At 41.0% G+C, this 65,295-nt stretch overlaps 5 protein-coding genes across 6 annotated transcripts in view; 3 read left to right on the top strand and 2 right to left on the bottom strand.

The window, feature by feature from the left end:
• Positions 1-845, top strand: part of ppp1r16a (protein phosphatase 1, regulatory subunit 16A) — a 16,965-nt gene extending 16,120 nt beyond the window's left edge. The window contains exon 11 of the mRNA XM_073488502.1: positions 1-845. This exon is cut by the window's left edge and continues 830 nt beyond it. The gene's annotated coding sequence lies outside the window, so the exon portion shown is untranslated.
• Positions 846-5,137: 4,292 nt separating this feature from the next.
• LOC141014469 (alanine aminotransferase 2-like) lies at positions 5,138-17,683 on the top strand. 2 transcript variants are annotated; one of them, XM_073488280.1, is made up of 12 exons: positions 5,138-5,222; positions 5,308-5,499; positions 10,693-10,782; positions 10,941-11,049; positions 11,240-11,373; positions 12,841-13,084; positions 13,207-13,286; positions 14,520-14,656; positions 14,740-14,914; positions 16,700-16,855; positions 16,940-17,052; positions 17,192-17,683. In XM_073488280.1, the coding sequence occupies exons 2-12, from the start codon at positions 5,353-5,355 to the stop codon at positions 17,280-17,282; spliced, it is 1,476 nt and encodes a 491-aa protein (XP_073344381.1). In that variant the 5' UTR covers positions 5,138-5,222; positions 5,308-5,352; the 3' UTR covers positions 17,283-17,683. The 2 variants fall into 2 exon arrangements, with proteins under 2 accessions (XP_073344381.1, XP_073344380.1); XM_073488279.1 differs by lacking the exon at positions 5,138-5,222 and having other exon boundaries at positions 5,265-5,499.
• A 54-nt stretch (positions 17,684-17,737) lies between these two features.
• pdia4 (protein disulfide isomerase family A, member 4) lies at positions 17,738-23,693 on the bottom strand. Its single transcript, XM_073488278.1, has 10 exons — positions 23,385-23,693; positions 22,740-22,914; positions 22,428-22,633; positions 22,185-22,323; positions 21,869-22,074; positions 21,563-21,721; positions 20,192-20,343; positions 19,802-19,958; positions 19,311-19,544; positions 17,738-18,368 (listed from the first exon to the last, which is right to left on the bottom strand). The coding sequence occupies exons 1-10, from the start codon at positions 23,458-23,460 to the stop codon at positions 17,953-17,955; spliced, it is 1,920 nt and encodes a 639-aa protein (XP_073344379.1). The 5' UTR covers positions 23,461-23,693; the 3' UTR covers positions 17,738-17,952.
• A 163-nt stretch (positions 23,694-23,856) lies between these two features.
• On the bottom strand, positions 23,857-55,288 carry LOC141014470 (polycystin-1-like protein 1). The gene is made up of 56 exons (XM_073488281.1): positions 54,424-55,288; positions 53,661-53,792; positions 53,261-53,433; positions 52,249-52,410; positions 51,811-52,121; positions 50,693-50,779; positions 47,924-49,019; positions 46,856-47,021; positions 45,968-46,207; positions 44,802-44,934; positions 44,507-44,710; positions 44,231-44,412; positions 43,950-44,153; positions 43,617-43,780; positions 43,322-43,507; positions 43,143-43,205; positions 42,689-42,907; positions 42,166-42,237; positions 41,913-42,092; positions 41,738-41,815; positions 41,493-41,635; positions 41,083-41,203; positions 40,817-40,967; positions 39,694-39,886; positions 39,488-39,544; positions 39,055-39,381; positions 38,710-38,970; positions 38,519-38,632; positions 38,145-38,296; positions 37,965-38,065; positions 36,985-37,183; positions 36,802-36,885; positions 36,449-36,656; positions 33,515-33,621; positions 33,007-33,106; positions 32,790-32,918; positions 32,534-32,707; positions 32,259-32,445; positions 31,783-31,877; positions 31,219-31,697; positions 30,146-30,230; positions 29,856-30,032; positions 29,659-29,777; positions 29,457-29,567; positions 29,258-29,366; positions 29,064-29,132; positions 28,317-28,489; positions 27,955-28,189; positions 27,625-27,729; positions 27,203-27,343; positions 26,239-26,373; positions 25,889-26,104; positions 25,644-25,805; positions 25,365-25,532; positions 25,162-25,238; positions 23,857-25,054 (listed from the first exon to the last, which is right to left on the bottom strand). Exons 1-56 carry the CDS (start codon positions 54,606-54,608, stop codon positions 24,703-24,705), a joined length of 10,053 nt encoding a protein of 3,350 aa, XP_073344382.1. The 5' UTR covers positions 54,609-55,288; the 3' UTR covers positions 23,857-24,702.
• LOC141014400 (uncharacterized) lies at positions 33,974-36,022 on the top strand. The gene is made up of 5 exons (XM_073488163.1): positions 33,974-34,306; positions 34,773-34,814; positions 34,901-34,963; positions 35,205-35,318; positions 35,655-36,022. Exons 1-5 carry the CDS (start codon positions 34,009-34,011, stop codon positions 35,936-35,938), a joined length of 801 nt encoding a protein of 266 aa, XP_073344264.1. The 5' UTR covers positions 33,974-34,008; the 3' UTR covers positions 35,939-36,022.
• Positions 55,289-65,295: the final 10,007 nt, after the last annotated feature.

Here is a 65,295-nt window from a genome sequence, read left to right as displayed (position 1 = left end):
TCATTACTTCACTCATTACACTACTCAACTACTGTAGATTGATGTTTCATTGAAAAGCCTTAGAATCATGTAAAAGCTGAATGAAATTTGATTTGAGAGCTCGAGATGATTTGTTTTAAATGAAGAATGAGGTTCTATTTTCTTTACTGAGTGCTATTAAAGGGTACGTGATCAAGGTTTGCATAGATATATATTATAAGCAAGAGGTTTTTTGGGGGAGTTGGAAGATTGTTTGGTCATGATGGTTTCAGAATCTGACACAAATGTGTAAACAAGGACTGTTTCCTTGCTTGATTTTTTTTTTTCTTGGACTGAAAATATATATCTTTTGTAACTTTTCCAGTGCACAAAAAGCCTACATTTCAATATTTGTAATGCTGCAATTTGTAAATTATGTTTGTATCTAAAAGAATGTGAGCTAATCTATATTTAAATCAGCCCATCATTATCACTTCTAGATTTCCATTTTTCTGTCAGTATTTCTGTTTTTCTATCCTCTGAATGGAATCACATTATTTATTCTATCTGATACTGAATATGGCTTTCGGCTGTACAGTTCTTGGACCATTTTTTTTAAAGATGAAAGTATGAAGGATATTTATCAAAGAGGATGATATATAATTTCATTGTAAGCTTGTCATATGATCATTTGTCAAAGGTTGGTGCCTTGTTTAGGTGGCAGGTTTGATACACTGTAGGTTTGCAATGCTTGCACACAGTCCCACATGTTAGTTTAGTGAGAGGTGGGATCAAATAATCTATCAGACATGGACTCCAACTTGACGTGCTGTCAATGCACTCTAATTTCTGTATTGCATTTCAGTTTTGTTAGTGATTTTTACTGAGCCCTGTTTAGAAAAACAAAACATAAAAACATGTTTTCACAAATGATTTTTGTATTGTTTTTTAATTCAAAAGGTCTTTTTCATTGCCATTTAGGGTCAAACAATGGCCTTATTGGCGGAGACAAGACGCTGACCTTTATTCATGACTTTGAAGATGTCTCCCCCTTGTGGTGTGACTGAGCAGTTGCACATTTTACACACTTGTCAATGTTTTTTTCTCTTGCTGTTACATCATGTAGTCACCGACTTTCAGTACATCTCGAATGTCAGAGTCTGATGCATTTGCCAGGGCAGCACATGACGCACATAGTGAGCACTCCAGTACACTCAAGTTATAAAAGTATTACATGCAGTTCAAACTGTATGTGCTCTTGTCCAGGCTATAACATTACAAGCTGCCTGCTTGTCTCTGAAAACTTGTTTCACAGGTTTTCTTTCAGGTCGCACTTCAGATTTTCAGGTCTACACTCTCAGACACACAAAGAGTGCACAGATTTGTGAACTGTCTCAAATGCTTTCTGTGGCCTTGGTAGCAGGTGAGCTTGGTGTGTGTTTAAAAATGGAAAATGCTTATGTATAGACATGTTATGACTGTGAGCCTTGGCTACTGAGCTGCTCCTGTAAACCTTCAAATCCTAATGTTTTAGTAATAGGAGACCCTGATTAAAAGTATAATCTATTATGTGATCATCCCTCTTTTAAAATTAGGTACAGGAAAGTACGCACTGCATGACACACGTAAGTCACTGGGGCATCACATGCTTGTATGTGAACCGTTTTAGTTTGGGATATCAAATGTCTTTCCCAAGCCCTTTCCAAGACAGGTCGGGGGTCTCTGTGTCTCACACCCTGTCCCTTTCACACACTAAGACACAGCTAGTTCTTGTTCTCCTGCCCAAACAAAAGAAATATATCTGCATGTCACTGTATAACCTTTGATGAAATCCTGCCCTCTTGCCCTTCTCCCTCTGTCACATTATTTTCTGGCAGGCCTGAGAGGTTCTGTGAATCATATAACAAAGCTCAGAAACGCAGAGATGACCCAACCTGAACCTTCCTCAATCAAAGTCAGTCATCTCTAGACTCCTAACCCCAACCATGAAGGGAGCGCCAAAGAAAACACTATTTGAAGGGGAAAGAGACTCAGACTCTATAATAACAGGTATGGGATAAATCATATTAAAGGCGTAATATGTTATATAAGAATTGGCCATCAGGTGGGCAGCATATCACCTGAGCAACCACTAAATGCTGCCAACTGTAGCTGACTTAGCTCAGTTAGCCGGTAGCAGTCCAGACTGGGAGCTCAGATTGGTATTACAAGACAGGACAGGCCAGTGTTTGACTTAGAGTTAGAACTGTTATTCTTTCACATTCTGTTGATAATTTTGGTTATTTTACGAATGGTTTTGAACCAAAGTTCTTACACATTGCAACTCCTCAATGTCACATAGTGTAGAAAGTGGCATTTCCTGTGTTTATAAACCCGGTCTAGGTACTATACAAATACTATGAAAGTATCAAAATGTTCAATCCATGGAGAAATGCACAAAGCCTGTCTACAGAAACAATCAGGACTTCTTAAGTTTGTGATGCACAGTCATAAATTGCAAACAATGGCAGAAATGATGCAGAAACACGGTGGGCAGTGCCTGCACAGGCCTGTGACAGCTGCCCAATCAGAGCATACTGGGCTTTTCTGAAGGGGAGGCCTTAAAGAGACAGGCACCAAAACGGAGTATTCAGACAGAGGGCGAATAGAGGTGCCGCAGAAACAGACAGTATAAGAACAATAATGTGTTTTTGAACATTAAAGCATGTGAACATTATTGTGGGAGAAAAATATGATTCTCCCAGGACATTCTGTCTTCATACGATAGGAGGTCATAGCGATTCAGAGCTACTGTAGATATGTCTACAGAACAGATGTCTGACGAACCAAGCCAAAGCAAAGCTAACTGTAAAACTCGTAAGGAGGCCTTTGATCTATCTATGTCAGCAGAACTCACTGTCTGTGCCCTATTTACGGCCTATTCCTCACTCTGGCTAGAGGTGAGAAACTCTGCATTAACCTCCCTTGCTATGTTGTTAAACAGATAACCATGTAAGGGAGGGATGCTTCCCGAGCTGTAGATATAATCTGAACATTTGGGAAGACTTGTCAGGATTAACACGATATTGCTCTGTACGGACAGATGTACTGTTATGTTGTTCCTCCTTGATCAAGTTTGTATAAACTACTTTAACTTAAGTCATCTGTGTCTCTGAGTTTTCTTCATCTCTTCTGAATGCTCAAGCGAGCCAAAATTCCACAACAATTACCAATTAAGAAAATTAAAAAAATATAAAAGGTTTAATCTTAACATGAGTATAATATGGGGCCTTTAACGATGTAAGCTTAATGATGAGAATGTGTGTTAACTTTTGCAATCCAAGGGTCTTTCTCAAAAATCTCATTGTTCATTGCCAAGGCACATGACAGATTAAAAGTTTCCTAACAAAACATGCAGCCCCGTGACTCCTTACAAAACCAACACGCCCAAGCAGTGTTGTGTTTACGTCTCAGTGGCAATCACAGAGCCCCTAAATGTGAAGTCGTATAGCCCGAGACAAATTGATCCTTTTCTGTGTAACTCAAAGTATTTACTCAATTACAGCACAGAAGAACATCTTGTACTTTTATGCAACTATATTCATTTAATGACTAAGCTCGTATAGCTGATGGATGGTTGTAGCTACTAGTTACTTTAATAGATAACAATTTTTATCCATGACATATGATTTTCTTATAAAATACGAGTAAATCTTTTTAGGTTAAAAATGCCAAACAATATAAGTAGTTAAAATTAGCTCTACCTTGACAAACAGTATTATAATCTTGCTTATGCAGGAATGCATCAGTAACAATCTAATAATCAGGGTTAGAATAGGCTTCATTGTTGAAGTATGCAAATACATACAAGCAATTTCATTACACAGAAATAGAAAGCGCTAGAAACAATAAGACATTTTCACATGTAACAGCACCTGTGCCTTCCCTACTATGACAACTTTAAAAAAAACGAAATGGACGAAAATGACAAGTGTAAATGAAGACCTAAATGGTGAGTGAATATTTGTCAGGGTGGTTGAATATGATTTCGAGAAATGCCAAAGTCGTTCCATGTCTGTTTGCTGTGTTACTGATTAACCAACAAATTAGCCAAAGGTCAAAGGTGAAATGTCAGTGTTAGCTAAAACTACGATGATCAAGAAGAAATGACAGTTTTGATGTTATGTTGAGGACATCTCTGTATTGTGATGAAGAGATATCTGCGGAAGTTAGCGTGCTAACCAACTAGCCCGCAGGCAGTTTGTACCTCAAGAGGTCATTGTCCGATTATTCCATGGATATAACAATCAAAATCTGGATACAGCTTTGAAGGCGGTGCCCAGTTCGTTCCAGTAAAAGCTACTCATGTGGTGCATCAAGCCAAAAAAGCTTTACTTCCTGGATGATTAATATCCATCGTTTTACACTCACTACTTTCAAGTCTTTTTGGGCCCCAGTGCGTCACGTGAGGTTTTAATTACATGGTTTGGCCACTACGAAAGTTGGCTTCAAGGCCTCTTCCTGGGGGCATGAGTTACTCTGTATGTGCACACATAAAAGGAAAGCCAGTGAAAATAGTCTGGTGCTATTCCGCCCCCCATTTGTTTGGAATATGAATGGCTGATTCTTACATATTGGACCTTTAATGTGGAAGCAAATCTTTCAAATTAAGTTTAAAGCAAATCCTGTCAGGTAATTAAAAGAAAATGCAGGCCTGCCTATCACTTGGATTTATTCTGGAATGAATTTACAACAGATTTAAAAGCAGTTAATATCTAATTTCTCATAAACTGAAATATCCTTTATGTGGCCAAAAATGACTTAAAATGAGTTACAATATTGTGTTGTAATCAAGATGAGGCTTTGAATGCAGCAGCGTTTAAAAGCTCTGTGTTTCGCATTTAAAAATACATTTTCCATCGCTGCCAAACACTTGAATTACAAATCATAATACTCAGACTAGTCTGTAGCTCCTAACAGTTGACTCTTAAACTTTACAGCGTTTCAAATAAATCTCTATCATTGCCGTCCTACACGCCTACACACGCCCCGTCCTCCACGCGCAGGACGCTTTGACGTAAAGTTTTTCCGACAGCGCGTGAAGGCGTCACTTGGCACGCTGAAGCCTGAGGCGAAGTTAGTGAAGAATTCCAGCCAACCACGAGCAGGAGCGCGCGAAGGCGTGGCGTGGCGGCCGGGTGGGAATATGAGCAGCACGAGAGGCGCGCGAGTGGCACAACTGTCAGTGAAGAAGAGAAACAACACGCGAGCTCAGTGAGCAACTGGTAACGACTGTTACTCTCTATCTGCTCATGTGCAGCCGCACCTCCGACTTTCTGTTCACTCCTCAGCCTCTCCTTCATGTTTCAGATATCAGTCCAGAGGGTGACACCGGCGGAAAACAACAACAACAACATGTCCCAGCAGGAGGCGAACGGCGTCCCGTGCCGGGGCAAGGTGCTCACTGTGGACAACATGAACCCCAACGTGAAGAAGGTCGAGTACGCGGTCCGCGGTCCCATAGTCCAGCGGGCGGTGCAGATAGAGAAGGAGCTGAAGGAGGTACGAGTCAAGTGTTTGGGGCTGTTAATGTCAGAGCAGCGCTGATGTGGCACTCATTAGGGAGTTTGGAGGAGTTATGAAAGCAGTTTTCAAGTCAACCTCATGGTGTCATGTCATAATGTGACGCACCGCTTTTTGTAAGTATTGTATTTACTCTATCATAGAGTAAGTACAAATGTGTATTAATTTGACTTAAAGGATAAGTTCACCCAAAAACGACAGTGCAGTCATTATCTACTCACCCCCCCATGTAGATGCAAAACAGCGTTGCAGCATTCTCTTAGACTACTGAAGTAGATGGGGACTTGTTTTAAAACATTAAAAAAAAACGTCTGTATGGCTGTATGGAGCCATTTTATATTTTCTTTCAGTTGTTTTATTGCGTTTGAAAACATTTAAAAGTCCCCACCTGTTTCAGTTGTTAATGAGAATGCTGCGATGCTGTTATGCTCCAGAAATGTTTCCACCTGACTTTTCGTCAGCATGAAAGTGAATGGTTAATGACTGAATTTTCATTTAGGAGTGAAGTTATCCTTTAACAGCAAGACACTCGTATGATTATTCCATCCTTTCTTTCAAACACGTTAGCTTTTTTAATGAAAACACTGCAGCTCCACAAATATTAAAAGTGCCTCTGGGTGGATTTTGGCACACACCAGCTACTGTGGACAGTTTGCACAAAAAAGTTAATTTCCCTGCTCTGTTTCCTCAAGATATGGTCAGAAATTCAAGAGAGAGGAAGTAGGTAGCCCAGATGACAAAGACGCTTGCCTCGGACGGTTTTTGCCGACGCAGACTGGGTCAGCTTTTAAAAGTCCCGGCATGACAGCAGTGGTGGGGATGTTATGTTCCTCTTCTGCACTGCTGCACGTAACAACTCAGATTACATCCGGCTGTACTAATATTGATCCACTTTGCTTTCCTAAGGAAGGGCAAGTAGTTTAAAGAGGAGTGTCTTTTATGTAGGCTGTAATGCAACCCCCTCTGCAAGCATGTCCTTTTTTACAAGACGTGTGACTGGCTGGAGGGGAAAGTTTCAGTTTGAGTACATTTCACTCTGCCCTGGCCCGAGGTGACTCCAGGATCCAGAGTGGAGGATGTGTATCGTGGAGTGTTATTATGTAAGATGAAGAGGGTACATTCTCTGCCCTCCTTTTGTCTCTCTGGGTTTGCCCACCTTCCTCCTCCCCACTGGGGAGAGAGTTCATTGGACAGAGCTGCAGCTGTGAGGCCCAGCAGCGTCAGAGGCCTTTCTCTGCAAGAAGCAGCCCTAGTTATGCTGAAAGTGCGCAAGTTCTTAGTAGTGCACTTGTTTTTCCTCTGAACCCAATTTTCATTGCTTGACTGGAATAACGACAATCATTTGCTGCTTCATAAAGGACATGATAATAGTGTTGGGTCAACTTTAGTTCCTAATAAACAGTCATTTTTCCTTTTTCAAGTTTATTTCCCACTGTTACGCAATGCAATACCACTGTGAGTTAAAACAGCTTGAAATGTGAACTACAGGAGCTTTGTTGGCTGCAGCCGCTCGGTCATCTGCTGCTGCTCTTCCTGTTAGATCTGTGACTGGAACACTTTCACTTTTACTCAGCAGATTTTATGCAAGTGTGTGTCTGTGTGTTTGTGGATGTGTGCGCTGGTGTGATGATGACCCTTATAAATCCTAACCCACACATCTGGTACGACAGTGCTTGTACTGCAGTAAGCTAATTTAGGCTTTGGATCTCAGCTTCCAGTTAGTCTGCATTGTCCCAGAACAATAGAGTGGTGACAACAGAGAAATAGTTCAGAGTTTGTGAAATCACAGAAAATCTCAATCCTACCTAATGTTTCAGTAACTTCTTCTATTTACAGCAGCTGACCTCTTCAGAGTAAATTGGGAGGATTCAGCACCCTGTTAGAAATAGTATTGAGTTAGATACATCACATGAGCAAAGCAGCAGCTGTTATTCATCATCAAGTGATTTAAGTATGTTTTCATGCCATTTTAAGAGTTTAAAACGTATTTGGAAAAAAGATTATCAGGAAAATAGCATGAATTGCAATCAGTTTTCACCAGATAAGCCTGACATGGAATTTTCATATTGTCCCATGCCTACATGCTTTATTCCCTGAGAATTTAAAGAAAATTTGGAGAAAAAAAGCGCCCTCATTTGTAGCTCTGTCTCTTTATTCTGATCCACACCAAAAGTTAACGAGGTCTATTCTGGGCCAAGACCCATCCTCCATCCAAGTTTCGTGGAAATCTATTCAGTAGTTTTTGTGTTATCCTGGCTACAAACCAACCAACCAATCAACAAACAAATGGACACAAGTAAAAACATTACCTCCCTGGTGGAGGTACTTATTCTAGCATGACTAGGGTTGTTGCGATATCAATACCAGTATCGGTGATACTGTCTAACATGATGGATCAGGTATCACAGAGTACACAAATCTATGCACCGATCCAATTCCATGTAATCTGTAATCCCAGCAGCGTCCTGTACATCCGCATGCAACTTGATTTTCCACTTCACAAGAAGCCAATATCCGTAATCGGCAAGCAACCCATGTAACTGCATGACTGAACTGAACTGTTACACGGAAGATGACAGTTTCATCTTGTATCATAAGACTAAGTGAAACGTGAATTCAGGCCAGGCTCTATTGAGCCCCACAGGGTTTCTTGGCCTGGTTCACTGGTCCGGCCTGTGTAATCAGTGCCTGGTGCTGAGCGAGCAGGAGGACGCAGCGCTGAGCCGGGGGAACCGACTGGCTCCACTCTATCCTGGAGAACAGCGGCCTCTTTGTTGCTTGAGGACAAGGCGGGGACGAGGACTAAAAAGGAAACGTGCTGCATCCACTTACTTAGATTTCAAACAGGCTCATATCTGAATTCACGCTGACCCAAAGAACCTTGCAGGCCTCCCTCTTGCAGTCATACAAGGACAAAGAAGTCATAATACTCAGTTGGAAGGAAAGCTCTGCCTTTGCCCTTTGTGGCCTTTTGCCAGGTATTTTATCGTGTATGTAGAACACGCTGAATTATGACAAGGATCATGTCGACTGCAGAGAGAGTGACTCTTTCTTTTGGTTTAATTAAAATAAAATGTGTTTTCAGTCTGTTTGATGACCACCTTGTCAAGTTTGCACTCAACCACAAACACTTGAGGCAGGTCTCAACAAAGAGCTTGTTACATCACTTTTAACTGCTGGCAAACAAGTGAAGACTAAACAGGTTCCGAAGAGTTTTTTGGCAAGGTTTTGTGAAGGGGATCAGGCATAATGCATATAACTAACAGAGACAGGGCGAGGCAGTCTAAGTGATTTTTCTTTGATTTTGAATTTGTGTTTGCAAAACGAATGTTGTTTGCAGTCTCTATATCTGAACTGCAAATGAAAGGCCTGCTTTGGATGTGTTTAGTAGAGTACAAATGACAATATTGTGCAGTGCAATTGTGTTTAAATTCACAACGAGTCTATTTTAATTCTAAAACTTTTCAGTTTTGTTTTTGACGTTGGAATTGTATCGTTTTCACACCAGCGTGCAGTAAAATCTAATTAGTTTAATGAGGTGGTCAGAAAGCCCAAAAAAATCCTCATGATTATCACATTACCGTTTTAACCTTAGTGCTCAGCCCTTGTGCGAAGTAGTAGGAGGCATCTGTTGTCACATTACATCATCTGACAGAGAGCAACAGGTGCAGCACATTGTGACCAGAAAAACAGACTCACAGACACCAATCCAGAATTTGCAGGTCCAGTAAGACCAAAGAGAAGAAGATGAAGGACTCGCTGAGTCAATGACGATGAATAGTGACGTGACGGGGAGGGACATGAAATGAAAAAAAATAGCAACTTGAGTTTCCTCATAGGTCTGGATTAAGCCAGCAAGGCTTGAGTGAGTCCACGAGCAGAAACAGAGGGGTTTGTGTGTCTGTGAGCCCCAGCAAAAGCAGCGGCGTCTTCCCTGCCCGGGCCAGCGCTTCCTGCTCAGTGAGCCAAAACAGACTCCGTGCCAGGGTCTTTGTAAAACAGAAGGCTGCTAATGAGAGAAGATGTGTATGTGAGATGAATGCAAGTGTCTCTGGTTCGAGAGTTGGAGCCAAGGTTCCTATGGGTCCTTGAAATCCTTGAAGGTTTGTGAATTTGAGAGAAAAACAACTCCTTGAAAGTGTTGGAAAGAGTCAGAACTACTCCTAAACAAAACTAAAGTTCTTTTGGTATTTCAGTGTTTCCAAAATTATTGTTAGCACCACTGTCACAAAGAGAACCTTGTTGTTTGCATTTTCCCCAGAGTCACAACTACGAACAAAACACATGATTAAACGTGAATCTATTTATTCATTTTGTCTTTATTGGAGATGTGAAAGCTTATAGAAATTGTGCCAGCCTGACTTCATTACATTGTGCAACCAACATTTACTTCATAATGATAAGTTAAAGCAAAGGCTATTGCCTGTTTAACATTCCTAAATAGGCTTTGTTCTGTTGTCTGGGTGTGTGTCACGTTCCAGCATTTCTCTTCATAATTGTTGTCTATAAGCTTCTTTAAAGCCTGCTAGTATTAGTTATAAAACTTTTGTGGTGTAACTGTATTTAACTCTGATCCTTGTCTCAAACTATGCCAATTGGGTCCTTGACTTTGAGGGAATTTGGCCTGGAAAACCCTGAAATGTAATGTTTAAGAAAGAAGGTGTTGTAATCCTGCAAAACAAGAGTTGTGGAAGAATGTCTGCATCCAATGCCACTATCAATTAATCTAATATGTGACCTGAGAGTAGTAATGCAGACTGGCTAAGCCAAAACAATACAAGCCAATAATGTAGACACACATATCCATTGCTTTGGGGTCACACAGCTCTTTTACAACATGTTTATTACAATATTTGTTGTCTTCCTTGATGATGAAAGCAGGCGAAAGAAGGAACAGAAAATAGGACATATGAGGGGAACAAGAACTTTCCTCACTGTAGAGATAAGTCCTGAAGTATCTTGACTCATATGTCTCCTTCACACTCACTTGTTACGTGTCCAGACACATTCCGTTTGTGTGGCGTCCCGTCATTACATGCAACACACAAGACAAAGTCACCAGGTTCTCACTTTTTTCCAGGTGTAGAAAATACTTTATTTTCTACACCTGCTCCTCAAGAGAGACTTCACTTCCCAGGTTCTTACAGTTCTTTGTCTGTTTATCTATTTCAGGGAGTCAAGAAACCTTTCACAGAAGTCATCAAGGCTAACATAGGCGATGCTCACGCCATGGGGCAGAAACCAATCACATTTTTCAGACAGGTAGGACCGCTTTTTACATTCGCTTTTCTCAAGTTACTTGAATGCTTGTGTTTAAAAAGGAAGTGGGCTGCATGTGGAACTGGATCTTCCAGAATCATGCATACTGAATGTGTCAGGATGCTTGTTAGTCTGAGATTTGCTGTAATTTTCTACTGCAGGTCTTGGCTCTGTGTTGTTACCCTGAACTCCAGGAAGACAACAAGTTTCCAGAGGACGCCAAAAAAAGAGCGCAGCGTATTCTCGAGGCCTGCGGAGGCCGCAGTATAGGTCAGACAACTCCCCCACGCTCCACCAACCACATTTATAACCCCTCTTGCCAACACACAGACAGCATCCACCTCCATTTGTCTACACATTAAGAATTTATTTGGACAGTCAGTACACTATTTAAACAGAACATCACCTGATCAGTGCAGCCTGTTGTGTTTGATTCAAAGTTCATTTTTATGTGTCCAAGGGGCCTACAGTGCCAGCCAGGGCATTGAGTGCATACGTCAGGATGTGGCGCGCTACATAGAGAGGAGAGACGGTGGAATCGCCTCCAACCCTGACAACATCTACCTCTCCACTGGAGCCAGTGATGCCATTGTGGTATGTGTTTCAAGAGTCAGTGTGTTGCCGTAATCCATTACAAACCGATCCACCACAACATTAAAACCACTAACAGACGAAGTAAGTGATATTGATTCTTTCAATGCAATGTTCTGCTTTTCATGTTGTGGCTGATCGGTGTAGGTGACATACTACATACATATAATTGGCTTATAAATCTGTTCTCTATTCAGCTTCTGTTAATCATACACTCAGCTGTACTTTGCACATTAGTGACCTTTGTCACTGTCAATATAGATTTCTCTTGTTTTACGCAACCTAATCAGACTACTGAATAACCTTAAGATACACTTTAGTACTGTACTGTACAAGATACGTGCTGCTGCCTGCTCTGCTCAACTGTAACCTTATTTGCCCACAGTGTAGGTGTGTTCTCACCACTACACCAGACCAGATTGATTGTACAGTAGAGCTGCAGCGATGAGTCGATTAATCGTTTCATTTATGTTTCAAGCAAAAATGACAAACATATGCTGGTTCCAGCATCATAAATGTAAGGATCAGCTGCTTTCCTCTGTCATTTATGACAGTAAATGTGAATCTGAGTGAGTTTTGGACTGTTGGTGGGATTTAAGAAGCAATTTGAGGTCGTCCATTGTGGCTCAGGGAAAACTATGATGAGCATTTTTCGCATTTTTTTACATTAATCAATTTGCCCATTATGAAAACAGTCCTATTTTACATCTACCTTCCTTTTTAAATACTGTAAATGCTCTTTCGACACTGAAAGGAGCGTCTTGTAATGCTATATACTGTACATCATGCCTATTTAACTACTTTATTTCAAGTCTGGCTGGTCAGTGGGCTGTAAAGCTCATCTTTATTATTTTTTTAGGTTATACAAAATACAATCACTTTTGCACTTTTTATGTTTTCTCCTCTTTGTTTATTTGTTTACTAGTTTTCACATTTGAAAAAGAAACATTATGTATACAAAAGTACAGGAAAAAAACAATACACCTTTTTAATTTTACAAATAGTTTGTCAATTCCCTCTCATTAAACAGCCTGGGCTAAAACTTTTTAATGAAATAAAATCATTTTTGTGACTAATAACAGACATAACTAATGAATAGGCTAATTAGCATGCTAGCAAAATGATCAAAGGGCCAGAATCTCCTTAGAAGCACTTCATAAATGCTAGGACTGGGCAACAAAATCAAATATCGTAATATTTTATATATCAATTTTGTGACAATATTTTCAGGATGACTATTACTAGTACTTTTACATAATATTCACACAATGAGATTTTTGATAAATAATCATCAGTAATGTGGATATAATGACCAAGGTGGGTAAAAAGAAATATTAGAACAAGCTGAACTTACTGTATATCACTTGACTGTAATTCAGCCTTTAAAACCAGGAAAAGACAACACTTATGCCATATCGCGATATAACAATACTCAGTGGTGTTTTCTTCTCTCCCTCCTTCCTAATCCAGACCATCCTAAAGTTGCTGGTGTGTGGCGAGGGTCGTGGCCGTACAGGTGTGATGATATCCATCCCCCAGTACCCTCTCTACTCGGCCGCCATTACAGACCTGGGCGCTGTGCAGGTCAGCTACTACTTGGACGAGGACAAGTGTTGGAGTCTGGATGTCACAGAGCTCAGGAGAGCCCTCAATGCAGCCAGGCAGCACTGCAATCCCCGTGTCCTCTGCATCATCAATCCCGGAAACCCCACCGGTATGTCTTGGTGATATTACTCTCTGTGGGTTACATGACAGTAGGTGAAATTTTGCACTTTTGTAGGTGTGTATTTGCACACCTGACTTAAATCATCAAACTATGGTTGTCCTGTGTGATAGGTCAGGTCCAGAGCAGGCAGTGCATTGAAGATGTGATCCGATTTGCTAAAGAGGAGCATCTCTTCCTCATGGCTGATGAAGTAATGCACCAATGTCCTTTCCTCAATACATGTGTTTTTTTCATTCATTTCTTCCTCTGTCTTAAAGAACAAACAAGTGACTTCAAAGCTCTTGTCTTATTTTTCAAAGACTCACCACCTGGTTTGACATTACTCTTTGTGATGAATGAATAATACTGATAACCTTCAAAGTTTTTTGCTGATTATCTAACCACGACCCGATGCTACAGGTGAACAAGGTTAAAATTTTAACAGAGAGATGTCACAATGAAACTTCCCCAGTAGATTATTTACATTAAGACAATTATTTATTGCATTGCAAGATTTATAAAGGTTATGTTTAAATATGAAAATGAATTATTATCTAATTTAAACTGCTCATATTCTCAGATATTTCAAAAACAGACATCTAAACATTGGATGAAGCCAGGTTCAAAAATTTTGTTTGATTTTGCCGACCTCTTCGAGTTGAGGACAAACAAAGGGGATTTTTGGAACTCTTTTTATCATTCTATAAATGAGAAATTACTGTCATCAGCCATACATTATCAATTTGTGCCATGTTTATAAGAATAAAATGTTCTATAAATCAGGCTATGAACGATAAATGAACAAACCCCTCGGTAAAAAACCCAAAATATACTGTAAATAGGAATAACCTGGAAGGTTTGGTATATGCCAGAATTCTTTGAAATAATAGATATCACTATTAGACTTCCCCACTTTACTACTGACTAGACTATTATTTCTTGTCTATCTGTCTATAGTATTTCTATCTAATTAAAGGTCCCGCATGTAGCCATTTTTGTTTAAAATGTTCAAAAATTAACATCAACAGAATGTAGAGAAATAACCTATATGACGTTATGTGAAAGACGTCTATGTATTGTGTTACAGAGACACTGAAGTGAGCTTGCTAACCAGCTAGTTCCAGCCCGTCCTGTCTCATAATACCACTCCGAGCTCCCAGTCTGGACCACTAGTTGCACGGCTAACCAAGCTAATTAGCTACGGCCCCTACAGAAGTTATTATATCTTTCTTTCCTCTCTTTAGCCATCTGTTATCCTTGATGGTGACCACTGATTTCCAACATATTTAATACAATTAATTCCTTTTTTTTGAAAATGGTAACGTACTCACCTTATTAATTAGATGTGCAAAAGTAAAATACAGTATGTCATTTACTCTTTATGGTTCCCTTTTCAGTCAACTCTTGTAAGCCTTTTGTATTAAAGCTGTTTTTCCATTTTAAGGTCTATCAGGATAACGTGTATGCAGAGGGCTGTAAGTTTCAGTCCTTTAAGAAGGTGTTGTTTGAGATGGGACCAGAGTACTCGAGTACAGTGGAGATGGCCTCCTTCCACTCCACCTCCAAATGCTACATGGGAGAGTGAGTAACCAGGCACACACAGAGTGTACATCACCTGTACTAAGGGTATACTTTGTTTGACTTCCTGTGTTTGCTTTCCTCAGGTGTGGATTCCGTGGCGGTTACATGGAGGTGATTAACATGGACCCAGGGGTGAAGGCCCAGCTCACCAAACTGGTATCGGTGCGTCTGTGCCCCCCAGTCCCTGGACAGGCTCTCCTGGACCTGGTAGTCAACCCCCCGCAGCCTGACGAGCCCTCCTACACCTCGTTTATGAAGGTCTGAGAAAAACACGCGCCTGCTAGCACACATCCTGGCAATGCTCTGAGTGTATGCAAACACAGAATTTACTTATGTAAACACCACACCAAATAATCCATATAAAGCCTGTATTGAGTGTGCTGAAGTCCTCGACGGCACCGAGTCGGTTGTGAATAATCAGCTTTTGAATTGTGTAATGTTGTAGTGAATACTACTAACAGCATGTGTTCAGTTTCTGTGAGAATATAAAATTTAGAGATGTTTTATGTCAACTCTTCAAGAGGAGAAAAGAGGTTTGACCTTTTACAGACATTGTTATGTACTATGCATGCTGCCGGAAGCCTGTGTCCATCCAACCTACAGTTAAGTGGAAGCATTATATGGTCAAGGAAGCCATTAGGTTGATGGTCATTAATGTGTCTTTAGGAAATATGAGTCTCCAGCTAGGAAAGATTTGTGTTTGGAGTTGCAATCCTGTTTCTGCATCAACAACGGCATCGACTGTATAACCTGTCTGGCGAGAGATTTGATTATAGCAGGGGTGCCCAGATTTTTCCCTTAGGTGGCCAAAACTGAAACTTGGGTCGGGTTCACACCTAAAGGTCCGTTTTTTGATCCGAACCAACGCGAGGATGATACATTGTTTCAATTTTGAGTCGGCCCGGTTTGCATTCACAAAGGCCAAACTCAAACGGTCCAAAATCTGTAAACAAAACTCACGTGGCCCAAAACGCCCTTCTGTTATTGGTCAAACTGTTTAGGCAGGTAGTCAGCAAATCTGTACATCAGATCAGTAGCCTACTGTACATCATGGAGCGTCTGCTTATTTTTACATTAGTGCTGATCTGGAGTGCTTACACGCAAACTTCAATGGACCGCGCGTATGAATGCCTCATAGAGCAGCGGGCTTTAAATAATGTCTTGATCCATGCAATTCGCCGAAGACGCTATGCGATCCAACGATCGTACCGGAGTAGACGACAGGCAATAATGAGGGCCTACCATGACGTTTTTTCTACACAAGCGGGACCAGTGAGGTAAGCAGACGATCACAAACGTGTAAAAATCACAAAGTTGGCTCATCGTAAAAGCAGCTCGTTTTCATTTTAGCTGCTGGTTGCTAACTTTACCGCTGCCATAACCGGAAATGACGCGTAAAACGGTGCGCTTCTTGTTATTGGTGCGGATGTGGTTAACACCAGAAATAATCCGCTCTGGAGTTCGCTTGATAGCGGACCGAGACCACCTCTACGAGGCGGACCAGGGTGCGGTTGTTTGTCACCGACCCAAATGAACCGCACCGTGGGGCAAATGCTCCACGGTTCGGTTTAACTGGACTAAACAAGGCTGGTGTGAACGCGCCCTTAGTGGTGGACCAAGGGCCAAAAACAAATATTTATTGTGTTGTTAAGATGCATAATGGTATGATAATACCAAGTTCCTTTTAATTGACTGACAAAGTGTCCCTCTGACCACTCATGCTCGGATTGAGACTTCCAGCGGCTTTAATAATAATTAGGGATCCTCCATTTTTAAAGAGCATTTTTACCTCACAAGAAATAAAATGGCATAGACACATACATTGACCGACCATTGTAAAATACCACTGCAGCATGTAAACGATGGAAGCCACTAGTATTTCAGGCCTGTGTTTGTAAAGGAAAACAGTGGAAAATGTTGGCAGGAGGTGAAAAACTTGGGAAATGTTTGACTTTACGAGTTAATATGGAGCTTGTGAATGTACCATTACTTTTTGTGAGTTCCGCAAAACTTGTCCTTTACCTTTTGACCTCCCCCCTTCAGGAGCGGACAGCGGTGTTGGCAGATTTAGCAGAGAAGTCCAGGCTAACAGAGCAGATCTTAAACACAGTACCCGGTATCACCTGCAACCCCGTGCAGGGGGCCATGTACAGCTTCCCCCGCATCACTCTACCTCAGAAGGCCATCGACAAGGCAAAGGTCTGCGCTTCACACACCCCGTCTCACTGACGAGATACACTTGTCTGTGTGGATGTGTTTAAATGTGCGTATGTCCATCCACAGGAGGCAGGCCAGGTCCCAGACGCATTCTATTGTATGAAGCTGCTGGAGGAGGAGGGGATCTGCCTGGTGCCAGGTAGTGGCTTTGGCCAGAGAGAGGGAACCTTCCACTTCAGGTACGTAGTCCTACCAACAGTTAGTTCCTTAACTCCTTACGAGGAGAAATCCTACTGCAAACAGTGGTTTTTCCATCTAAAATCAGCAAATTTTTACAGAACAGTATTAACCACATTCTTCTTGTCGTCTTCTGTCCAGGATGACCATCTTGCCCCCCGTCGAGAAGCTGAAGGTTTTGCTGCAGCGGCTCCGCGACTTCCACCTGCGTTTCACACAAGAATTCTCATAACAACCCCACCACCTCCGTCTTTCAACTACACCTCAAGAAGCAACTCATTCAGTGCCAGTATCTTCAAGTGCCTTTGTGTGAAGGAGACGGCGATCCCAACGTAGCCTCCTGCAGCACACACCTCTCACCTGAATTCACACTAAATCTGATTTTTAAAGAGATTTTTAATGTTTTGAATCAGAACCATGGACATTTCCGTGTCTAGACAGCTAGTCTGTTTCTGCTGATGTATATGTGTACGTGATGATTTCAGGAGCATCTCTCTCCTGCCAAGTTAGTTGGAAGTTTCAATTTAAACACATGTTGGGTGACTACTTGAATAACCGGAAGGCTGTAGTAGAGCCATTTGTGTTACTAATGTTTAAATTGTTCTTAAATGTGATTAAAAACACTTGAAATTCCCTTCGCAGTGTGTTTGCAAAACACTCTTGAGCTTCACAGTAACAAAGAGGCCATCATTTTTAAGTTTTATTTAAAAAGACTTGAAATCTTCAACAGTGCTTACATGCTTTTAGAAACAAGAATCTCTTGGAATGAACAGAAACTAAAACGATGATTGAACATTGTAATCATCACGATAACTCAGTAACACTGTTGTGTTCCTTCGCCTCCTCAGCGTCCTCTAAGACCCGAGCACGTTAAGAGTTCTCAGCTACTCGTCGAGACATTTTCAAAGTTCGTCTCTGTTCTGTGATAGCTTTGTGGCGTGCTGTTCAATGAACTTGCTGAGCCCCTCCACTGTTCTGTCACCGCCTTCTAATTTGATAGGGCTCTGCTTGCCATTGCTCGGGGCGAAGTATATCGTGGGGAAGCCCTCCACCTTGTAGCTGTCGTTTGGCACGTCGTTGGCTGTGGAGTCCATCTTGGCGATCACCAGGTTCTTCTCACCCTTGTACTTCTTGCCCAGAGCCAAATAATCGGGCTCCATTTTCTTACAGTGGCCGCACCAGGGAGCATAAAACTCGATCAGGACGTCCTTCTTGGAATCCATGACGATCTCCTCGAAGGTCTTTCCTACCACAACCTTAACTGGTCCTTTGTTGTTCTTTGGCACTGGCTGGGATTTGATGATGGGTTTGAGCTTTCCTGAGGACACAAGAGAAAGTCAGAAGTGTACTTTTATTTTAAGAGTGACCTTAGAACTACTTAAACTGAGTATTTACAAAATAATTTATTTACTGTGTCAATGATTTGATCAGACTACAATGTGTATTAGGCCATACTGTTAAGTAAGATAATATTAATGATTCAGAGGCAGTTTATTTATGCACTGCACACAGAATGTTCTAATGCAAGAGGCACAATGGCAACTAATCAAATCAGAAGTTGAGAAGTGCTGCCATCATATGGTGGAAGTATGTATCTACACCCATGCAGCAGACCACTCCAGACCTGGAAATGATGTGATTAATTAGACACTTTCACAAGTCAAACTTGGCTTTTAAAAAAAATGTTTAAAGCCGTTTCAAGGACCTTTTTATCTCTGATTCTGGCGATCCCTTTGGACAAAAATGCGATGAGTGTCACCACCTCCTTGTAAAGATCTTAATCTGGCTAGCATGTGCTTTTATTTTGAAAGGGAGTTAAAGAAACACTTGTTTTTAATAATATTTTTATGTTTTTGCCTGTGGCTTTGTAAGATTAATAACCAATATGACAATGATGAAAAAAAGTCAGCTTTGTTTTTAATACATCTGGGTTATCTGTAAGCCTACAGCTAACAGATTCAGCTGCTCAGTAATGGCAATTATGCTGAACTAAAGCTCAAGTTATTAAAGGGTAACTTCACCAATTTTACAGTAAAAAATAAAAAGATTCAGAATCTGACCGGTGACAGGCTTTAAGAATAAACTATATGGAAATAGCCGATCTTCTTGCTGATGGTCTCGTTTGCAGGTCATGTGGAGGCATCGGTGTAAAATTGAGACTCTTTCATAACCAGTTAAAAGTTCCTTGTAGTAGTGCTAAGCAGTGCAAGTTACTGAAGCAACATTTGCTTCAAAATTCACGCAAGTAAAAAAAACTCACCTTTCTTAAAAGCAATGACAAAGTCTCTCAGCACCTCGGAGTCCAGTTCCTCTGGCTCCATGGCAAACTTTTTGCCTCCGTCTGCCAGAATTCCCACATTCACGTCCTCTCCGCTCTCGCTCAGGCCCAGGCTCTTCAGCTCGTCAGCGAAGTCCTCCTCATCAGCGATGGCGAACGTGTACTCTGGGAAGTCCTTGGCCACCTCGAGGACCTTGGACCTCCAGAACTGTGTGGCTAAAAAATAAAAAGAAGTTTGTTTCACATGTGGTGCTCATGGTTCAGAGTATTTTCTGGGTCAATAGATTAAATATTCCTGAAGATCTGCATTAAGATTATACTCCCCCCTCACCCTCCTAGATAATAGGCCACATAAACAGCGTGACGACAGCATTACAGACAATGAATGAGCAAAGGACAACTCTATTACACCAGCACTCATAAGACAGCAAGCTCTCAGGTGAAACCTACTAACCTAAATATGTGAAACTCACCTTTCCTGAAGTCGAAGCTGAAGTCTACTCCATAGTACACAACCACCAGGGGTCTTTTGGTGTAGCGTTTGGCATCATTGCTTGGTTTCCTGTGTCCCACCAGAGGAATCGCATGCTTTTTGAAGAACTCCTGCACTTCTGATACTGATGTAGAGTCCTAAGTGATAAAAAACATTAAAGTGTTGAAGTCATATGAGAGAAAGCAGAGACTATTGAAGACACGCTATACAGCACTTCAATTTAAAGTGCTCTTCAGGTGAAACCTCTTATTGCTAATCTAATCTATTTTAACACCGATACTAGAACCGAAAGACAGCACAGTCCTGTATGATTCAGAGTTTCACTCCCCATGAAACAAATTCAAATCACGAAAGATAAAACAGACAGTACCTTCACTGCGAGCGTGTGTGACGCTGGCTCGTACTTTGAGCGGAACTTTTCAGGCTGCACGATGACGATCTGACCTGGTGACGCTTTGAGCAGTTTGGACACTTCAGAGCTGAAGGTGTGACGGAAGGTGAAGTCTTCCCTCAGTGTATTACCTGCCAGACAGACGGAGAGACAGAAATGAGTGCCATCAACTCCACATGTCCACTTAAAGAGCAGCAGTCTGTGCTCTCATCACACACAGATACTAGAACTTTGACACTGATGGATTACCCATCTCAATCCAAGTTTCCTCTATGTAAGGATTGTTCCTATACCAGTACCTGAAATGTCTCCGATACGGCCTAAATTGCTGGATCGGGTATGAGAATCTATGCACCGATCACACAGGTGTCAACTTAAGATTTTTTTTACTGCACAGGTAGCCAATATCCCTAAACACAGAGCAACTTAAAATACATTGTTGCCCTTTACTCATCTGTTGGGTGACCGAAATACACCGGGTCGAAAGTGGCCCCCGAAAAAAACAAATAAAAATCTACTTTAAAAAAAAAGGTGCAATATATAAGAATTGGCCACCTGTCAAATTCATTCTCAAAGCAAATAAGGAGCAGCATATCACAAGAGTAACTGCCAACTGCCTCTCACTGTACCTGCCATTAGCTAGTTAGCTCAATTAGAGGTGCAGCTAGAGGTCCAGACTGGGAGCTCAGGGACCAGATGTGTGTAATGACTCCTTGCACAGAGGCTTTAGACCGGGACATGCTAGGGCTAGCATGCTAACTCTTCTGCAACACAATACATAGACGTCATGCTGTCAAAACTGTTGCTTCTTCACATTCTGTTGATGGGTTTAGTATATTTTTGAGCGAAGTTCTTACATATTGCTCCTATTGTCGTTTTCCCGGAAAGCAATTCGTCTTCAGCACTTTTAAAACAGTCTACATGGCAAATTGTGCTGTGCTGCCACTGGCAACTACTGCTGTAGAGCGACAAAGAAGAATTGATTTTTGGTCAGAGCTAGCAAAATGTGAGCAACGGGCAATATTTTACACTGAAAAATCCTACCAGTTAAAACCAGCAGTGTACAGTATGCAAGGCTTTCATTTTTTAAAGGATTTCTTATTCCTAGATTTCTTTGTGCCCTTTTTCAATTTCAACTTTACAGCTGTAAAAAAAGCTTTTTTTAACTCACTGATATCAGATCGGTACTTGGTATGGGCTGATATGCAAGATCAGATATCAAAGTCAGGAAGGGAAAAAAAAAAAAAAAGTACTAGAACACAGATACTAGTTTCCGTGTCACTCGTCTGCTGCACACTCAGTGGTGACATTATTTGCCTATGAACAGATCCTCCAGCTCATGGTACTCACAGGCCTCAATGTAGATCTCATAGGCTTCGTCCTGTTCACCGGAGAAAACGCCGACTATCACAGCGTCGTCACCGTCCTTGATGATCTCCTGCACCTGTTTTGCTGCCTGGACCTGTTTGGAGGGAGGCCCTGCCTGTTCACTCATGTAGTCGACAATGCCTGGCAGGAAAGTGAAAGAGGAAGAGATGAAAGATAAAATTTGCACATTTGCTTCCATACGCACTAATCTTTGCATATATGGAAAACAGAGGCAACAGACTCGTGTTGCAAGTGTCCTAAAATTACATTATAAAGTAAATGACCTACCGTGCTGCTCTCTGGGTCCATTGTAGTCGAACACCTTGCCTTTCCTGAAGATCTTGAGGTCGGGATAGCCTGTAACTCCAAAACGTGAGGCGACCTCATTCTCCACGGTGGCGTCCACCTTGGCCAGAGGAATGGGAGGAGAGCGCTGGCTCAACTGCTTGGCTGCCTTCTCGTACTCTGGAGCCAAACGCTTACAGTGTCCACACCTGAAGGTCAGTTATGTAACAGGCAAACACGAGGAATGTTTAATTAGTCTCAGCAGCTGCTGTTAAAAAAGCTCAAGTTGTTTATTTCTGCTTTTAGTCTGCTGACTGACCATGGAGCGTAGAACTCCACCAGGATGATGTCGGCCTCATTAACCGTCTCATCAAAGTTGTCCTTGGTCAGCACCAGCGTCGCCTCAGGAGGGGGCTTCCAATCTGGCTGTGCCACCTCTTTCACACGGGCCACAATAGCTGCAACAACAGGCATAGACCATATTAGTCCTTGTTCTTTTAAAAACAAGTCAGATTTGGTTTGAAAGGCAGTGAGGAGACTTAAGTGAATTAAATGCTCCTACCCTTCTCTGTCCGTTCCCCGTCATATTCCACAGGCTCCCCATTTTTCAGGATCTTGATGGTGGGATAGCCCTGCACTTCGAACCTGCTCGCCACCTCAGTGGCTACTGTCGCATCCACTTTGGCCACAGGTATAGGAGGGTCATTCTCCTTAAGGGTCTGAGCGATTTTTTCATACTCTGGGGCAAACTGTTTGCAGTGGCCGCACCTGAAGAGGACAAACAAAGAATTACTGACAAGTTTGCAGGGGCACGGAAAGTAAGAGGCCCGCTGTAACACAGGTGTGGGAGACAGCTGAGGAACAACAGGCGTACCATGGGGCGTAAAACTCAACCAGGACTGTGTCTTTGCCTTCCATGAACGTTTCAAAGTTGCCATCGGTGAGAACGGACACCCCGTTTTCCTCTTTCACTTCTGTGTCATCCTCTTCATCCTCATCCTCATCATCACTCTCCTCATCATCACTCTCCTCTTTCTCCTCTGCAGCGTCTGACAGCAAAGAAGAAAAGGACACAAGCTGAGTTAAGGGGGAAAAGCTCATATAAAGTGTTTTCCCATCACATTGCTGCTTGTTTCACTCCTCATAGATAAAGGAAAGAAAGCATAACAGGTTAGCAACACATTTCCTGTTTGTAACTGGTGGATATACGTCAATATACCACAATGCAAGGATTTAACATAAAGACGACACACTAATGTAAGATTTGGGATATGTCTAGTGTTAGTGTCAACACCCGCAAGCCACGCAAACTGCGTATTTGCACTCGAGTTGCTGTCCTGTTGACATTAGCTAACTTGTCCTGTTAGCTAGCGTGCTAACACAACTAGCAACACCGACAGTAACTTTAGCTAGCCAGTTTGGGTAACAGTAACTTTCAGGAAACGCACACGAGCTGCGACACTGCTTTGCTCAAGCAGCTGGAATAAACACGCAGAGATGTAAAAAGACTCAGACTCACCATCCTCACATCTGCTGACAGTTGCAAAATGTGCAACGCCGAGCAACACAATCAGCAGCAGAGCAACCTTCCTCATTGTCCACACAGGTGATGCGGCCCGCTGACAGTAAACGACGTGCTTCTTCCAAGTAGCCGGCTAATTAACTTAGCTAATAACGCTGATGAATGTCATCAAAACACTGCTGCTCGCACAGACACGCTGTCCGGATCAATACTGACGTGTGGCAGTAAACGCCTTTGGCTCGTGCTTTCATACAAACTACGGCGATCACTTCTGAAATCACGCCGCCGCCTCCTCCGTCTGGAACTTGTCTGACTTGCCACGTTCCGATTGGCCCTCATCATCCGCTGCCCTCCAATCACACGTCGCCACTCAATTATACGTTGGAGGATGCTATTGGTTGCTTGTATTTATTGTTTCCCTCCCGGACTTGCACGCTTGAATATGTGCCAGTGGGTGACAAAGATCGTATAAGGCTATAAAAGCTTTATTTAGTGATAAATTACGTGATACAGCCCACGAATCTTCACCTTATATGATGCACAAACAATGCATACTCATCACAATCCAGTCTCTGCAGCCTAAGGTGACAGTGTCAAATATTTAGATGGCAAATAAAGCAATATCTTGAGGGTTTCTCTTCTGACAAGGTTTACTTATAACATATATAGAAACTGGAACCAATTACTTTTATTGTTTGCAAAGATATAATGCCTTACAAACTTTGCTTTATCACTTTGATACACACATAAATAAAAAGTACCTCTTTAAGGGTTAGGGTTAAGGATGCCATGAGTTTCCCATATTATGCAGGTGTCTCTTAAAGGGTAACTCTGCCAATTTTACACATTAAAGTGTGTCTGCAGGTCTTTGGGAGAACTACTGCATGCTGTACGTGAAAAAAGTAGTATAAACCCTTTTGTGGCTCCAGAGGAATGCTAGACCAGTGAACTGCTTTTCAAAACCTTGTGCCAACATTACCCACAATGCAACTTACCCACTGCGTGACATCACTGGAGGTATTTTATCAGATTACATGCCGCTTCCCCTGGAGCCATAAAATGCTTCATACTACTTTTTTCATACATGCAGTGGTACTCTACAAGACCTGTAAACACACTTTAATGTGTAAAATTGGTGGAGTTCCCCTTTAAAGGATCAGGATTGACACCGAGGGGCATCTAAACTTAAAGACACTTATTGATAACCAACAAGCCTAACTGTAGATTTGAACATACACTATCCCTTGAGACATCGTTTTTTTGGATTGTTTGTAGTGTTCCATCCAGAACTGCATCTCTATAAAGATCCTACTGTTTATCTGGCTACACTCTCAGGTTCCTCATGGACCAGAACTTCCACCACAACTTCTGTATGGGTGGCCTGACTATTACTTAAAGAGCAGCTGTTATTTGTTTTAGTCCATTGGTCATCTTTCTTCTCCAGAACATCTTGTTTCCATTCCTTGACGAGTGATCCAGACTCTGTGAGGGAGAGGCAGTTCTGTGCATCTGAATAAGACTGGAGCTCATTGTCATTTGGGTTTTCTTCAGCTCTTGTTCGAGGTTGTTGTGAATTATCCGATGCCACAACAATGTCTGAGGAGGAATTGTCTCCACTTTGGCGTCTCTGCTGCAGGAATTGAACCGTCTCTAGCTCAAGCTTGGACCTGTCATGCAGAGAAATTAAGGAATTTGTATCATTTAGTAATTCATATTTACATTTTTGCTTAAGAATGGTCTCCTAGCTTAGTAGTTGTTGCACAATTCTTATTACCGGATCAAGTGAGATGCAGATAGTGTTTCTCCAAGATCACTCTTCTTCTCTTCTGTCATTCGTGTTCTGATAAAGTCCTGCAGCAGTCACAAAGTCACATTATCAACACCTTTTGTAAAAAAAAAATTGTGTGCAAAAGAAAGTAGTGTTGGCATGTGCCTGTGTGTGGTTTTCTCTGGATATTTGACATGAGGCTAACTCACCTGTGCATCCATGTTGGACGACTCCTGTCTGGGTGAGATGATGGGACTGTCCTCCTCCCTGTAACGATGGGCTTTGGAAGGCAGAGTGTGGTGCAGACTGTTTGAGAGGGTGTTGAGTCTGAACAGGAGCTCATCCACTAAGCTTTCAAACTCTTCGAGGTAATAAGTCTGAAAAAACAAAAGGCAATGTCATTTACGTAAATAAGGGTTTTTTGTATAAAGAATCTCAGTTTTATAGCTAACTGACTTGATATCTGCTGTTTTTAGCTTTTTCTTTACCTTCCCTACCACACGATCTTCAGTCCATGCATTTCTTCGCTGCCCAGTGAAGTCAGACACCCTCCGTCTGATGTAGCCGACTAATTCTGCTGCTGCGAAGATGTTTTGCCTGCTTTGAGATCTTTTGGCACTTCTGATCAATGATGCCACCACAACTTTCACCTTTAAGAAAGACAGACGACTGTTGGACACTCATCTAGACTCTGTGAAGAACTTTAAAAAAGTGATATACACTGTATATGTACCACTGCTGTCCACGCCACAGTGAAGGACAGATGGAGAACTCCACGGTAAAGGAAATCACTCCAGGAGAAGTGGAGGCCTCTGACAGCCTTGGGACTCCAGCAGTGACAGAGCAGAGTCTGGAGGGAGCGGGGAAGTGAGCTGAAGGCCCCGGAGCTTTGTATGAACAGGAGATTCCCCACGCAGGACAGCGGCACCATCAGGATAAGACCTGAAACCTAGGACGAAAGACAGAGACCATTTCCAACTGGACAGGAGTGCTGTACATTAATAAGGCTGACGACGATCAAACAATCAGGAACAACCTCACACTGCAGCACACGTGACAGTCATGCTGAAAAATGTGTTTTACCATTGGCCAGAAAAGGCTGGAGAGCGAGCGGGTGAGGAGTGTAGCAGAGGTGGCCAACGTCCTGTTAACCCTCAGCACGGTCACACACTTCAGGGTGAGGAGGAAGAGCGTAACGCCACGCAGACTGCGAATACACTGCAGACACAAAAGACATCTTAATCCTTGTCGACCACTGCTGTCATCTTTAAAAGCCTCGCTTGTGTATTTAAAGGAACAGTTCACCCATAAATGAAAATTCAGTAATTATCTACTCATCCGAGTCAGGTGAAGTTTCGTAGTCCAGGAAACATTTCTGGAGCTTCACAGCAAAACAGCTTTGCAGCATTCTGCTTAACAACTGAAGTAGATGGGGACTTGTTTTTAGAGGTTTAAAAACAGCGGGAAAATAACATAAAATGGCTCCATACAGCTCATCCAGTGTAATCGAAGTCTCCAGAAGCCTCCAAAGCTTTAGCATATACTCTGCGTGGTCTGTAGTGAGTGCACAAGCTCGACCATGCATCAAGGGTGTAAATTAAATTAATTTTCATATCAATTTGCAATCAATCAGGGGTTTCCAGAGACTTGGATGATGCCTGATGAGCTGTATGGAGCCATTTAATGTTTTTTTTCTGCTAACATTTCCTCATCTTCAGTTGTTCAGGAGAATGCTGCAATGCTGTTTTGCTGTGAAGCTCGAGAAATGTTTTGTGGATTATGAAACTTCACCGGCCTTCTCATCAGCATTGGGGTGAGTAGAAAATAACAGATAAATAACTGTATTTTTGGGTAAACTTATCCTTTAATAAGGGCATGTTTAAAAAAAAAACAAGCAATAAACCTTGTATACGTGTTTCTTCTTTCATTTTCCACATAAATGAAAGCAGGACATGCAGTAAATGTGTTCTCTCAACATTAAATATTAGTTTTCCTGTCTCTCCAACCCTCCTTTCCCTGCCTTCATTCGGCCCTTTCTCTCTCTCACTTGTTCCCAGGTAGCCAGAACGCCGACATCAACATGTCCTCTGTCGTTGTGTCTCTGCAGCAGCTCCGCAACCTCCAAGATAATGACGGAGTGATAGATGTAATAAATATAGTACACAAGGGTCACTGTCAGCAAACCGACCTGTAAAAGAGTGAGAAACGGGTAAATCATAATGAGGTTCATTTTGCTCTCTGCTGTGTGCTTTGACCTTCACTGATTCACAGGTTTGTTAGTTTAACAGCTACAGGTTACTTTGCCCTTTCGGCTCGGTCATTGTGACTTTGTTTGCCTTGGTGTGTGGCCGAGTGTGTGTATGGCTGTGTATGCTGTATGTTCCAGCATTCAAGTCTTTCAGTCTGTTTTGGAATTATTCATATTTTTGGTTGTGTGTTTGTGTGTTCGTTCACATGTGGGAGACTCACTTCCAGCCAGTTGCAGGGTTTCCTACAGTATCCCATCAGCCCTTGCTGTCCTACAGTGTACATTTGATCCCAGAGTTGCAGCAGAGACAACAGAAGGAAGATGAGCTGCAGGGGAGGAAGGAAAACATGAGAAAATTTAAAGGGACAGTTCACCCCAAAACCCCCCAAAATCACATTTTCCTCTATCTACGTATCGTGCTATTTATCTATTAAGATTGTTTTGGTGTGAGTTGTTGAGTTTTGGAGATATCAGCTGTAGAAATTTAAAATATAATGAAACTAAATGGCACTCAGAAGAGAAGGTAGATATCTCTACAGGTCACAGTTTACCTGACACACCATAACAGCATAGCCCCACACAGCAGGGGTGCGATACACCCTAGCTGACTGGACTTTGGCAGAGGGCAGCAGGACACCAGTGGGGCTCTGCTCAGCGAGCAAGGTCACACTGGTGAACAAGTTGGGTGCAGGGCTGAACAATGTGAACTGGACCTTCAGGGCCACCATCCGTCTGCCCAGCCAGCCACCTGAATGCAGGAGCTTCAGTTTGGACGCAGCGTGAGACCTGCAGGAGAGCAGAAGACAACTGAACCATGGTGGTATTACGGACATTGGATCTGACACCACAGGGATAACATTTGAAAAACTCAAATATCATTTCCACCATGTGTGGTAATCTGTGCACTTCTCACTTTGTGTGGCTGAGGCCAACTGTAGCACCCGGTCCTAAGTAGCAGCCCAGGTGACCACATGTCTTTAGAGGCGTTGCCATAGGAGCTAAGACGCTGGATTGTGGGTGAGTGGATGTTCTGCTCCCGAACAAGAATAAGCGAAGACATTCCGGTAGAAGAGTCACACTGGAGACCTGAGAATAAAAGGCAGCACCTTTAGTAACTGAGACATGATGGTAGCTTTAATAAAAGTTTTTAATTTAATAAATTCTAAATCTCGACAGATACTGAAATGCATCAGTGCACTGATACAGTATACTGTATGTGCTTGCAGCCTGGGTCCATGTTTGAGAAACAGCGCTCTCTACAGGTGGAGTTAGTGCAAAACACAGCAGTGAGTGAGAATATCATGTGACTGATTACTTGCATAAATTAAAGCACAGTAGTCCACTGGATCATTCATCAAAATGTTGAATTATTTAGTTATTATGGAAAACTTTTACCAATCTCTGCTTTTTTCTTTTTTGGTCTCGATGCTGTCTCAAACACTATTTTTTACACTACAACATAAAAAAAAAAAAAAAAATCTTGTAACACTTAATTTTACAGGTTTTACAGGCAAATTACAACAATAATATGTTGCTATTTTCCTAAAAGCAGTAAATAATTACTGTAGTAATTGGTGGGGATGGTGGTAAAGTGAGTCAGTTTAGGTTAAATAAGTAGTGCAATACTATATGTGAAGGTATGTCTCCTTCTGTTACTTACCTGGCCCTGAAATGAACTCGACACCTCCGCCTTCCACAGGATTGGCTCTCCAATCAAGATGTGTGACTGCTGGATGACATCAAATTATTGAATTATGAAAAAGGTGAAAATGTTTGTTTCGTTCCATGATGATAAAATATCAAATTAAATCTTACATTTTTTTCATGTTTTCACTGTTTGGTGTTGTAGCTTACCTCAGGTGCAGCTGATGCATTCTTGTACAGAGAATTAAGGAGACTGGTCTGTGCCCACTTCCACCACTCCTCATGCTTTTGTATGGACATAAAGGCATTATCATGGCCTCTGCTGAAAGAAAAATATGATCTTAATTTGTGTTAATCAGAGAGCAACATGGACACACAGAGAAAACCACTTGATGTTTGCAAACGTTACCTAACAAACTGTCTTCTGACAGCTTTGTTGAGGAGGTAATGGTCAGAGAACGAGCTGCCATAATTTATACACAACACCAGGAGAAGCATGGAGCCACAGACAGACAAATCCCTGGATGACAAGAGAAAGAGATGATTCCTGTTCCAGCTTTGAATCGTATACAAACTGGTGCACACACATAGACCAAGACATGCAGACATACCTGAGGGTTTTATGGAGAAGAGCCTCTTTTCTTTTCTTCCCACGAGTTACCCTCAACTCTGCTGCAGTCGGCGGGCGCACGAGACGGAGGTACCGGGCTCGCTGACGAGCTCCGAGCAGCTGTCAGTCAGAGATAATAGACTTGTTTTAATAGAATAGAACAGAGAACAATAATATAGAACAGAGTCTGGTTCTGACCTTTTCGAGGTATGAACATCTCTCCTGGGAAAAGACAGACGTCTGTTCTGGTTGATTAGCACCATTGTGTGTCCACAGCTGTAGAGTCTCCTTCTCAAAATCTCTTATAGTGGAGAAACTATGAAAGTCTGCTCTCTTCCTGTACCATAAGGAGACAGTCACTGCCACTGTAATTATCTGCAAAAGACAAAGAGCGTGTTCTCAATGCAAGAGATAATTCAAATTTATGTTTACAGAATATATGTATATTTATCTGAATTATAGTTTACAAAATGCTGGTATTAGTTTACCACAGCCGGCTGGATGAGGAAGATGCAAGACATCAGGGAGAAGAGAAGAGAGTGTATCCATAGCAGAAGTTTGCTGCTGCTGAACCTAACACACACGCACATATACATAGATTTTGATTATAACACATGTAGGACATTAATCATGTTGGCCTACCTGATATTATAAAATTAAAAAATATGTAAAAATTGTAAAATGGTAATGTTTATGCCAATTAATTTTTTGTAAAAATGATAAGTCTCGAGATCTCGAGAAAATTATCTTGTTATCTCGGGAAAACGGCAGTTGTTATTTTGAGATAATAATTCGAGATCTCGAGAAAACAAATGAAATAAACTCGTTATCACGGGAAAACGGAGGAAATAAAATGTATGAATGCATGGCCCTTTAGGGCTTCTGTACAGAGTGACACTTTGTGCAGACGGTCAGTTTTAGGGGACTACCATTTGCATCATAAAAGTAAAATACAATACAACATTTCCTTTTGGCCCTTGGCCCCCCATTAGGTTTCAGTTCTGGCCCTCCAGAACAGAAAACTTTGGTCACCCCGACTATAAAGCATAATCAACAAGGGCTGCAACAAACAATTATTTTCATCCTTGATAAAGGTGCAAAAAGCGATTCTGGAGAAAAGCAGTTGATCGAAGAGTGCCACTCCCAGGTCGTGGTATTTGACAATCTGAGAATGAAACTCAACAGTCAACTATTTTACATACTGCACTTTTAAACTGCAGATTATTTTCTCATTTAACAGATGAATCGTTTAGTCTATAAAACATCAAAAGAATTTTGAAAAATGCTAATCACAATTCCCTTGAGCCCAAAGTGACACATTGAAATTGCTTCTTTTGTCCAACCCACATTCACCGAAAGATTCTTCATTTACTATCATAAATGACAAAGAAAAGCAGCAAATCCTATATTGAAGAAGCTGGAACCAGCAAGTGTTTGACATTTTTGCTTGAAAAATGACAAACTAATTAAACGATTAGCAAAGCAGTTGGCGATTCATTTTCTTTCAATAGACTTATCGGACCAGCTCTTTACAATCACCCGTTTATCACATATCTCCTACCTCGTTCCCAGCACAGCAGAGAGAAGCAGGCAGCAGAGGGACAACAGCAGACACAGTGTCCAGGCCAAATAGTGACACCACTGAGAGACTGGTCTGAATCCTCTCCTTTTCAGCCTGTCGGTGATGTGATGACTACTGCTCTGGCTAGACCATGCTGCCTGGTGATGCCTGCCCTCATTCCTTTTTCCTTGAGGATCTTCCATCTTCCGAACTGCCTGACCTCTTTCCCCTGTACCAGACAAAAAAGCCTTCTGGGTTCCATAAAAGCAGCTGCTTTCACCTAAAATATCAGACTCTTTTCCCTCTGGTGCTTGATGGACATTGTTGCCCTCAGTAATCAGCAAGTAATTTTGAAGCGCTCGTTCTGTTTTTTCCTCAACTGCCTCCTTTCTCATGATCACATCTGTTTGGATTACAGGCTCGTTATCTGTGTTTTTATTATCCACTATCATAGTGGACGCTGGAAGCATGTCCGTGCCCTACAACACAAGACGAGGGGTCAGAAAGAGATGAAAAATGCTGTAGAGAAAAAGAAAAAGAGAAGATTGATGCTCGTGGTGACACCTGGTATTTCTTCCTCCAGGTGTCCTGCACCCACTGCTGCAGACCACTCCAAGAGAGATGTGGCTCAGATGTACTGTCAGTCACTGAAAGGGCATCTGTGAAGACACACAACAAGGATGAAATGAGGAGAAACAGGAAGGGAGGTGGGGAGACAAAGAAAGAAATCATTTTTTCCAAAACCAAAGGCAAGGAAAGCAGCTGCAATCACAGATACAGAACTTGTGAAGTCCATGCCAGCTTGATTGTATGCTGTCATTAAAGCAAAAGTGGGAAATTCCAAATACTACGATACATATTCCAAAATTCATTCACTTTCAAAGATTACATTTTTCTTTTTTTGATATATTTCCATTACAATCACTGTTTTGTTGTTGTTTCTGATATTTAGTTACAAGTGCAATTATCCTGTAAATGCTGGTTACATTGAAAATCCAACTGATAAAGTAAAAAAAAAGAACTACTAGTACAAACTTCACCTTCGAATGAGGCCTTTTCAGTCTTTCTGCCCTTTACTTGTAGGACTCCTGACCCCGTCAACTCGACATCACGCAGTCGAAACAGGAAGGATATTATTCCTGCAGCAGGCAACACTGCCAACACACTTAATACTCCTGCTGTCATGGAAACAGCTGATACATCAGTAAAACCCAACTCGAACGGCAACTGTAAGCAAGAGATACGGAACAACATAATAATAATGGCAAACGTGTTTTGGAACTGCACTGAATCTCAACAGGTTTCATAAACCAACCTGATCATCCATCTGTGATATGATGGCTGCGTTGACACATGCGTACCCCAACAGGAGCAGCAGGCTCACGCTAAGTCTTTGAGTGCGTGTGAATGAGTTAGGGCAGGGGCAGCTGAGCAAAGATATCCAACTGTGATGGTCGGCCAAGTAGTCAGATAGCTTGAGACGCAACATCTGCAAGGCAGAGACACAGGGTCACATGGGAGAAGCGATAAAGAGATGTTTTTACACATCATGGTGTATGCGAGAGGTCTACCTTAGCAAAGCCTATTCCCTGAGTGCAAACTCGCAGCCTTCTCTCCACCTGGCCATCGCCTTTGATCACAGCCAACCAGCACTGACTGACAAAGAGCCAAGCACGTCCCTTCACATGCCCTCTGCTCACCTGGAGACAATCAAATCATCTTGATGGTGAAATTGAAAGTCCAAACACAGAAGAAACAGCACTTTAACACTGAACAGATGGACCTTACCTCAGATACCTCTACTTGTTTGAGGTACCAGTCTGGGGAGCGTCCAGAGTTATCATGCCAGATGTGGACCCCCCACACTGGGCCCAGGCTGTCTGCTGCACTGTGGTGTCAGAGACAGAGAACACAAGGAGATATCCCATGTTATGCTCATTATCAGGTTCATACTTGTATTTTGGGTGTCGACGGTGTCACAATATTCACGGCAATCTTGGTATTAAAAAATTAAATAATCATGTCTTGTTAATAATATAATTATCACATATGATAATATAATGTGAACTATCCAGCAAAGATGTTCGGCCTTGTGCATCTTTTGTTCATCTGGTTGCCTTTTCACTGCTAATTTAGTATAATTGTTTTTTTCTGTACAAGTTATGGTTACAGACAGACTGGAGTATTTTGAGGGTAATTCATTTGCCAAAAAAACCCACAAAAATAAAGTAAATAAAGCTAAAAATAGATTTGATTTATCTGTTTGATGGCAACATTTGGAGATACTGAATTTTACCTGAATATAAAGGTGTCTTGAGAGTTCCTCCGGAACAGAGTGCATCCTGGGACTTGTAGTTCTTTTGTCTGTGAGACCCCGTCTTCACCATTCAGCACTATGTAAACCTGGTAAACATGTGGAGATGGTTTCCCAAACACATTAGTCCTAGATTTTATTGGCTTTAATGAAGATAGCAACCGGAACACTTCTCTATAGTTTAACCACTAATGTTATTTTGAAAGCAAACATTATACATGTTTTACTTGTATATATAAAGGGCATAATTCAAACTCCTTTTGTAATTATTTTAAAAGCATTCATTACATTTTTAAAGAAAAACATTCTTTTTGTTGTTTTCTTTATCATCAGCTCTGCGTTCAAGGATGTCTGGAGTTATTTTGGAATTTGTTATCAAAGACACCTGCTTAATTCTCATACAGCTCTCTATATAAAGACGGGTGCCGCATGAGACGTGTCAGACTGCATCTCGCCATCTAAGCAGGTGATACTTCATGATGAGAAGAGCTGCAGTTGTTTTGGCGCTGCTGCTCTGTCTGCAGTGGACGTGGGCTCAGGCTGAGAGTGGAGGGCTGACAGGGAACGATATCACTCAGACAGATGGAGAGAACAAGAACACAGAGGTAAAGTTTGAGAGTCAGGGTGCCAAAGCAACCCCTGATCAGAGCCAGACCAACATCACCCCTGACATCTGGGCCGAGCTGAAGGAGCTGAGACACATGGCCATCGAACAAAAGCTGGAGCTGAGGTTCAGCAACAGCAAGATGGAGAAGCTGGAGCAAGAAAATACAGGTGCTGCACGGATTCATGTGACGTCCATTAATGGCATAAATTACTTTAAAGAGTTATTTATTGCTTTAAACCCAGACATAAAAGCAAGACTGACAGCCAGTGAATGCTAGAACGCAGAAAAATATCTAATCTACTTACTGTTTTTATGTAAATAAAATTCATGCATGTGATTATTTCTCTTTTTCAAGCTCCAAAGTAAATGTGTGTATACTGTGTTTATCTACTGGAATTAAGGTCTAAAAGTATTCTTTACAGTAACAAGAAGAGAGAACATATGTAAGCTTCGAAATCTAAATGTGAAATTTGTTATAATACAGTGTTTTAGCAATTACGATATACTAAATGAGACAAAGGTTCATAATTAACATTTTTGTTTTTGCAGTATTGAAAACGTTTTCATTTGAATGACTTTTATACGTGGATGCTGATCAATTAACCTACCTACTGATTTTTCACTTCATTGCAGATCTTCTGGCTAGATTAACAGCAAGTGAAAATAAGATCACGGGTAAAGGATTACAAAGTAATTAACAAAAATGTGCAAACTGACATAATAATTCTATTTTATTTTAAAAAGTTGAAATGTGTTCACAGCTTTAGAGACCGAGATGAGCTCCAGTGTAAATGAAGTGGAGGAGATCAAGAGAGTGAATGCAGGTAAGCTAAATAAGCCAAATTAAAAGTCAAATTGTCAAATTATGTGTGTAGTCAGAATGGAACTGGTAAAGTAAAGAGCATAATTAATACAGCAGGATTCAGTCTAATAACAACGACAATGTCTACAGTTATAAAATTAAGCAGAAATGATGTTATTTAGCTGTTACTGAAAGTTCACGGTCACATTTGTTCATAAACTCATCAGTAAAGTTTTCTCTATGTATGTATTCAATATTCACAGACCCTCCGAAGGTGGCGTTTTCGGCCAGTCTAGCTGTAGGTGCTGATACTGCTGGCACACTTAAATTCCTTAGAGTCTTCACTAATGTCGGCCAAGGCTACAACCCAGATACAGGTATGCACTGCTTTCACTCACACACCTAAATGTGCATAAAAGTTTTTTTTACAAAAGGCGATCTGTGATTGTATTAAGCTTTTGGTGGTACTATCTTTGTTAAAGTTATTAAACAAATACCCCCTCATTTTGCTACAGCGACACTAATTTGCAGTATTGATCTGTAAAGGTAATAAAACCAAGCCAGAGAGATTACTTTTTAAAACCCATAATAATGCCATCTAAAGCATCAAGAGACAAACTCCCTTTAAACAAAAAGGGGGGGGGGGGGGGGGGAGCCCATTCAACAGTGAGACAAAGACAGTTTTGACACGCTGATTTTCTCGTCTGATGCAGGTATCTTCACAGCCCCAGTCAGTGGAGCCTACTACTTCAGATTCACCCTATGGAGTCAACGTACACTAGCTTACATGGGTGCTTCTCTCCATCACAATCACAAGTGTATGATGACCAATTCAGATTACAATGATAATTATGGTTATGGTTCTCTGTCTAATGCAATAATTCTTCAGCTAGAGCAAGGGGATGAGGTCTTCATGACTATAGGGTCAGGGGACAGTCTTTCAGATAATGGAGATAATCGTACCACTTTTAGTGGTTTTCTGCTTTTTCCTCTGTGAGTGTGGCTGTTAAGTACGCACAGTTAATTATACAATGTTTTAACATTACTCTGTTAAAAATATAAACGCATTTCAAAAAACAAATATCTGTGTGTGTGTGTTTTATTGTCTGGTTTGACAAACAAATAGATTAAAAAACAACATCTGCTCATTTTATTAAAAAAAAAGTTACGTTTCACTGTTAAAAACAATAGCACACATTACTCTATTGATCCATCTATTGTAAGCATGCTATTACAAGTAAGGGATGATGCCAGATGAGGTCACCATTATCAGGAATTAATGGACGGCGTGGAGGCCAGAAATAAATTCCTGGTAATGGACACCTCGAAGGCTATTAATTCATATTTTCATGCATTTTGCGATCTAAAGTTTTTCACACACCATAACTCCATTTACCCAGAAACACCTGAGGGGTTGACTTATAGCTGAAACAGTCATTAACATCCAAAAAGCTTCTTATGTCATGAAAATATTTGATGGGTTTAAAGGAACAAAAAATGACATTACCTTTGCACTCATACAGGCTGAAGAGCAGGGACCAGTGTGGACGGTAACAGCATAGAGATAAGGGTCACACTGGGAGTTGTCAGAAAGGTAGTGGACTCTCCGATTAGCCTTGGAGATGACATCAGCCTTCTTGCACGCCACCAACCCCGGGATGAACAGGCACACACACAGCACCAGCACACCCAGCACTGTCAGATCACTGGTCACACTGGGATGACAGAGAGGGAGAGAGGAGGCACTGGAGGACGTCTTCAAACTTTGGCATTTTTCAATTGTGTAAACTGAGTGCTATGACGATGATTATCATACTATGTATTGTTAAATATATTTCAGTCTCAGGAGGGTGAGGTCACCTTAGGAATGGGTCAAGATCGGTTGCGTCATGGCTGCTGTGGATCTGGTGCTGCACCACAGTCAGCGGCCTCAACTGGTGACAACTGAGACGAACAAGAAAAAAGTGATTCAGTTATGTGAATCATCAACTTGTACAGTTGTTTCTTGCATGTGTGGGTGTGTGTGTTTAATCCATGCTTTACCTGCAGCTGACGGCAGTGGTTGTGTCTGCTCGCTGTGTCCTGCAGCCGTGGTGTGTCCAGGCCCCCTGGTGGTCGTCCCAGGACAAACACAAGCTGCTCTCCACTGTGAGAGTGTAGCTCACCTCTTCACTCAGGTGCTTGTGTCTGGGTGCTTTCCCAAAATCAGCATTCAGCACAGCCAGGTGAGCCACCCCTGCAGCTTTAATTTTTATGCTTTTGTTAATCCAGAACCGAAGTTTCAAAACACGTAAATACTGTGAGACACTTACAACAATTGAGGATTGTCTTGGTGACATAGAAAGTTGTCAAATGGTGACAAAAACTCATAATCTCTGATGTGATCACAACTGGTTTTCTATCTTATCATTTCCTGTCACTAACACACAGAAAATAAGCTTTTGACATTTGGATTATAACCATTGATAAGTATTGTAACATGATACCTCTTTGACAATGTAAACATCACATCACAATTGCAAGAGTGGCTATTTGTGTACTTTATATACTGCAGATAAATACTGATAAATGTGATCGGACCCAAGCACAGGCATTAATAATAACTATAAAAATAGCAGTTTCTTCGCTGATGGTCCCGTTTGCTGTTACAGGTCATTTATAAGAGGAATTACAAGACATAAACACTTAAAAGTTCCTCGAAGTCACTTTAAATATTCAAAATTATCTCAATTTCTTGTTGAGCGTGCTGTGATTTAAATGAAGGAACACATTCCGCTGCACCTCTATTCCTGTTTACAATTCTTACATAATATGTTAAGAAATTAAATGTATTATTGGGTGCAACTCAATTATGTGCTGGTGCACCTAAATGAAAATGTGTAAATATTGTGTTCAAAAAGGCAAGGTTGATTAACGTGCTGCATACTTTATAGAATGGCCAGTAATATAAAACACAGAAAGACCGGGAGGGAGGAAGAAGGACAGAGCTAAAAAACGATTCATGGCACTGGAACATTTCTTACCACTGAGGTAGGATGAGGGCAGAGTGAACTGTTTGGTGTTACTCGCCCAGCGGTGAGTCCTGTGCAGATGGTGCATGCTGGGAGTCGGCCTCTCAAACATCCTGCCACAATAGAGACTCAGGGTTTGTTTTTACTCAAAAACTAATTAAAAAAAGATGATGATGGCAGCTGCAAGTCTACCTGAAGAGCAGCAGGACAGGAAATGGCTTGTTGAGTGGTGGGGTGAACACCACACTCAGCTGGATGACCTGCTGCAAGTGCTCCGGGGTAATGTTGAAGCTGTGGTAGTTGACCTTGCTGTGCTGGAGGATGTACTCATGCATAGAGCTCTTCTGCAGAATAGATGTGAACACATGGTTATCTAAAATCGTTAATAAAACTTTAAAGCATTAACAGTGAAGACAAAAACTCCCATGATCCCATGCTCCTCCACATCTGCAAACTACTTATGATAGTCACATACTGTGCCTTTAATACTGTGCTCTACTGTAGTGAATTATGACAAATGGAGTCAACTTGTGCAAAACAACAGAAAAGAAGAGACCGCGACATACCTTTCTTGGCGGTTGCTGCATCTCGACATTTATCGGCTGTACGAGGGAGCGAACAGAGATCTTTCTCCTCGTGCTGCACTCGTACAGACTCAGGTCCATCACCGGTCCGCTCAGCTGGAAATCAGCAGAGGAAAATCAGAGCAATGCCTTTGCCTTTTAATTAATGTGTTATCACATCTCGCCAGACTCACCCTTCTAGGATAGTGGGCCCAGGTGTAAGGGCTGTGTGTGAGCTCAGTCAGCATGCTGAGCACACACGGTGGTCGATGCCGTCTGCTCTCAGTCTCTCCACTCTGACGACCAAACAGAAGCTGGATCAGGGAGGCAGGCATGTAGAAGGCGGTTGAACCACTGCTGATGACTGTGGAGGTTTGGTTTTGGTATGCTGCATATAAGGCTATAAAACCAGTGTTGACTCTGTGCTCCTGGGCCTTATGGAACATGATGTATTTCTGGAAAAAAAAGATAATTAATAGTAGAGACAAATGGAGGCAACATGTACGTTCATGAGTAAGAACATGTGTGTTTTCTCTCACCAGCATCATGTCTGACGCAGTTTGCAGAGTATCAGCTACAAGCTGCACCACCTGCTTTGAAATCGATCCTCCTTTCCTAATGTAAACACCACTGTTTTCCTCACTTGAGTCTGATTCTAATGGCAGTTTAACGTCAGCACTGTTGGACATTTCCGGTGTGAAGTCTTTATTTCTGACAGCAGCTTGTAGGCTGTACGAGAGCAGGGTGATCAGGGTGTTGAGTGTCTTCTCATCCAGATAGTACCACACTGGAGCGTCAGACTCTGAAATTTGCTCTGAGATAGCCTGAACATGAAGTGTCACCTGTCTTGCACTCGCAAACGTCACCTAAATGGGATCAAGCAAATGTGAGAAACAATTTTCACCTTTCAGCGTGAATCTGTCAGCATATATATCAAAGAAAGTGCATGAAAGGAGACAGTCTTCCACTAACCTGACTTGTAGCTTGTAAAAGGTTTTTGAGAATGCTGATGTTGTCCACCATTGATGCCTGGGATTAAAAAACACATGTAGTAGAAGTAGTAAAATGCTGTAATACTTTGTTGAAATCTGTGTGTTAGAGCGTGTAAGAGATGATTTGTTGAGATCTAAACTGTGGTTGTGTTAACGTTTTGGTTTAGTATAATTCTTTGTGTGCACCTGTTCTCTGCTCTCGAGCTCACACATTGTGCAAATGAGCATACTGCGTGTGCGTCTCTGCACACGTGTGTTGGCCTCGGCGTCCAGGCTGAGTCTGTTCAGGATGTCGGTGAGTAGACTGATGTAGTTGCGGACCTCCACACTGTTCCCAAGCTGCACCAGAGCCGACAGGTTCCTCAGACCAGACTCCGAACTGGACAAAAGAGATACTCATATCACAACAATATTGGGATTGAATAATAAAACAATAACAGATCAAAATGTACAACTCCAGACAAGAATGCAGCACAAGAGCTGACCTACATAAGAGCGTATGAAGCATTAAACATTAATGCATTTATAAACATTTATAAGGTTTCAGAGTATTTTTCTTTCCTCTTTTCTCGTCTTAATCGATATTTTCAGTCATTGTCAGTCAATTGTTGTTACAATCACTGTAGTGGCTGCTTGTCTATGTCTGTAATGTTCTGTAATGTTGACTGCTGACTGGAGCTGGAGGGGAAATGTACTCTACTTCATGAACAACATTACAGAGAGGAGAGGGAAAGAAGAAGGAGAACCAGAGTCTCTGGTGAGTAGGCTACTGAATTCACTGAGAGTTGTCCTGAATTTGCCCACGCACACCCTTGGTGTTGCACACTAATGTCAGCTTACGGCTAGTGTACAGTAAAGTAAACTGGCTGTTTGGGTCAGATAAACACTGCATGAGTAGCGCAAATAAAGACAAATGTTCCTGCTGTCAAATTTGCTTCATTGTTGATGTATACCTCATTAAACAACCAACATTGCTGATGAAAATCTCTGATGCGATTCAGGCACCAATGTTTACAGATGAGGTAATGTTTAAAAGTTTTATTCACCTTACATTTAGTCTTGTTCGCCAACTTCCCTAACGACCTAATCAAACTCACCATTACTTTGAGTAAACTTATGGATTTCTCTGTCTTTTAATCACCTATGTGGTACTACTAATAATTAATAAGACACACATATTAAAAGCTTTCTGGCACCGATGGTCTGCAAAATGGATTGTACCTTTATAGTATTGTACAAACATCACAGCTCTTAAAAACACTGCAACATAACATATCCTGGTGTGATGTGTTAACATGGTGATTCTTACAGCTCCAGATCAGGATCAAGACGGGAAGAAGAAGAAGAAGAAGAAGAAGAAGAGTTGTCTCTGAAGAAGCTCGGTCGGACTCGAACGATGACAGGACAGGGTTTAGTGGCCGCCCCGTACGTGCTGCTTCTGATCTCCGTGTAAATAGTTACTGCAGGAACAAAAATCAATCACACAATGAATGAAAAGGAAATCTTTTGCAATAAGTTGTCATGATAATGTATGCTTGTACACTGTATGTCATAAATCAACGTGTGTGTGTTTACTTTTATAGTCATCACTGGGGTCACCAGAAGGAAGGCTAAAGTAGTACTCAAAGTCTCTCCCCTGGTACAGAATCCTGGGTGGTCCGTCGCCTACATGGATGCTGTACTTATACACCAAGTCCTTCAGCACACACACATACAAACAAACATGTGAGGGTTCAAATGCAGCCTATAAGTAGGAATATGACTCCCTTATCCGAAGATCAAAACCGCTTACAAACATGTTATTTTTCTGAGTTCATAACCTTTCAAGCTCCCTTAAATGGTCCAGCGATGAGAGTATTCTTTAATCCATTAAGTACACAAAGCTGAAGACCCTTCCTTTGAAGGAGAGTCAAATTTGGCTCACATATGACAGAACTTTCTTTATGTGTGCATGCGTGTGTTTCACTGTATAAGACAGGAGATACCTCTTTCCCAGAAGTGCAGAAGATGCTGAAGTGTGTGTATAACTCCCTTCCTTCCATTGGTTGCACCTGGCACGTCATGCCTTTTGGAGCAGGGTTGGTTTTTAGGAATAGCTGAGTCCGGCCCAGAAAACTATCATCAGATTCTGAGTACAACAGATGAAAATCAGATTAGCATCAAGATCCATCCCTGGTCCCTCTCGAAGGAATGGTGATCATATCATATCCTTAAGTGTTGTGAAACTTACTGGCAGTGACCTCCAACATGTATCTGCTCCCAGGCCTCAGACTGAAGGGTCTGAAACGGAGCAAAGAGGAGGAGATTCCTGAAAAGAAAGATTAGAAACAGAGAAAACGATGACTGAAGAGAAAGGTGGAACAAACAAAGGAAATGTGTGTCTGGGAGTTTCCTGAATAATGTACCTGTGTAAGTGTAGGACTCAAAAAGGCCTCTGTCTACCAGGTCTCGAGATAAATCGAGCAAGATGGGCTCCTGGTTCACAACAGATGGCCTGGAATCTACCAGATTACTCCCCTCGTCTTCATGTAACGATGGATCAAACACTGAGTCATCTCCTGGACTGAGGTTCTCACCATCCACACCTGAGTAGATGCATGGGTTAACACACAACCTCCCAATCTAGTGATTCTTGGCAAATGCAGACATGAGCTGTACCTGTTGGTCTTCCTGCTGAAATCCCTGGGTCTCCTTCCTCTGCGGTCATCAAAGGAACATCATAATCCGAATCTGTCATAGAATCATCTTTAAATCACACAATGAAAACCTGCACAGGATTATATGTAAAGATAAGAAGGTATTTATGAAGTTATGATCACAGAAAGGCAGTTAATGGTTTCCTGTTGCAGGTTGGAATACATGTTTCTTCACAAACTGGCCATTTTGACTTTTAAGATTTTATTAAAGTATTTTGTTGAAGCTGTTAAAATCAAGTTAAATTAGACAGAGTGAAGACATGTAATGTGAAAGTGCTTGGTCGTGATTTGGTAGTATCACTGACTTCCGCAGCTATACGGAACATTTTTGCATCCTTTAGCTCATTTTAGTTTAGTTAAGTTTTCATTAGCATCATTTCTTGACACCATAGGTAGCTATTTTAAAAGGGAAAAAGCTGTATCATTATCCTTTTTAAATGTTTAAAAATATATATATGTATAGGCTCACAGCAGTTTTGTCTCACCTGATCGACCTCCTGAGCCACCACTCTCCAAAACAGGGAAAGAAAACTCCCAGTCAGCAGAGGAATCAATTGGGAATTCACTGATAACGTCACTCTGGCCAAAGTGGTCTAAATATAGGACGCTGCTGTTGTCAAGGGCGAGTGCCTGGTATTCACTGGAAGAGTACAAAGGCTCCGGAGGGTCAAACTCCCCCAGAGGGTGATAAAAGGGCTCCTCTCCTGGACATAAAGAGGATAAGCTGTTAAATAATTCATAAACTGTCCATTTCACTGTAACTGTGACCTTGCATGTTATTAGCTCTTGTTGATTTTCCTTGTCGATGTCTTAAATGCTTTTGAGCTGAACGTTGTGAGCATGGTAGATGTTATTTGCACTTTTCTTCACACAATCCACCTACAGGATTAATTAATTTCATTTTAAAACAGCCTAACCATGACAGTTTACACAGCTTACTTGATCCTGCTGCTCTCATGTGGGCTAAAGAAGAGAAAGGCTCTGGCTCGGGTTCTGTCAAACCTGTATGAGGAGGACAGAGAGAGGGTTTTACTATTTTTATTCCTATTTCAGTACAATCTGCTTTTACAGCACTGAGCTCTCTGTCTTTCTCTCACCAGTCACATTTAATTACACACCAGCCATAGTTGTCTTCTTTCTGTTATTCTCTGATAATGTTCCGCTGCCGGTCACGTTCAGATTTAGCTTTTGGATGCTGGATTCGGAGGAATTCTGGGTGGAGGTCACAAAGGTCTGAGGGGAAGTGGCAGGACCCTCCATAATGGTGGATGGAGCAGTGAGATCCACTGCATAACAGAACGGGACTAGAACAGAACAGAAGAGAAGAGAATTACGGTGAGATTTATTTCTTGCAAATTAAAAAAAAGGCAATTTGATGTACATGTTCAAGTGCATGCATCTTTTTTTTTTTACCTTCTATGACAGGCTTGGAGGACGCATTGACTGAAAAGAGGCGCCAGGTGTACTGAATGTAGTTTGGGTCAATATCACAGCCTTCACATGAGGCGCTGACAGAGAAAGACTGATCCCAGTTCACCTGCTCTCCCTGGCACTGAGGGCAGAACACTGACAGCTTCCTGGATTGGAAACAGTCAGATACACGAGTCAAGGTACGGGACTTGTTACTTGAAACTTCACTTCAAAGCAGCCACGAAGGAAAAAAGCATAGGGTGTTTTCTGTTAATGTACATCAATAGTCTTCGGATACAGTGCTCAGCCAATAGTGATTTTCTTTATAACTCTCACCCGATCACGTTTGATGTCAGTGTGAGGAAAGTCTCTGTTGAAGCTGAGCGCTCGCCGCTGTGGATGGTGAGCTTGAACTGGAACTGGTCAAAGTTCTGCTTTAGGAATGTAGCTGGAAATGTGAGCACGGGGGACGAAGTGGGAACGTCTCGGTGGAAACAGGAGCTGGTGATGGAGCTGACTGGCTTACATGTCCAACTGAAGCTGCGAAGAGAAGATCAGACATTGTTTAATGTTTCCTTAGGTTCAGACGCCTTACATCCATTCAAGTTCTTCTGTACCTGACTGGGCTCGTGGGGAAGTCCGGGTCGTAAGATCTCTGACCGTCCAGCATCACCACAGTGGTGTTCCTGTTCCTGATGAAGATGTTGGTGCCGCCCTGGATGAAGGCCACAGGAGGGCTCGGTATCACCTGCACTCTCACGCTGTAGTTACTGTACACCACACTTCCAACAACCTGAACCTGCGGGGCAATGACAGATATTTTAGTCAAGCCACACTCACTTTTGTAAAGAGTCCCAGGTCCCAGTTTGAGGACCAACGCATTTGTCACTCACCCTGGCTCTGGCAGTGTAGGTGTCATAATGCAGGATATAGCTGGGCAGTACCAGGCTCTGTCTGTGTGTGTCTACGAGGGGCAAAGGGAAGTCCCGTCCTACAGAGTCAAACAAGGACCAGGTGTAGCGAAGTCCTCCTGAAACGTCACAATCCACTTCCGTCTCATAGGTCACCCCGAGATGGATAACCTCGTATCTTCGCACCTTGAAGAGAGAAGGAGAAAAGAAGATGAAGAATTGTAATTATCTTTTTAGCTACCATATCACACACACATTAAGGTTGAGGAAAATGTACCTGTAATTTAAGAGGCCCCATGTTTGTGACTGGTGGAGGCTGACAGGGCCGGTCCACGACAAAGATGTGACTGCTCAGAGAGGCAGAGCTGACCAGGTTGGATACGGTTACCGTCACTGTGAACTCTCCTGTCCTGAAGAGAGTAAAGAAACGTGTATAATGAATACACACGAGCAGAAATACACATTGCCGTGAGGCATATATTTAAGATTAACAGGTAACCACAGAAAAATGAAAAGAGGTTCATTAAATCAAGATCTAGGAGGGGAAATTCAAGGTTGTCTGGTCCAAATAATTAGACACCATAGCTCACCGATACTGGATTTTTGAGGCAGATATTGATGTTGAAATTATAATTATTTCAATTTTCAAAATGAAGGCCAGTGAGAGCAAGCTCTCTTTTGCAATAATCCTTATTACAATATATATAACATACAATACATATACAATATTACAATACCTATAAAGCAATAGAGGTACATTAACAAGATACACAACAAACAGGCCAAGGACAACATCAGTTTAAATATAACTAAATAATGTATTATTATTATTATTATTATTGTTGTTGTTGTTGTTGTTGTTGTTGCTGCTGCTGTTATTGTTGTTATTTTTATTATTACTACTACTAGTAGTAGTAGTAGTAGTATTTAACAAAATGTATTGTTATGTCAAGAAAATAATGAAAATAAATAAGAAAATAATAATAAATAATGTTATATTTTTACATAAACAGGTAACAGAAACAAACATTTTGTATATGAATCCTGAATTTAACTTGTGAATTCTGACCAAAATATGTAATCTGAGGAACATTTTTCAGTTAAAAAAAATCTTCTCCGAGGTCTCAGATTACAATCCATGTAATGGAGACACTGTTTCCTGATTATGATTATTAGATTGTGAATACTAATACATACAACAGATGTTTGGTGCTGCAGGAGTACTTTCCAAGCTGTTATGAATTTATTTGCCGACTTAATGTCCCTGAAAATGAAATCATCTTGGTTTTTTCACACATAAGGTTTTGCACTAAACACTACCAATCCCACTCTATGTGTCATTTATTTTATGAAATGTCTTTAATCTGGACCTTGAGTCTGTAATAAAGTTGTGAACTGAAATGAATATATCTGCAATATATCAATACTGCTAGTGAACTTCACCTGTGGAAGACGTGCTGTTCTGTGCTCTGTCCCAGTCTGGATGATCCGTCTCCGAAGCTCCACAGGAAGCTGACCTCGGTCCCCACGTTGACCCGACAACTCACCGTCACTGTTTGGTTCTGCAGGACAGATGCCTGGTGGATCAGACGGTTGAGCTTTACTGCTCTCTGGACCACCAGCGGGAACACATTGGAGGTAAAGGAGGTCCGGCCGCTTGACATGACTGCAGCTACATCATACCTGCAGTGAAACGAGGGGGAAAGGTACTACTCTTACTGCTTACATGTCTTTTTTATCAATATAAACAATATTAACATTAAGGATTTTAATGTTTTTTAGGATTTAAAGATTAATACTGAAACGCTACACATACAGCACTTTGTTTACATGCCTTAGTATATGTTAAATGTACAGGTAACTTTACATTACAGCTGATAATTACATGGTAGGAGTGGGGTAATAGTTTAATCAAAAAAAGAGATAATAATTAATAACATATAATGTATTTACCAAAGTAATAATCAGGTAATATTTTGGTATTAACAATAGTTTTATTTGGGTAATACTTGACTGAAATCACAGAGTAACAAAGAGCCAAAAATAAAGGGTGATAATGGGGAAACACATTTAAAGATAGCAACAAGGCAAAACTATTTAGTAATATTATAGTAATATTTACAATATGGCAACCTGCTAACAATGAAATGGTTATATCAGGGCTATATTTACAAATGGTAATTGTGAATTATTGATGTGAAGCAGTGCTTTTAACAGAATTAATCTGAAACAGTCTTTTAGTTATTTGGAGTACATTAAAACAAGTCAAACGTCACAGGAGTCAAAGGTGCATCCTCATTGTATATTGAATACTTCAGCTGTTTCCCATACCTGCCAGGTTTGTGGTATCTTTTGATGACGGTCCTTGAGGTGGTTCTGGCTGATGTCGAGTCTCCAAAGTGCCAGAGGAACTCCACAGGGTCTGCTACTTCAGTCACAGCCTGGAAGGTTACATCTGTGTTTGTGGGATAGGCTTGCTTTGCTGCATAAATCCGCACTGTTAGGGGACAAAACAGACATCACATTGTATTTACATTTATATATATCTGCAAATTATAAATGCTACACAGAGATAAAGAATTATGTTGTAAAAACAAACAATTTGTGTCAAGAAAGTGAGGAATGAGAGGAAAGGAGGGCCTGTAAACACTGAAGGAAAGGGAAAAAATGTCATGATGTCCCATTAAAGACCAGTGCTGGGGAGTAATTACATGTAACAACATTACATTATTACATTGCAAAATAAATGTAAAGTAATCCTTTACAGTTAATGAGGAAAAAATATGTAATCAAATTACAGTTACTAGCAAATTATCAGTGTTGCTTTTGATTGGTTCTCTTGCAACGCCTCTTGTCTGACAACTGTACTTTTCTGTTGCTTGGTTTAAAACATTTATTGGAAAAGTACTCAAAAAGTAATCAAATGTAACAGGTTAGCCTAGATTACTTTGATGGAGTAATTAAAATAGTTGCTAATTACATTTTTGACAGGCTAACAAGTAATCTTTAACCTATTTCATTTTAAAAGTAACTTTCTCTACACTGTCAAAGATTAGAAGACGATATATGAGCATTAAACAAACACTCCATGCTCTTTGACAGCATTAAAAATGCATGAACCAAAGCCAGAAAATAAAAGGTAGTCCTCAAGAGCTTAGCAGTATCACATTCAGATAAAAGCACGAGACCTTTATTGAACTAAATCTGCCTGAATGAATGTGAGAAAAATGAATTATTAATTCATTTAAGAAATGTGAACATTAAAGATCTGAATGTTTCAGATCTGATTAAAGAAAGAATGTGAGACATTTATATATAATAAAAAAAAAGTCACACACTTTTTCTGAAATGCTTGATTAAAGTTCACATGCTCAGTGGGTGTTAGAAATCCCTCCTCACCATTGTCAGCCGGGCTGTGAACAGGACTCTGACTGGTAGGTGGTTGCCACGTTGGATTAACTCTAACTTGCGGTGACGGCTTCCTGTTCCCCTTCACACACAGCCTCTCGCTTTTCTTCTGAGAAGACACTCGGTTCTCAGCTCGAAGCTCCACCACAACCGTCTCTGTGTGGTTGAAAAGCAAAACCACGGTCGCCTCCTCTCCTGTCGTGTAACTGCTGTTTCTGTACAGCAGTGCTGCATTCACCAGCAGAGACAGGGTCACATTTGACCCTGCTGTGACACTGAATAAAACAGAGTGTTTTTGATATGTTGTGATCACGCTTGGAGCGTTTAACACCAACTCTCCAACTCGATCTTGAGCAAGGATGTGTGTGGAGAACAATGCAGAGCTGATTGGGTTAAAGGCCTCAACTGTCACTTTATAACAGCCTGCCAGTGAAAGTGACACTTTTATGCTCCACTCTTCAGTCGTCCTGTTCATCACGATGTCATCATCCAAACTAAAAGTCCAAATCACTCTCGACCCCACTTGGCTGGCATTGCTGAGGACCTCCAGGCTGAATTCTGCGTGTGTTGAAACTGCTGACTTCCAACTCCCAGAAGGCCTCAGTGCACGTATATTCTCGTACAACATCGAGGTAGTGGAGAGCAACACTGACGGAGGATCTGAAGTGGAGAGAACAGAAGCTGTGAGGTGATGCTGTCCTGCAGAGGGGTGGAGGCAGCAGCAAAGGTGGAGGTGCAAATGGCAGCTGGAGCGGTTGTAAATGTGGAGATAGATGTCCGAGAGTAGATATAAATGGGTGCCGTCATGACAACGGATGTTATTGTGGTTTTGATTGAGATTGTGACCACAGCTGATTGCCATTTTCCTGTTTTCCTGCTGAGTCATTTCCCTTGAATAATTTTCAACTTTATTAATATGAGCTGTTTTGTCAATGCGGCCGCGCTCAGCGTTCAGTGTGAGGTTGAGGACAAGTAAGTGCTTCATGGTGGTGAACAGCTCCACGTCCACAGAAACAACCTCTCCGGAAGTCAGCTCCCTCCCCGATACGCTCACTCTGAGGTCAGAAACGACGGGACGCACCACCACCTGCAAGTGTTAGTGCAAATATGAGATTAAAGGATACGTTTTGTCATCCTTTAGATTTCTTTTAGCATAAAGAAATCCCATGAAAAAACCAAAAACATCAATAAATTGATTCCACTAATGTACTGGCTGCCAAAATCTGATATATCTAATTCCTCTGCGCCACGTGTACACCACATGCCACGTGCTACATTTTGTTGCCGCAAATGCTTGCTAATTCACCAAATGTGTATTAATCCGCAGCTAAAAATAGTCCCCAACAAATACTCCATTTAGTCTTGTTTGAAAGACATTTGCTAAAAACTACAACGCCCATCTTTTTAAGGATTTTACTGAGATATTTTTCAAAAAGTATATTTTAATATTTTGGGGCATTTTCAAAGATTTATGTCTTCAGTCAAAGGCAGTGGGTTTGGTGCTGAGAGCCACAGACAGGCTGGGGAAGTCATGAAGCACTGGGAGACGGACTAATGCATTGTTGGGTTTGATCTTTTCATGGGTTTGTAGCCACTAAGACAAATTTAAAATATCACCAACTGTATTCTGTCATCAGTATTAAACACGAGGATAAGACTGCTGCTGTAAATACTTGCTAACTCAACAAATGTGTATTAATCCGCAGCTGAAAATAGTCCCCAACAAATGCTCAATTTGCTCCTGTTTGAGAAACATTTGCCAAAAAGTACAGCGCCCAGCTGTTTTTGGAAATTACTGAGCCTGTAAGAAAAAAAAGAAACTATATTTTGGAGACATGTTTAAAGATTTATGTCTTCAGTAGGAACCAATGGGCTTGGTGCGGTGAGCCACAGACAGGCTGGGGAAGTCATAAATTTTTGAGAGACAGACATATTTTTGGTTTTGGTCTTTTAAGGGGATTTGTAGCCAATAGGACAAATTTAAAATATCACCAACCATACCCTCCAATCCATAATAAACATAAGGATAAGACTGCTGCTGTAAATACTTCCTAAAACAACAAATGTGTATTAATCCGCAGCTGAAAATAGTCCCCAACAAATGCTCAATTTTCCCATGTTTGAGTAACATTTGCTAAAAAACTACAGTGCCTAGCTGTATTAGGAAATTACAGACTCTTTAAAAAAAATATGAAACTACATTTTTGGGACATTTCTAAAGTAGGAACCAGTGGGTTTGGTGCCGAGAGCCACAAATAGGCAGGGCAAGTCATAAAGTATTGAGAGACAGACTAACGCATTGTTGGTTTTGGTCTTTCAATAGGTTTTGTTGACAATAGGACAAATTTAAAATATCACCAACCACATGCTTTAATCCATCATAAACATGAGCATAAGACTGCTGCTGCTGTATATACTTGCTTACTCACAAATGTGTATTAATCCACAGCTAGAAAAAGTCCCCAAAAATGCTCAATTTTCTCCTGTTTGAGTAACATTTGCTAAATAACTACAGACATTACTTTTTATTAAATGAAACATTAATATTTGTGAGATGTTTATTTTAGATTTATGTATATTTATGTGTGAAACAGTGGGCTCGGTGTTGTAAAAGTCATAAAAGTATTGGGAGACTGACTAACTCATTGTTGTTGTTTTTTTCATTTAATTTGTTGACAATAACACAAATTCAAAATATAACCAGCCTTATCACTCAATCAATAGGATAACATTTTCGGTGAATGAAGGCGCAGTACTCACAACATGTATTCTCTCCTGTGTCCATCCAATAGCACCTGAGGCGTTCACTGACACCATGTAAACTCCCTCTGTTTCAAAGGTCCAGTCCTGGAGACGTTGAGAATTTAAGTTTTCAGTTCATCAGATTGAAAACATGACGGTGAGTTAATGAGGAAGATTTCAGATTTAATTTTTTTTTTTTGCTTTCATTCTTTTTTGGTGTGACATTTTCCTCACATTCATTTTTACATTACAGCATTTTTCTCTTTAACCCTATCAGTCCCTGCTGAACACTGGTGTTCTACCTGCTGTTTAAATAAGATTTTCACATGAAGTCGGCATATCAGTAGCTGTACATGCAAAGTGAGCTATCACACTTCATTGTGTGTAATTATAGTGATCCAAGAAACACGTGTGGATCAGATTTGGTTGTGTCCTAAAAAGACTTCGCAAAATTATTCATTAAGTAGTTGCCTATTATTGACTGGTTATGATGCTTATGAGAACTTTTCCCATTCTAGGTGTTGACCCTTGACCCCACATAAATAAACATTATTTAAAGAGTAAAAATTGAGTAAATGTTTATAATGTGTGATCAATTTGTGGCTGTGTCTGTGTTGTTGTAAGACCACAGCCAGGGACCACGTTCTGTAATGAAATATCTAATGAGACTTCGTGATTCCAATAAAATGCATATTGTGACATATCTTTCTCACTAAACCTGACATCAACATGTATATAATCCATCATAAATCTTGAATGCAACTTTTAACATCATACATTTCTTCATTTTCAAGCAAGCCTGGTTATTTTAAAAAAAGAAAATGTGCCATAAATCCATAAAATAAGCTGAAGAGAAACTTTGAAAGGTAGATATTGTTTTTGCTTTTAGCTTGATATTGAAGGGTTGTAATCTTATAAAGCAGTCACAAACAGGCCGGACTATAAATATGTGGAGGCTGACTTTAACGTCACTGTTTCATTGGGAGTAAATTCTTTGAAAACACTTAAAAAGCGTTGATTCACTAGAGAGAAATCCATTATCAGACTGTTAAAAAAATTACATTGTGATCAATTAAAAAAGGAAACCTCAGCCTTCAATGAAAACCTTTAATTTATAGTATCTCAGCCCTTCTTACCACAGTGCTGTTCACACAGTCGGAGCTGTGAGGGCAAACTGTCTTCACATCCTCCATGTTTGTCCCTTTTTCCTTGTGAGTAAACCACCAAGAAAACTCCTCAGCTAAACCATCGACCATTTCTGCCTGCAGCGTGACAGGGTCGCCCAGGTACACCACCTCGACTTTAACACTGCTGGAGTCTTTGGGCGGGAAAGGGACGCAGGAGGGGACGCCCAGGGGGCCGTGAAGCACAGAGATCACTGGGGGCTGCAGGACGGAGAGGTGGAGGGTGGAGGAGAGCGTGGAGAGGGGGTTGGAGACACTGACGTCTAAACAGAAAATGTCAAGATAAAAGAGGAGACGAAGAGAGGATTACTGCTTTATAATATTTTCACTTTCAGTTAAATATTTATTCACCATCTTATTTAACAAACTGTTTTGTTCTTGCTGACTCACTGAGTTCATATTTTCCCGGCGTTTCCAAAATCCAGTCAGACGACACAACAAAGGAGCCGTCGGCCGGCACGTTGACACGATGTGAACTTTGACCTTTACGGGTCGTTTCCTGAATCTCAACGGTGACGTAAGAGAAGTCTTGCCTTCGCAGAGCCAGAATCCCTAAAAACCACAGAAAAACTTGTTTGAAACAGGAAACAGTAACGGTGCTACATGCCACAAATATCTTTTAATAATTTTGTAAACTTTAATCATTTATTCTGATATTTTTTCTCTGGGTGTAAATATATTCTTTAACATAAAAACTCATTAACAAGCACATTTTCAATGAAATGTTCATAGATAAAATATTCTAGTAGAATTAGAACCTGAGCAATAATTTTGTATTACACCATTGTATATATTTATGTATATGTAATTATGTATTTTACATTTTGCTGAGATATTTATTAGAAATATTTTTGTTGATAATTTTTCACCTCGTTATACAACATGTCTGCAGTTGTTCAGAAACTATGATATAAAAAGGGGTATATTGTGGCACTTTGTTGAGACTCAAACATGAAGAGTGATACATTTTTTTCCAAAGTGGCTTTCCCTTTTTTTCCAGGTATATCATTTTTTGTGTAATAATTGAACCTTTTAAAAATTTAATAAATGAAGAAACACTGACTGCACAAATTCTGTCTTTTTAAAATTCTGCCTACAGTTAAAGCAGCACTGTGCATGCATAGACACACTCTCTTTGTGATAGTTACAATCACTGTGATTATTATTTATTTTTAGGGATGTAATTATATATAATATAATGGATCATATATTACATTTCAATTAAGAAAAAACTCAGATTGTTTAATGTAAAACCATGAAGAATATTCAACAGCCAAAAAATAAATTGACACAATTGCAAACAAAGACAGAGAAAATACATGTTGAGTTGATAAAAATTAAAAAATCATTTCCACACTGCCTAGTCAGAACTACACCGCTGTAAAATACAGCAGCAGCTGACCTGTGGGCTGGTCAGGGTGTCCAGTCAGGTTTCCTGAAACTTTCACAACAAAAGTCTCCCCAGCCTGCACTCTGTTTGGAGAGGCAGACAGACGAACCCTGTGCAGAAATGGTCCTTGAGTTCTGTAGAGAGCCACACATCCCCATCCATCTCCAACAGGCAAGGAGAGGACACTGGAAAAGAAAAGAAAAGAAAAGAAAAGAAAAGAAAAGAAAAGATTTACAGCATTCAGCACAGGTCAAACACAAAAAGCGTGAGGGACTGTGACATGCACATGCCAGCTCAATTTACACACATTTGAATATAATGTTTCACTCATGGGTCTGTCAGACACAACAGATCAAGAGAAGACATGGTTGGACACAGAAAGACAAAGGGAAAAGGCAACAGTCTGTCTCACCTTTGTCTTTCTTCTCCTGTGACATCCTTTGTCTCTCCACTGGAAGATGTGTTGAAACACCCACAGGACACCAAACCGTGTTGCCTGCTGCCACAGTAACAACCCTCTGTGTTCAACGCTGCAACCTGGTACCTTCAACAACATATACTGACAGTTAATACATCCAGCTCCAGCTCTTCTGAACAGTTATACAAAACTCAGTGCTCATGTATGGATGTCATGGGGCACTTTTAGAAAGAGGGTGAGCAAAAATTGGTGTAGCTTGTTTTTTTTATTGCAAAGAATAAAAATATATATGTCCAACATGAATTCAGCCAATATCTCCAAGGCTGCCATTTTATTTCAATGTTGAAGGCTTTTTAAAAAGAAAGAAAGAAAAGAAAGAAAAAGCTTATAATTTCATGGTTTCACGCCCCCTTCAATGGGAGAACAAAATACAGGAAAATGTGGACTTCCACGTCATTTATATATATTTTTCAAACTGGTCTGGTGTTTGAAATTAAATGTGTTATCTAAAAGACTTCAGAACAACACAGCTGCACAAATGCAGCAAACTGTTTAAGGATTTTTTTTTTTTTTATTCTGTTTTTTAAACTCTAATAAAAGTTATTGGTGTCAGCATTTAGAAACCACGGGTGGGGACATTTTATTAAATGCACGAAGTGGGTTTTCTCCGTAATCTCCCACAAACATGGGACAAACAAACTCCAGCTGAAATCCACCTGACTCAACGTGCTCTTGTACAGTTTCCCCCCAAACTCACCCCTCATCCAGGCAGCGCACGGAGCAGGCTACCGGGTCAAGGTCACGGGCACCTTCGGGTGCACGGAGCTCCGCGCTGCTGGCGCTGACGCACCCCGTGAACCACGGCGAATTCTCCCGGTCTGTCGCAGGCGCCGCCGCGGACAAGCGATGAAAAATGAGCGTGCAGACAACAACACCGAACATGTCTGAGGCCCGCGAGAGCTCATGAGCTGACGAGGAGGGCGAGAGGAAGCACAGGCGGAGGAGAGGATGTGCACTGAGGCCACACACTGCATACAGTACTATGTGTGTGTGGGAGGTGTGAACACACAGACTGTATGCAAATAAAGCGTCCAAATAAAACGCGAGTGAGAGGTTCACATCAGAGGCCGTGGTGTTGTGTGTTTCCGGTGATGCTGCTGCTGTGGATGAAGTGAACTCACCCTGCGGCACTTGTCCTGTATTTTATGCATGTTGTGTCATGAGGGTGAAGAATTTAAATAAATGTGCATCTGCCCTTTAAATGGGATTCTTCTGCTTCAAAGTTACCATCCAATTTTTAACGCCATGTGTCTCACGCAGCTGCAAATGAGTTTCCCCCATCCGGGCCTGCGCTGCTGCCGCTTCTGTCACAAACACTGCCAAAAATGATGCGTTCAAATGAGGCACAGAAAATCGTGACCACTTCAAACAAACAAACAAAAAAAAGAAAGAAAGAAAATTGGAACGGGTGATCTTTTTTTCCCTCCAGCCTCGTGCACGCTTTTAATCCAGAGATGTGAATAAAATGACGCTGTTGATCTGTTGTTATCACACCGTCTCGTTTAGATAAACCCAACTGGCCCGAAAGTGACCTGGCCCCGTGCCCAGGTGCTTTAGAAAGGCCTCAACACTGTATGAGAAGAAGCAGGGGGAATTATTCCTTTACAGCCACGCGTGAGACACGAGCCACGAAGCAAATCCCGTTACTGACGAGATCCCGTTATTGTCCAACAGCCCGTTTGAAGCCGGCTGGACCACTTCAGGGCCAAATCTGATCTATGTGGTTTCACCAGCATTAAAAAACGCCAACTGTGAGTCTTCAAACGCGTCCAAAAGTGATCCCATCTCTTATTTATAATGAACATGGTGACAATGTGTTTTTTAACAGTAGGCTGTCACCTGAGCCATTAAGCCTACAAAGCAGAATAAGATGCAGCATGAGCTAAATCAATCTTTCACGCCTGTTGGTTTTATTCTGAGTGTTCAAATATTTTTTTCTCTGATGCCTAAAAGGGACATAATGGTGACACGTGTTACACCTGAGCATCACCTGTGTGCATTAGTGCGTCATTGTCTCTCTGCTCTTGAGCCGGGGATGCCACTTATTGTCTTAATTCAAGGAAATTCTTCAACAAAAAAAAAAAAAAATCTGAAAATGATCTCACCAGCAGTGGTAGAGCCCATATTGAACTCGGTTTTTAACATAGGTAGGACCGGAAGCTTCAGCACGAACTCCCTCTCATGACGCACTTTTTTTTTGCAGAGCACCTAAAACCTGTTGGGCTGAAAGATAAATTTTAAAAAAAATACAAAAACAGTCCAGTTTGCCCTGTGAGCCCTTCGGTGAAAAAAACCGTCCTCGCCGTGCTGCTAACTCCACCGCGCCACCTTAAAAAACTCTTCCGGTTTCTCAGACATCCCCTTTAAGAGAATTTCGCGCTCCTCGGTGTGGCCGGCAGGGGGCGCTTTCAGACCGCGCCATCTCCTCTGGCTGACTGTACCGGAGAGAGGCACAGCGGGGGGAATCAAACACATTTTCTGTCCATTTTTCATGCGGAATACGCGCATATTTGGACGATTTCGTTTCGTGTCCGGGCGAACGTACTGACACCTTAAAAAAAATAACAGCACGCGGACACACAGAAACACAAACTAATCACATTTTATTTCGCAAAAAAAAATAAAAAATAAATAGTGGTAAGCTTTATTGTTGCTTAAATATAGATTAACGGCACATCGCATTGGCTGTGTGATTAAAATTTGGCACCCATATTTAGGTGTGTTAAATCAGGATCGATCTGTATTTATTAATTAATTGTGAAAATTCATTAAGTATTGTTGGCTGTGGGACCCCCCGGAGTCCATTCAAGCACCTCCTGGAGGTCTGAGGAGCATTTTCTAACCCAACCCCTCACATCAATATGCAGGGTTGTGCCCGTGACAGTGTATATAAAGCCCACCCCGGGCCCGATAAACCTCCAATAACCTGCCTCATTCGTTAAGCGCACGCTGTGTTTTCAACGTGCACACGCGGTGACACAATTAACAAACCATCAAGTCAACGAAATCTGTCAAATAAAAGGGAGAAGAGGCTGGTGGTTCAGCGCTGTGGCGCTGCGTAACGGGGGAGTCGCAATAAACAGGCGAAGTACGCGGGTCTTGCCGAGGACGCAGAGTCCGCTGGAGGAACCAGTTCAGCGGACTCCGGTGTGACTGTGTGGAGCCGGAGCGATATCAAATATAGATAATGTCAGCAGGGGAGGTTGTTGTAAAAAGCAGGGACGTGCTGGAGGAAAACCAGCCCGTTAATTCAGTTTTCACACCTTTATATATGCATAATTTGAGCGCGTTTATAAACTGACATAAAACCCCATGAGAGGAAATTAAAGAGTTCACCTCGACACGAAGATGAACAAAATCTAAGCCGTTCATGTAATGATCCTTGACTGGACTTTCACCTCTTTATTCACCGCCTCCATCACAGACTGAGGTTCTCTTCATCTGGGTGTAAATATTTGAAGAAAGTCGTTCAGTGACTGCCTCCGCCAAAAATAGATCCAACAGGCTTCCGCTTTTCAAACCAAATTATTTCTGGCTTTCAAGAGGCTTCTTTGCCTCGCATTTCAGAGGACTTTCTACTAATTGATCTATTATTTAGTTCATTCATCTTTGATCTCAGCAGACACCATTTTCAAAACCAATGAGTCGCGCAGCAGCTCGGATGCCTTTTTCATCGAGTAATGAATTTGATAAAGAAGTCGTATGGTGGAAGCTTTTCATGAAAAGAGTCTCTGGGAGCCTAAAATAAATGCAGGACACATGAATCCCTCTGACCAAACCTCACTCTGAAGAGTAGGACACAGCCATTTTTAAATAAATCATGCGCAAATAACGCATGAAGATGTCCAGGTGTGGCCACGGATGTCTCTTTACCTCCTCCATGGGTCAGTCTCTCTAACTGTGAATTATCTGCGATCACAAGCTGTTCGTTTATCAGCTCTGTGATGTCTGAGAATGGACGCAGGCCAACATTTTCTATTTGGAAGCGGACGAGAAAACAAGCTGCGTCATGTTGCCAAAACAGAAATGAAACAAGATAAGCAGCAGATTAGGCAGTCATGGCAGCGAGAGGCAAAAGAGACGAGTCGAGCCTCAATAAAAAGAAGATGAATCATGTGGAGAAATAAAATGTGTTTTATTCGAAGGGAGAATCAGGAGAGGCTGTTTTAATGTTTCACAGAAATGAAACAGCTTGTTTGGCTTCATTCTAGTCTAATCTATTCACGCTGATGTATTTAGTTTCATATATAAGTTCAGTACATGTGATCTTTATATTTCAAGCAGCTGATTATTGTGGCTGTGTGGTAGTTTGGGTATCTGTAAGACATGACTTTCATCCTTCTGTCAAAATGAATAGGAAACGACTAACTGCAGATTTTGTATGAATTTAGTAAAGAAATGGCCTCATATATAAAAAATATAATGTCCTATGTCCCAGTAATCATAGGCCCTGCATCAACATGTGTCACCTTCTCTTCAAACAAGAACTTAAACTGGAAATGTTATCTGTAAATGTATGGGCAGCTTATTTGTCATTTTACAGCGAACAACACCAGAATCTCAAGCTGCCAAACTTTCATTTCAACCATCAGTCTATGTTTAAAATGATTGTTGCCTTTAAAACAAGATCAGCCAAAGTTAAAGGTAAACTAGGTGCCTATTTGAAGAAAGTCCATGGCTGACATATGTTGTGGTATGTGGTTTCATTATTGTGTGTTCTGTTCGTGCTCCATGTGCTCCTGACTCACATAAACACACGAAATAAATGACATTTGCCACGTTGTGTTGGTTAATTAATGAGGCCTAACTCACAATTAAGACGTAGCCTACATTATTATCCAATCAGCTGCTTTCAGGGGACAAACGCGCCTCGGACTCGATGATGCTTTTTTTTTTTTTTTTTCTTTTTTTTAGCAGCCTACCTGATTCTTGTCTTTGTGCGTGTTCAAGTCACTCAGTCGTTGCGTGACCAGCAAACTCTCTGTCTGTTCATTTACAAGCTGCTCAACCGGAAATCCACACAGGAGGCCTGGAAAAATATTCAAGGGTCATGATAAACCAAATGTGTCTGCAGAAAGATCAAATATTGATAAGTGACGATCTGGCAACGACCTAAAATTCATTAAAGGGTACTTACAGGAGGAAATGGGTGAGGTAATCACGCAGAAAAACAGAGCATTGATGGTTTAAAGGTCCTATTTGTAAGAAAAGTTGATTTTTGAGTCTCATTCAAAACTTACACTTTTTGCCTTCATGCCAAAACATCAGTTTTTGATGATTTTGGAAACCCAGAGCGTCATTATTTGACGAGTTGGGGATGAGACTCAAAAATCAACTTTTCCTACAAATAGGACCTTTAAGGGGTCTACTAGAATAACTATTAGATCCTACAGCTTTATTTAAGCATGAGAAGCACCCTTATAATATAGTTCACCTCTGTGCTTAAACACGTAGCCTATAAGTTAAACATACTTATTTAAAAGCTATTTGACGGCCTCTGTCGCTCTTTCCTCCCCCGGGGGGAGGAGAGGGAGCTCTGCGGGCTCAGATTACCCTCCAAACAAGCCTCAATCAGGCCAAATTATTAACGAGGATCCACTGTAACATGCAGATCTTATCGGAGCAGGATCACCAGGGTTTGACAGGAAGGGCCGGAGAGCAAAAAAAAAAAAAAAAAACATCAGAAAACGAGTTTAACAGGATATTACATGACTTTTAATATCACAGGAAAGCAAGAAAACAGAGCAGTAGATTAAAGAAACATCAGGACGTTAAACAAATCCAGTATTTTATGGCAAATAATACATTCTGTTGATGCTGCAAAAGGTAAAAAAATAACCATAAACTGACAGTTCAGGGCAGTTTCTGAAATAGTGACATGTTACCTATAGGAATCATGTTCATTGGCACGAATTCTCAATGTTTTCCACGACTTTAACATGGAAAATTCGTGTCTTTGTCCACGAATCCTAAAGGTTAAATCTCGTCACTATTTGAAGAACAGACTCTAACCTTTAACCAAAATCACGAGCTCTCCCTACTCCTTAACCAAAGGGAATTGTCTTGCTTTTGTTGCGTAAAGCTGCGCGGCTCATAAATGTAGTGTTTCATTCAGGCAGAGAAAACGTGTTGCGTGCACGAAAATATCCTGACAGTCACGAGAAAGGTCAGAATTTGTGTCCATGACAGTTTCACGAACTGCTGTGATGCTGTGATGGACAGAACTAACTTTAAAAAAAAAAAAAAAAAAGACCATAAACATAGCAGCCACATTTTAAATCTCTACAACACATGATAAAAATGTTAAATAACAGACTTTAATATGACTTATGGTGCATTTATGGGCACTAGAGACATACCTAAATGATTTTTAAAGGGCAGTTCTGCCTATTTTTCATTTCAAGTTGAACACACCTCAGTCAAATTGGGCCTAAATAAGCAGTTAGTTACAATGAGTCCTGAGCCCCCAGCTTTCCCCTTTGTCCCACATCCTGAACACTCAATATAAAGAAGCGGCTGAAAAAAGTTGGCTGAAACCTTATCTGGCAATGGCCCAGACAGCCCCTTCAAAAAAAAAAAAAAAGTGTCCTATTATATTTCTCAACCACCCAATTTAAGAAACTTCACTTGAAGAGGAGAAGAAAGGAATCTCATCCAGCTCAAATGTGATTTTGAGGCATGGTGTCTCCTGCCTGCGTGCCCTGCAGCGAGGCAGCGGGCCACGTTCTTCCAATCCGTCTGACGTTTGACGTATAGCCCAGACTGAACAAGAAGGGCTGTAGGTGAGAATATCTGTCGACTTCAGTGCTGACACAGTAATCAATAATCAACAAGCTGTGGCCTGAATGCACGCAGGCCTCTAGTGGAAATCCAGCTCACTCTCAGTCAGTCTCTAAGAAGGATTATTCCCTCACTTGTGTGTTAATGTTACAAATTAAATACATTTTTGATGTGTCAGTGTGGAGGAGGTCCTCTGATTGTGTGTGTGTGTGTGTGTGTGTGTGTGTGTGTGTGTGTGTGTGTGTGTGTGTGTGTGTGTGTGTGTGTGCGTGTGTGTGTGTTGGTAGCTTTTATCCCCAATCCAGCCTGGGCTCCTTGTCCTAACTCCCTGGTATGAGGGGTCAAAGGTCACCGCCGCTTGTGGCCAGTGTTCAAATCCCCCTATAGTGTGTAATGTTCTCAACATTATAAAGAGAACCAGTGTCCAGATATTAGTTTCCAGACCGTGGAACATTTTAATCAGCTGAAATGAAGGATGTCATCTAATCATCTAAGTCCAGCCCCAGAGGACTGATTTATTCTTTTAATTTTAAATAGTTATGATGGTTTAATTCTTCGTAAATAGTTCTACGAGAGACAATTTTTACCCTTTTTTTAGCCAAATAACAAAAATACTTTTTGATGGAAATTTCTCCAAATATATTTCAGGTCAACCTCTAAAAAAATGTGGCCAGCAAAACCAGTGAGATTAACCATTTTCCAGGTAATAGACTGTGAAACTTAAAGGGTTTCTGTGTACAAAAAAATATATGAAAATTGACGATTTGAAGACGTACCTTCAGATGCTAATAATGTGTCCTTTTCGCAAACAAGGTGTTTTATTGTAGCTTACAACAAAGAAACCACTATGAGTGTGTGTGTATGTGTGTGTGTGTGTGTGTGTGTGTGTGTGTGTGTGTGTGTGTGTGTGTGTGGAGGAGGGGTTCAGTTTGAAGGCCAATCATATATTGATTTCACAAGAAAAAGGCCTTTTATCAACAGCAGTCTTCCCAATTCATATTTCCAATGAGTGGTTGGATTTTTATGTGTATACATATATATATGTGTATACATATATATATATATATATATATATATATATATATATATATATATATATATATATATATATATATATATATATATATTTAAATTGAAGCAATAATATCAGTTATTAATAATAAAGATAGAGCGATAATCATAATCATGATGTTAATAGCCTGACAAAGTTCAGGATGGTTGTTGAAACATGCTCACACATGGCACATGTTCAATCATTCATGTAATGGGATTAGGCAGTTTTTAAAAAAAAAATTCACAACAGGAATTTCAAAGTTGAGCTTTGTTTATCTTAAATGTCAGTCACTACCAAGAAAAAAAAAACATATAAACATACGTTAAGGGTTATATTTTGTCTTATTTTATATCTTCAGAGTGGACACAGTAGTTAGGCTGCATGTCTTCATCTGCACTCTTGCTTCCAACTGAAAACTAGCCTACATTTTTCTGTGCCACAAAACTACACAAACCTGAGTTGATCTAGTGTTAAGTTAAAGGGGCACTATGTAGTTTTTGGAGAAGGAAGTCAAAAATATTTACAATATTTATGAGGTGATTATACAAACTGAGAAATATTTATTTCTTTTCATAAGTGAATAAACAAGCTGTTCTCAGAGGAAAATAAGGTCCCAGAACACTGTTTGAAGCTAGAAAGGTGGCAGGGTCCGCCACATATAAACAAAGTAGAACATTATGAACTTGTGTTGTCCTTTAAGATCAGTTTGTTTATTCAGTTTATTCAGTCATGAAAACAAAGAGAGTTTATTTAGTTCTCTTTCTCTTCTGATTAAATCTCTTCCCCAAAACTACATAGTGCACCTTTAAAGTGCATTTTCTCACCCTTAATAAACAACATGTCTTATTAATCTATAACAGAAATGATCTCCAAACACTTTTGAATTTAAGAAATGTGTAAATAGTTTTAGGTCTTTAAATGATCCTCTGTAAACTGATGAATAATTCATAGATAAACCTCTGTTGGGAGCCACAGGCTTTATGAACAAGACAGAAAACAGAGCAACATGGCAGGATAACGGCCTTAATGAGCAGAGACTCGCGCTGGTCGCCTCTACACGTCCCTCGAACCACCGGCTCGTTGATCACTGATTGAATTGTATGTTAAAAGTTGCTCCAGTCGCCATGCTCCTTTCAACATTAAGGCTACATCTGGCTCTCTCCTGTCCGCAGAAAAGCCTTTACAAATGGAGTTGAGCTCCATGACCGAGCAGAAGCCCTCTGGTGCTGGTTTTCCCCTTCCTCCCCCCACATGCAGTCCCTCTGGCCAGGGAAACCCACCAGACATCAGCTCTCTGGGCTCCCCGTGTCTCTTCTCAACGTGTTTTCAGCTCTTTGGGGTCAGTTATTAACCAGAGAGCGTTTTAATTTCATTTGCACGTACAGACTTGAAATACTTCGGCAAAAGGGATCCTCACTAATTTGGAGTTATGCTTTGGTAAACTACATAATATTTACAATAATCAATAACTATACAACTAGATAATAACTATTACGTATTTTTGAAGCAGGTTGGTCATTTTTGATTTTTTTCTGGTAATTATTTTATATAATTAAAAATCCATAATAATAATAATAATAATAATAATAATAATAATAATAATAATAATACGACAACTCACAATTCTCTAATGGCAATAGGCTACATTATTTTTGTCAATAAATAAAATAAATATAATAATGGATAAATAATAATTTATGTAATCTATTTTGTTTGAGTCCAAACTGATAAAGGTTTTATAAAGAACATTTCAATACTACATTTTAAAAAAGCTGAATACCTCAGTTTCAGAAAACGCACGAGCTACCGTTCAGCCCTAAGTGCAGCTAAAGCACAATTAATCCAATAGTTTCAACTGCAGTGAGAAACTAACCGACACCTTCATCAGTACTTTAAAATACAACATTTGGTGTTTGAACGTGATTTTCAGGAGGCAACACTGCTGCAGCATCAGAGCAGCAGCAGCAGCAGTGTTGCTCCACTCTCCTCTCCACACAGGCCGCCGTCCCTCCCTCTGACCCCGGCTCTGTGCAGGGGGATGCCGGGTAAAACCCAGCAGAGGCAGCGCTGTTTCCCCCGCTGCTTCCACCTCCTTCACGGTGCGCCACGATCGCGCTGATGGAGGCTTTACTGAAGGGAACAAACACATCGTTAGTGGAAAATCTGAATGCACATGTGGGAATGTTATTTTCGGGGATTGGTTGATGGATCTGATTTTTTTAAAAAACCACTTCTCATTCCTACTTCTGCGTGACTCCGCTCTTACGTAATGGCAGCACGATTATATTAATATTATAATGCCATGAGCCGCTGACCTTTGCACTACTTATTCTGAATTCATGGAGATCTGAACTCTTAGGCGTAATGATTGATTGCTTGTCACCACACTCTTAAAACGTAAAAGTGACGCACACGGGCTGGGCTGTACATGGAGAAATCTTTTATCAACAGATTTAAGATTTAAAACCGAATTATATTAACTTTGGGGGGTAGATAAAAATGGAAAACTGTACACCTTCACAGCTGTTGAAGCGTGAACCTGCTTACAGCTCCTTCTCCAAGAGGTCAAAATATTAATACAAAGAGGGGAGACATACAGGGGTGGGGAGGTTTTATTGTGTCTTTAATCCAGCCTGTTCCTCAGATCTGTAGCTGGTATAGGTTTGCGTTATAGGGTGAAAAGCACATGGGTCACACAGATGAGCGCTCTGAGCTGAGCCCATTAGATTAAAACAGACTTCACTAGATGGGGAAAGTTTGTTTTACACCTTAAACAGAAGCTCTGCTCTCTGTCGCACTCGCGCTTCAACTCCCCGTGGTGTTTCACTTAATTAAAGAGCTTTTATTTTGAAATTACACAATAAAATCCAATAAACCCCCTCTCTACTAACATCACATTCTCTCAATGCTATTGAAATCATAGCCTCTCTACAGGTCATATAGGTCCGAGTAAGAGCTGAAAAGTCTCTGTCAGTGTTCAGAATTAATTTAACAATTAATTTGAGTTATTCTGTTTGAATATCCTGCACTTTTTTCTTGCTTTTGACAAATAAGGGAACTTCTTTTGGCATTACTTTAATTCTAAGTTGCAAATCCTCAGACCCACATCGTCCTGCAGCAGAGAAGCAAAAAAGCGTGCAAGTTTGAGGCTGTTTCATCACGCAGATCGTGCGGTGAGCTCACAGATTCATTCACACACACCCAGACAGAATAAAGTCTTGTCAGTGCGTTAAATTCAACGCACACAATCACGCAAATCTGTTTAAAACTCCCCCTGAGCGCCTCCAACACGTCCAAAGACTTGTTTTGTTTATCAATATTTTTTACACCCAAAATATTGTGAGCTCCCGAGTGACCTTGCGTGAAGGGCCGAGTGACAGGCGAATACTTCACAGCTCAGGGATTGAACATAAAAACGTCCTGACAGCTTTTATCGGTCTCCGTGTATTTAATTGTCTCAAAGATCAATGCAAAGTGCTGACCCTGACGCGGCATGTGTCTGTCAGCATTACCCACAACTTCGTCCCCCTAAACACGCAGTCAAATATCATTTTCAGCTCTTTACAAAACATGAACTTTCTTTCTTTCTTGCCCTTTTTTTTATTATTAAAACCAAATTGCGCCAGAGGCTTGTTTTGTCCCTTTTCCACGTATTCCTTCTATTGTTATTCTATAGAAGTTACAGTCTACTGGTTCCCAATCCGCACTGGAATTTAACCCTGAAACGCCAGCAGC

This window comes from Pagrus major, chromosome 19 (genome assembly GCF_040436345.1).
Source record: "Pagrus major chromosome 19, Pma_NU_1.0".
Classification (NCBI taxonomy): domain Eukaryota; kingdom Metazoa; phylum Chordata; class Actinopteri; order Spariformes; family Sparidae; genus Pagrus; species Pagrus major.
This window is presented reverse-complemented; position numbering and strand designations above follow the sequence as displayed.

What these genes read in the sequence shown, in the direction of transcription:
- LOC141014469 (XM_073488279.1), top strand. Translation starts at nt 5,299, where the DNA reads ATGTTTCAGATATCAGTCCAGAGGGTGACACCGGCGGAAAACAACAAC. An exon ending in TAGAGAAGGAGCTGAAGGAG is followed by an intron (nt 5,500 to 10,692) that starts GTACGAGTCAAG and finishes TATCTATTTCAG; the next exon opens with GGAGTCAAGAAACCTTTCAC. An exon ending in TCCAAATGCTACATGGGAGA is followed by an intron (nt 14,657 to 14,739) that starts GTGAGTAACCAG and finishes TGCTTTCCTCAG; the next exon opens with GTGTGGATTCCGTGGCGGTT.
- pdia4 (XM_073488278.1), bottom strand. Translation starts at nt 23,460, where the DNA reads ATGAGGAAGGTTGCTCTGCTGCTGATTGTGTTGCTCGGCGTTGCACAT. An exon ending in CGGGGAACGGACAGAGAAGG is followed by an intron (nt 22,324 to 22,427) that starts GTAGGAGCATTT and finishes CTGTTGTTGCAG; the next exon opens with CTATTGTGGCCCGTGTGAAA. An exon ending in TGAGATCTACATTGAGGCCT is followed by an intron (nt 20,344 to 21,562) that starts GTGAGTACCATG and finishes TCTGTCTGGCAG; the next exon opens with GTAATACACTGAGGGAAGAC.
- LOC141014400 (XM_073488163.1), top strand. Translation starts at nt 34,009, where the DNA reads ATGATGAGAAGAGCTGCAGTTGTTTTGGCGCTGCTGCTCTGTCTGCAG. An exon ending in GATCAAGAGAGTGAATGCAG is followed by an intron (nt 34,964 to 35,204) that starts GTAAGCTAAATA and finishes CAATATTCACAG; the next exon opens with ACCCTCCGAAGGTGGCGTTT. An exon ending in AGGCTACAACCCAGATACAG is followed by an intron (nt 35,319 to 35,654) that starts GTATGCACTGCT and finishes CGTCTGATGCAG; the next exon opens with GTATCTTCACAGCCCCAGTC.
- LOC141014470 (XM_073488281.1), bottom strand. Translation starts at nt 54,608, where the DNA reads ATGTTCGGTGTTGTTGTCTGCACGCTCATTTTTCATCGCTTGTCCGCG. An exon ending in TGGGGCCTCTTAAATTACAG is followed by an intron (nt 44,711 to 44,801) that starts GTACATTTTCCT and finishes TCTCTCTTCAAG; the next exon opens with GTGCGAAGATACGAGGTTAT. An exon ending in AACCCTGCAACTGGCTGGAA is followed by an intron (nt 27,344 to 27,624) that starts GTGAGTCTCCCA and finishes ACTCTTTTACAG; the next exon opens with GTCGGTTTGCTGACAGTGAC.